At 43.3% G+C, this 68,306-nt stretch overlaps 1 protein-coding gene and 1 long non-coding RNA gene across 2 annotated transcripts; both read right to left on the bottom strand.

The window, feature by feature from the left end:
- Window positions 1-2,194: 2,194 nt before the first annotated feature.
- Window positions 2,195-30,053, bottom strand: LOC309382265 (uncharacterized protein). The gene is made up of 5 exons (XM_081933857.1): window positions 29,970-30,053; window positions 26,837-27,115; window positions 24,737-24,832; window positions 12,467-12,562; window positions 2,195-2,322 (listed from the first exon to the last, which is right to left on the bottom strand). Exons 1-5 carry the CDS (start codon window positions 30,043-30,045, stop codon window positions 2,234-2,236), a joined length of 636 nt encoding a protein of 211 aa, XP_081789983.1. The 5' UTR covers window positions 30,046-30,053; the 3' UTR covers window positions 2,195-2,233.
- Window positions 30,054-30,150: 97 nt separating this feature from the next.
- LOC309381221 lies at window positions 30,151-41,397 on the bottom strand. The gene is made up of 3 exons (XR_014173524.1): window positions 41,302-41,397; window positions 41,143-41,178; window positions 30,151-30,266 (listed from the first exon to the last, which is right to left on the bottom strand). It is a non-coding gene; the product is annotated as an uncharacterized lncRNA (long non-coding RNA).
- Window positions 41,398-68,306: the final 26,909 nt, after the last annotated feature.

Here is a 68,306-nt window from a genome sequence, read left to right on the forward strand (position 1 = left end):
TTGAAAAAGCTCCATTCTGTTTAGGTTCTCCCCACGTCTATCTTATGTTTCATCTATGTTTAGTCAATCTTCCTTTTGTCCACTGTTTAGAGTTCATTAATTCAAAAAGCCAATCTTCCAAGTTACAATTTTAAATGTCTCATCAACAGTCAATCCAAACAATTTAAATTTACCAGGAGGTTATCTCTTCAAATTAATTTATATGTTCAATAATATTCAATGATGTTCAGGGCTCTTAACTGAACTCTTAATTAATTATTAATTTGATTTGATTATTAACTTAATTAATAATCAAATCTCTAGTGGTCTTAGAGTAGATATTTCCAATCTTTTGGAATAATTATTTCCAAGTTTGCATATTTCTGTTTTTGTCAACAGATGGCGGTCTCGCTTCTGTCTGCTTCAACCTCTCTACAATATTGTTACTGTGTTTCCCCGAAAATAAGGCAGGGTCTTATTTTCTTTTGATACCCCCCACAAAAAAATATGCCTTAGCCTTATTATTGGGAGAGGGGGCTTATTATTTTGGAAGCAGACTCTTTGGGAGCCTGCTTGCAAGACAGCAGCCACCCGGCAACCCCCCTCTCCAGCTGGGCAGAGCATCACTCACCAACCCAGTGGTATCCTGAAGGCGCCAAGCTGCATGAGTGGGGGGGGGCAGCCCTCGTGCGGGGCTTGACACCTTCGGGATACTGCTGGGTTAGTGAGTGACGCTCTGCCCAGCTGGAGGGGGGTGTTGCATGAGCACTTGTTTCCACCCACTCACGCACCTCCCAGTCCTCAACATGACCTGGGCCAGCTCTCCCTGCAGGGCCAGGACCAGGGCTGCTGCCTCCACCATTGTCACTGCCATCCCATCACTGAGGATGGCTTCTTCTGAAAGTGCAGACGGGCCAGCTGCCTGCTGCCGAACCTTCTGGGAGCCAAGACAGAAATTTTTTTTGGCAGCCAGGCCACACCATAGAATGGGAAGCGCACTCCCAGAGCGGCCACTGCTGGAAGACTTATGCGGCTTGGCGCCTTTGAAATGCCGCTGGGCTAGTGATTAGTGCTCTGCCTGACTGGAGGGGGCAGGTTGTCCACTGGGCTTATTTTTGGGGGAGGGTGTATATTTTTGCCCCCCCCCCCCAAAAAAAATCTGGCATGGCCTTATTTTCAGGACATGTCATATTTTTGGGTAAACACGGTAACAGTTCCGATTTCAAGTTATCAATTATTCAAATAATTTTTAAATTATAAATCTGATAATTGAGCAATCTTTGTAAGGAGCAATTTGAGACTTTAATTCCAGCATTTTAAAATGCTCTCAGTATCAACGTCTTTTAGCTTTGAGGAACCAGGTTTCTGTTTATTATTTAAAAAGTATTTTTTTTCCTTTTTCAATTCCCCAGTATTTTTCTTTTGTGCCGATTCACAGCTTCAACAAATAGCTTTAAATATGCTTCCCTCTTGGATTTCTGGCGTCAACTTCCAATAAAAAGTATTTTCTCACTCTGATCACACTCCATTCACTTTTTCTACTCCACCACAGTCTTGGGTATTCAGGCTGTCCACGGCTTCATGGAAGCCATTTTGACTGCTGCTGCTCCTCGTCTTTCCCAGTCAGGGAGGAGAGGTGCGGCTCTCCTTGACCTGCCAGGCGGTCCTGCCTTAGTTCACTATCCCTTCAGGGTGGCTATGGTCCAAAATTGGACCCTCCAACAGGGAGAGGTCGGAGCTGACTGCAGAGCTTGCAGATCAGGCTTCCGAGGGCGCCAGAAGTACATCCGGAAGTGGTGGGGAAATATTTGTATTTATTAATTTGTCAAACATATACATGATAGCAGGTATAAATATAAACATGGATAGAAATGATAGAAATGAATACAGATAGAGGGGAAGAGTAGGACAGGGACGTTAGGCAGGCTAGCGCGCTTGTGTACGCCCCCTTTACGGACCTCTTAGGAATGGGGTAAGGTCCACAGTAGGCAGTTTAAGGTTGAAGCTTACTTCACTGTCTGAAGTAACATAGTCAAGAGCATTCTGATGACCTCATTTCTGGAGCCCTCAGTATGAGCCGGTTCTTACATTTGGCATTTATTATTACACATTGATGGGGAAATAAAAGTAAGCCATTCTTGCTTGTATTCATCTCAGGCGTCCCCCACCCCACCCCAAGGTCTTATGACAAATATGACTGAAAACCTGTATTTTTGACCACTGATGCATATATAAGCAAGGTTCAGAGGTTCGCCTAGGATTGGTTGCCTGTTGGGTTTTCCGTTGCTGGTGATTCAAAATAGCATAGGAGACTTAATCCAGTTGTTCCCCAGCATCCAGGGTCTAGAAAGAAAAAGAAAGGCTTAGAAGGCATACTTTCCTTATGTGTTGCAATACAAGCACATGAGGGGATGTAATGGTGGGTGGGAATGAGCTTGCAAGGGGAAGAGATGCTGCCTAGGGAACAAGCAGATAAAAGGAGGGGGAGCCTGCAGATTCATTCATTCATTTATTAGATTTGTTAGCCGCTCCCTCTCCTCGAAGGGACTTGGGGCAGCGTACAATCAAAGATAAATATTATATGTTGCATGGAGGAGGTATAAAAACTCATAACACAATATCACATTTCATAAATTAATACAATAACAATAAGTTTAAAATAACCTTAAAAACTACCCTAAGATTTAAAAAATTGCCAGGAGGATTAGGGAATAGAGTTGTAGTTAAGCCAGGCCAGCTAGTTAGAACAGGTGGGTCTTGAGTTTCTTGCGGAAGGAGCGGAGATCAGTGGTAGTCCTAATGTCGGGGGGGAGGTCATTCCAGAGGGCTGGGCCCATCACAGAGAAGGCCCTACTCCTGGGCGCCGCCCGCTGGCACTGCTTAGTGGACGGCACCCGGAGGAGTCCCTCTCTGTGAGAGCGAATTGGTTGCAGGGATGTATGGGGTAGGATGCGATCCCGCAGGTAACTAGGTCCTGTGCCATGGAGCGCTTTAAAGATGGTAATCAGCACCTTGAAACGCACCCGGTAGACCACAGGAAGCCAGTGCAGCTCGCTCAGGAGAGGTGTTACATGGGAGTATCTAGTACTCCCCATAATTGCCCGCGCGGCTGCATTCTGGACCAGCTGTAGTCCTCGGGTGCATCTCAAGGGGAGCCCCATGTAGAGAGCGTTGCAGTAGTCCAGACGGGACGTCACCAGCGCATGAGTGACTGTGCGAAGGGCATCCCGGTCCAATAGGGGGTGCAATTGGCGCACCAGGCGAACCTGGTGGAACGCCCCCCTCGCCACGGCTGCCACATGGTCATCCGACAGCCGGGCATCTAGGAGGACGCCCAAATTGCGCGCCCGCTCCACGGGGGCCAGTTGCTCGCGCCCAATGGCCAGTGATGGAATCCACTGGTTGAACCGGGGGGCCGGTAGCCACAGCCACTCCGTCTTGGAGGGGTTGAGCTTAAGTCTGTTGCCTCCCATCCAGACCCGTACGGCTTCCAAGCACCGGGACATCATTTTGACGGCCTTGTTGGGGTGGTTCGGGGTGGAGATGTACAGCTGCGTATCGTCAGCGTACAGATGGTATCCCACCCCAAAACCACGAATGATCTCACCCAGCGGCTTCATATATGTGTTGAACAGGAGAGGCGAGAGGACCGACCCCTGCGGCACCCCACAAGTGAGCGGCCTCAGGGTCGACCTCTGCTCCCCTGCCAACACGCATTGCGTCCGGTCGGAGAGGTAGGAGCAGAACCACCGCAAAACTGTGCCCCTTACTCCCAGCCCCTCCAGCTGGTGCAATAGGATACCATGGTCGATGGTATCAAAAGCCGCTGAGAGATCTAATAGGACCAGGATAGAGGAACAACCCCTATCCCTGGCCCTCCAGAGATCATCCACCAACCCAACCAAGGCTGTCTCTGTGCTGTGACCGGGCCGGAAGCCGGACTGGCGCGGGTCTAGATAATCGGTTTCTTCCAGGTGACGTGGGAACTGTTGCGCCACCACACTCTCTACAACCTTCGCTAAAAAGGGAAGGTTGGAGACAGGACGGTAATTAGCTAGCTCAGTTGGGTCCAGAGAAGGCTTCTTGAGTAAGGGCCTCACGACCGCCTCTTTCAAGGCAGCCGGTAAGGACCCCTCACTCAGTGAAGCGTTCACTAGCCCTAGGAGCCAGCCTCATGTGACCTCCCAGGATGCCAGTACAAGCCAGGAGGGACACAGGTCCAATAAACATGTGGTGGCTCGCAGTCGCCCACATAACCTGTCCAAATCCTCGGCAGCAACAGAGTCAAACTCCTCCCAGAATGGTCTCTCAAGACCCGCCTCCGACATCCCCTCTAGACCACTGAGGGGGACCCATTCACTCCGGATTTGAGCGATTTTGTCCTGCAGATATTCCCCAAATTCCTCTGCCCTTCCCTGTAAGGGGGCTTCCCGCGGCCTCTGAGACAAGAGGGAGCGGGTCACCCGAAACAGGGTGGCAGGGCGGTTGTCTGCGGACGCAATAAGAACGGCACAATGTCGATGCTTGGCCACTCTTAATGCCACAAGGTAGGTCCGCAAATAGGCTCTTACCTGTGTTCGGTCAATGAACAATGGGCCGAGAAAGAAGTTTAGAAAGGATCCATCCTAACTTCTCAGGTGGTAAAAAGAGACAGTGGGAATGGGTGCTTTGCACGTTTTTTTTTTTTTTTTTTTATAAATGTTTATTTATTTTTCTTTAAAAAGACAAGACAACACATAAGGTACAAGAGCAGGGAAGTAAAAAAAAACACATTTTCATCAAGCATGTCGTTTGGTTACAAGTTTTTGTGCGATGGTTTTTACAATTAAGGATGCGTTCACTAATTATCCATTAAATATAGTTAAATATTTCATTGAGCATTGCATGTTCAAGTTACCATAGTATTCTTTCTTTTATGACAACCCTTATTTCTTTATCTCTACAATTATGTACTAAGTAGCAATAGGTCTTTATAAAATTGTATCACCATTCTCTCAAAGATAAAAGTGGAGATTAAGTCAAAGAAAAAAAGAAACTCATTACTTCATATAAGACATTTCTATTTTCCATTAATCTTAAAGTTTCCAATCATCCTCAACTCCAAATTTAATTTCCCATTATTATTTGTCAATCCATGTAGTCATTAAATATTTTAATCTATATTCACATCCATTGTTCATTACATCATCATTATTCCATTTTATATTATAAAATAGTCACCAGCCATAATCATACCTAACAATTTAAATCATCTCACTCTTATATATTAAATACATTATTATTCTTATCTCGTATAAGTAAATGGTCTATTTCATAATAAAGGCTTAATATGTATAGAAAGAGAAAAAAAAAAGAGAGAAAAAAGAGAGAGATTTTTTCAGAACATTAAGTATAACTTTCTATTATTATTACATATAAGATAGGGTAAAGAAAAAGAAAAGATTCACTTCCAAGTTTTTTTATCCAACCATTGATAAAACAAGTCCCATACTTTATAAAATTGCTCATCCTCTAATTCTCTAATTTCAAATGTAAGTTTACTCATTTCTGCACAGTTCATTATCTTCCGAACAATTTCCTCCTCTGTTGGTACTTTCTCATTTTTCCAGTATTTAGCAAATACAATTCTAGCAGCTGTTAAGACATTTATGATCAAATATTTCAAGTCTTTATTGTATGTTTCTGGTATTATTCCCAATAAGAAAAGTTCTGGTTTCAAGTCTATATGTTTATGTATCATTTTCTCCAGCCACATGTGTATTTTAGTCCAGTATCTCTTAGCTTCAGGACAAGTCCACCACATGTGGTAATATGTGCCCGGTGTATGTTGACATTTCCAGCATTTTTCAGACTTATTCTTCGACATTCTTGCTATTCTCGATGGGGATAAATGCCACCTATAAAACATCTTATACAAGATGCGCTACCACGGGTTTTCTGGTTACTCCAGATGACCCGTTGAATCCTGATCGTTTGGACGGTCCATTGGACCCAAGCTGTCCCGAAGAGACAGTGGGAGGTAAGGGGAAATTTTCGCAAAGTCTCTGGAAACCCTGGTGAAACCCCTTTTTGCCTGCGGTCAGGAGCCAGCCCCCGGGCTGCCAAAGCGGCTGACGGCTCCGTGAAGCAAGAGCAGGAGAGAGAGAAAGCATGCCGTGGTTTGGTGAGAGTACTTGAAGAAAGCTTTTCTTTTTTGCTTAAATTATACAGAGGACACTCTTAATTTGGAAGATTAAAGGAAATAGAAAATAACCGAAGACTTAGCGGCGGGTTTGAATAGAGCTAATTGAAACCATTTGGGCTTTTTGTTCTTCCCTTTTTATTTACTGGAAACCAGACGGGACTTTCATTACTGTTGTTACAATTGCGGTTGAAGCTCTCTTTATTTTTAACCCCCCCTTCCTTATTTTTTCTTTTTTTTTTAAAGCGACTTTATCAGAGCCTTTTTTCTTATATACCTTTTAATGCCTGAAAGATTTTTTTTTTTTCCTCTTTGTGCTGAGCTTAACTTTCTCTTTTAGGCAGCGCTTCGAGGGGCTAGGGACTGGATACATTTTAACACTGTTACTTTAACACTGCCATCTAGCGGACTTTGAAACATTGTTGCCAATTCCTACAGCTGGGATTATTTTGAGAAAAAGACATTTATTCAAGGTCAGGACCTGATAAGAAGCAAGGAACACAGATGGTTTTTGCAGGCTGTTCCTTGTGGAGCTGTAAGGTCTGGAAACTTATCTTGGAAGACTGATAAGAGAAAACTGGAGTGACTTTGGAAATTACACCAAGTGTTTATACTATTCTCCTGGGGATGTGATGACTTTTTCCCTTTTCTAGTTGGTGCGTGTGTTTTTTGTTTCTTTCTTTCTTTTTTTTTTTTTTGAAGTCCTGGAGCCTGGAAGCGCTGAACAATTTTTTCCTTCTTTTTTTTTCTTCCTTGGTCTGCAATTTTTTCTTTTTCCATTTTTCTTATTTCCCCTTTTTTTTTTCTTCTTGAAATAACAGAGATACATTTTTTTTTCTCTCCTCCCGCTCCATTTACCCACCCTTATTTTTCTTATACAGATTGTCTTTTTCTTTCCCTTTCCACTCACTTTCTCTTTGTGCCCCTCTCCCTCTTCTGCCTCTCTCTTATATCCTATATCAAACCTTGCTTTCTCCCCCTATTACTTTTATCTAACTACCATACACTCTCTTCCCCTATTTCCCCCCCTCTTCCTCTTTTCCCCTCTTTTCCCCTTTCTACCTTCTTTTTTTTTTTCTAGTGTTAACTGCAATTGGACTGAACCACAAAACGAAGAAGAAGAGAGAGTAAAATAGCAAGATGAGTAGAAAGCCAACACCAGTGGGTTCTACAACAACAACCCCTGCCTCCTCACCGGCAGGAGGACAAAGATCAATACAATCTATGATCCAACAGGAAAAAGAGAAGACCATATCATTAGATTCAATTATGCAAGCAATACAGAAACTTCAAACAAGCTCTGATGAAAAATTTGATACACTTGTAAAGAAGTTGGACAATGTGGAAACGAAGATGGAGAACATAGAAAAAAAAACAGACGAAGCAGAGAGAAATATAAAAGATATACAACAGTGGGTCAAAAAACAAGAAGATGTTATGCAAAAAATTGCTGAAAGAGAGAAGCAGAGAGAGAAGAGGGACGAAGAGTTTGATTCCAGATTGAATGAAGTGGAAACAGAAAGCAGTGTAATAATTGGACTGGAGATGGAGCGCTCTGAATATTTTTTGAGGTTTCAAAATATAGTAGAAGAAAAGGGTGAAAATCTGCCACAAATAATATCCGAAATTCTCATAGAAATATTAGGGATACCTGAGGAGAAGATAATGGACGGGATAGATGAGACATTTCGAGTTAACACAAGATATGCAACGAGGAACTCCCTCCCAAGGGAGGTCCATGTAAGATTTACGAAAAAAGCACTAAAACTACAAATCCTGCAAAACACAAGAGATAAAAAACTGCAATACAAAGGCAAGGAGATTGCAATTCTTAAGCAAATACCAAGACGGGTGAGAGAGAAAAGAAGAAAATATCAATTCTTGACTACAGCCTTACTTAAAATAGGAGTTAACTATAGATGGTTGATTCCGGAAGGCCTCATGTTTGTATGGAAAGGACAGAGATATAGAATTGATACAATTGAGAAGGCAGAAGCTTTCTACACAGAACATTTGAGAGGAAAGCCAGAGAAGCCTGGAAATGAAGAGCCACCGGTGCAACTGCTGGATCTACCCATAACCGAAATTGAGAGGACAGAGGGTGCTGTAGGTGGAATTGACATTGAAGAAGGTGCTGTTGGGGGTGTAGAGAGTAGAGCACAACGGGAACCAAGATCAACTAGAGCTATAAATCCTATATATAAAACATAAGGATGGAAGGAATAAAATTACTCTCAATTAATATAAATGGACTTAATTCGCCATGTAAACGAACGAAAATATTCCATAAATTAGGAAAATTAAAATTAGATATAATTTGCTTACAAGAAGTACATATTCAACAAAGTAATAGTCATTTATTAGTACAACCAAAACTGGGAAAAAACTTTACTTCGTTAGCGGACTGTAAACAAAGAGGTGTGACCTTCTACATTAAAGATAAAATCCCTGCGAAACAAATCTACACAGACGAAGATGGAAGAATTTTAATGGTGGAAATAATGGACAATGCTAGGAAAATACTGCTAATTGGAATCTATGCCCCTAATGAAAAACAAGATGACTTTTATAAAAAAATCCACAAGAAAATTTCTGATCTAGACTATGCTGACATTTGCATGATGGGAGACTTCAATGGTATTGTAGACCAGAAACTGGACTATAAGACCCACAAAACAACAAAACAAAATAGAAAAACACTCCCAAAGTCCTTCTTCAGGATGATGGATGAAATAAATCTAAAAGATGTGTGGAGAGAAAGGAACCCCATTAAAAAACAATATACCTTTTATTCAAATAGACACTCATCGTTCTCTAGAATTGATATGATTTGGGCTTCAACGGGCATATCCAGCAGCGCACTAGATGTGGAGATTGAACCAAACATCTGGGCAGACCACAATCCAATGGCAATAGGTTGGAGACAACAAAGAAGAAGATCGAGATGGACACTAGATAACAGGATATTGAAAGAGAAAGAATTTGTAAAGAAAATGGAAAAAGAATTGACTTTCTTCTTTAAAGAAAACAAAAAAGAAGATACGTCTTTACAGAATCTTTGGGATACAATGAAGGCCTTTTCTAGAGGTTTGATAATAGACTATATAAGAAAGAGAAACTTAAAGAAAAGACAAGTGTCTAAGGATCTAGAAAAAGATTACAGCACATTGGAAAAAGAATTACAGAAATTTCCACAAAAGAAAGAGATTAAAATAAAGATGGACACAATAAAACACAAACTTGACCTATTGGAAAAGGAGGACCTGGCCCAAAAAATCAGAGGCGCCAAACAGAACTATTTTGAAAATGCAAATAAACCAGGCAGATGGCTGGCTTATAAACTGAGAAAAGAAAGAGAGACCAAGAAAATACTACAACTAAGAGATGAACAAGGACAATTGCATCATGGAAATATGGAAAAAAGGAAAATTATTCAAGATTACTATGCCAAGTTGTATGAACAAGAGAACATAGAAGAGAAAGAAGTGAAACAATATTTACAAAACGCCAAACTCCCCCAAATACCAAATGATACTAGAACTATATTTGAAGATAAAATAACAATGATGGAATTAACTGAGGCCCTTAAAAGACAAAATAATGGGAAGGCCCCGGGACCGGATGGCCTTCCTGTGGAATTCTATAGAACATTAGAAAAATCCTTGGCCGTTCCATTACTAGAAGTCATGAATGAAGTAATGATTGAAAGTAAAATACCTAATTCATGGTTGGAGGCATATATTACATTAATACCCAAAGAGGAGGCAGACCATACGCAAATTAAGAACTATAGACCTATCTCCTTGTTGAACTCAGACTATAAACTATTTGCCTCAATACTGGCAGAGAGACTGAAAAAATACCTAAATGGGTTTATCCACTCGGACCAAAATGGTTTTTTACCAAAGAGGCAAATTAGAGATAACATAAGGACAATTCTAAATACCTTAGAATATTATCAGGCCCACTCTGAGAAGCAAATGGCTTTGATTTTCTTGGATGCGCAGAAAGCCTTTGATAACGTGAATTGGACATTTATGACTCAACAAATGGAACAAATGAATTTTGGTAAGAATTTTATTCAAGCCATACAAACGATATATCACAAGCAAACAGCCAAGATAATGATAAATGGAGAGCTGACGGATCCAATTGAAATTAAAAGAGGTACGAGACAAGGCTGTCCACTGTCACCACTGCTTTTTGTTTTAACATTAGAAGTACTAAATAGAAAGATTAGAGAAGAGGAAGAAATAAAGGGAATGACCATTAAAAAGGAAGAATACAAGTTGCAAGCATTTGCTGATGACTTAGTCTTCATTCTTGAGGAGCCATTTCAATCTGCACCTAAACTGATAGGAGAAATCGAGGCGTATGGAAAAGTTGCAGGTTTAAAAATAAACAAAGACAAAACAAAGATTTTAACAAAAAATATATCCCGAAAACAAAAAGAAGAATTGGCGGAAAATTTGGAAATGCAAATCACAAATAAAGTTAAATATTTGGGGATTCACCTAACAGCCAAGTGCAGCACTCTCAAAGAAGATAATTATATTAAATTGAAGCAACAAATTGTAACAGACTTGGCGAAATGGAAGAATCTTCAATTATCAATGATTGGTAGAATCGCAACAATGAAAATGAATATCTTACCTAGACTGTTATATCTGTTTCAGACTATTCCAATTAAGTTGGGGAAAGGATATTTTGAAGAATTAAATAAAATAGTGTTGAAATTTATATGGCAAGGGAAAAAAGCAAGAATAAAATGTAAATTGTTACAAGATTCCAAATCAAGGGGAGGGTGGGGTTTACCTGATTGGGAGTTATACTATCAGGCAGCTAGTCTGATGTGGATCAAGGAATGGATAATGCTAAGAAATGATAGGCTTTTGAATCTAGAAGGTCATGACTTGCTGTTGGGATGGCATGCATACTTATGGTATAAAGGAACTAAAAAACATGGTTACTTTAGAGACCATTCTATAAGAGAGGCTCTGTTATTAAACTGGCAGAAGGTTAAGAGGTCGCACTACTTGAAAATTCCAGTCTGGATATCAACTATTGAAGCCTTTTCATATCCAATAATATTTAAAAGGGAAGAAGCAGTTAGATATGCTGAATTATTGAATGCAGAGGGTGAACTTAAATCTATACAAGAATTGAAACAAGAAGGTATTGAACTCAATTGGTACTCATATGTGCAAATACATTCTAGATACAATGAAGATCGAAAAAATGAGGGTTTTTATGATAAACTGACTGAATTAGATAAAATTTTAACAGGTAACGATGAAAAATTAATTAAAAAATTTTATGATTATTTATTAGAGGTGAAATTATATGAAGAACAAGTGAAAGGAACTATGTTAGCCTGGGGAAAAAACTTTGGACATGGGATTGATTTAGAAAAATGGCAAAAATTGTGGACTCAAAATTATAAAATGACAATGTCAACTACATATAAAGAAAATTTGTATAAGGGTGCTTTGCACGTTGAGATTTGCAAGGTTGATGTTAGCCTCTCAAGTACTAAGCTCCTTCTGAAAGCACAAATCTCTGGGGCAGATCCTTTCTATGATTCAGTGGTGGTATTCAAACATTTTTACTACCGGATCTGTGGTCGTGGCCTGGTGGCCTGGTGGGCATGGCCTGGTGGCCTGGTGGGCGTGGCAGGGGAAGGATACTGCAAAATCCCCATTCCCTTCCAATCAGCTGGGACTCGGGAGGCAGAGAATAGATGGGGGCGGGCCAGTCAGAGAGGGTATTTACCAGTACTCCGAAATACTCAAAATTTCTGCTACTGGTTCTCCAAAACTGGTCAGAACCTGCTGAATACCACCTCTGCTATGATTCTTTCACAAATTCATAGATTTCATAGCTTCTTTCTGTGGGGAAAAAATCTTTAACTTCTTTAAGCCAGCCTATGTTCATATCCTATTTTGTTTTTTCTTAATTATCTTTCACTCTGCAATTAGGGAAAGTAAAGAGATATACAAGTCTTTTCTCTTGGATTATAAAAAACCTTCCTGGACCAATATTAAAAGTTTTCTAATTTTGTCACCTATTCCTAGCAAACTTCAAGTTTCTCTTTAAACCACAGGGTCTAAAAATGTGCTTTGCTTATCTCTCTGATACTATTGTCCATTATCTTTTATTGAGAAGTTTTTTATGCTGCTCTCTGAAAATGAAGGCAATGCAGTCATAACATGAGGCTTACAGACCATACTTAGTATACTAAGTATTTAGAACACTATTTATCCACTTTTCTCTAACCATGTTTATTACAATATTATCTCCACTTACTTTTTCTTCTTTTGTACCATACCGCGAGCAGCAGTGACAAGACAAGCAGGAAAAGGCCCACAGCCATACGTACCCATATGTATGAGTTAATAATATCTGTAAAGCCAAAACATTTGTGTTTTATTCTTCATTTTTCATTTCAAACAGCCCTACTTTCTCTGAGTTTCTGTATCAAATCCAAAAAACAATGGCTACTATAGATTAACATGACTTTTCTCACGGTTTTTATAAGATACAGTAAATGATTTTTTTTGTAAAATTAAATCATTCTTCTCATTAACTGTTCTAATTCAATTCAATTCAATTTATTAGCGCTTATAGACCGCCCCCTCTCCTGAAAGGGACTCGGGGCGGTGTACAGTCCATGTCAAAGAACAAAATTAAAACAATTAAAATTACTAAATGGACAATATATATATACAAATATAAAATAGATGGATAAGAGGAGGATAAAAGATGTGCAGGACTGTATTGCTAATAAATAATTAAAATAAACAGACATTAAAATCCCAATACCCAATAAAATTAAGTCTACAGAATAATCCCCTTAAAAACCAGTAAAAATATAAATGCTAGGAGATAGGCGTTGAAATTATGCCAGGCCAGCCAGTAGGAACAGGTGAGTCTTTAGTTTCTGCCGGAAGGAGCGGAAGTCGGTGGTGGTTCTAATGTCGGGGGGGAGGTCATTCCAGAGGGTTGGGCCCATCACAGAGAAGGCCCTACTCCTTGGCGTCGCCCGCTGGCATTGCCTAGCGGACGGCACCAGGAGAAGCCCTTCCCTGTGAGAGCGAATTGGCCGCTGGGATGTATGTGGGAGGACGCGATCCCGCAGGTAACTGGGCCCTATGCCATGGAGCGCTTTAAAGATGGTGGTCAAAACCTTGAAACGCACCCGAAAGACCACAGGCAGCCAGTGCAGCTCGCGCAGGAGCGGTGTTACATGGGAGTACCTGGTACTCCCCATGACTGCCCGCGCGGCTGCGTTCTGGACTAGCTGCAGTCTTCGGGCGGGTCCCAAGGGAAGCCCCATGTAGAGAGCATTACAGTAGTCCAGGCGAGACGTCACCAGTGCATGAGTGACCGTGCGTAGGGCCTCTCGGTCCAGGAGGGGGCGCAATTGGCGCACCAGGCGAACCTGGTGGAACGCCCCCCCCTTGCCACGGCTGCCACATGGTCATCCATTGACAGCCGGGCATCTAGGAGGACGCCCAAATTGCGCGCCCGTTCCACAGGGGGCAGCTGTTCGCCCCCTATGGCCAGCGCTGGAATCAGCTGGCTGAACCGAGGTGCCGGTAGCCACAGCCACTCAGTCTTGGAGGGGTTGAGTTTGAGTCTGTTGTCCCCCATCCAGACCCCGACGGCTTCCAAACACCGGGACATCACTTCGACAGCCTCACTGGGGTGGTTTGGGGTTGAAACGTACAGCTGAGTATCATCAGCGTACAGATGGTACTCAACCCCAAAACCACGGATGATCTCCCCCAGCGGGGGAGTTCTGTATATTATAGCTCTGCCAACTAAGTCATTATGTCCTGGTTTGATTTTATAGGAGTATATAAATATGTGCTCATTGATAAATTATGGTGAGAAACATATCTACTATTTAGATAAACTTTTGAGCATCCTTTCTCACTGACAAACCAGTTGTTGATTCTGCATGGTGATTCAACAACATCTGCCCCTTACAGAGATTATTTTGATAGATAAACCCTCTTGGGCAATTAAGTAGGAGTTAAGTAGAAAATCCTTTATTATAAGCATTTTAAAATAAAGTAACTGGGACAGGGTAAGTTAATGGAGGACAAAAAGGACTTAGACACAATTGATTAAGGTAGATTAATCAAGCAATGGCGGTCTGCCCTTGAGCTCCGTATGTTTGCGGGGCTCGTTTGAGAGAGCAGGGATGCTACCGGTCCTCTGTGCCATCTTCGAGGACCGGGTCCAGTAAGCGACCACCTTGGCTTTTCATCGCGACCCAAATGGGTCTCCAGGGTGGTCTGGCGACCAAGAAGAATGGAGAAACGCGAGAGTGAGAGAGTGAGAGAGCGGGAGAACGGGAGAGTGAGTCAGCGCCGGCCAGCTGCTGTCAGCTGCTGTGGGAGACGCTGTAGGAGACGCTGGACGTGAGACGGCTGGGTGAAGTCGGCTGGTGCGTTTGGTGGCGTTCGGGGGCATGCGGGCTGATGTCGGCGCTGGCGGTGTCTCGGGGGGCCGGGAGCCTGGAGCTAGGAGCCCTGGAGGCAGTCCGAAGCGCCGGAGGCCGGCGGGAAGATTGGAGGCCAGCCGGGGCGCTGGAGGCCGGCGGAAATGGCGCCTGGAGCTTGGAGCGGCGGCTTGAGACACCGAGCACGCAGGGAATGGTGAATGGCAGATGCTGGCCTGTGGTGAGAACGGAGGAGAGCGGAGGAGCGACGGAAGAGGCTCTCAGCACTGGAGGCCGGACAGGAATCAGGGGGCTCGCTGGTGGCTAGCAGGAGGCTTTCAGTGCCAGAGGTCTGGCAGGAGAACCATCTGCCTCCTGCTGGCCGCCTACCTTGTTTTGACCATCTGCCCCCTGCTGACCACCTACTAACCATCTGCCCCCTGCTTACCACCTATTTACCACCTGCCCCCTGCTTACTATCTACTGACCATCTGCCCCCTGTTTACCACCTATTGACCATCTGCCCCCTGCTGACCACCTACTGGCCACCTATCATTTACCATCAGCAGACTATCTGACTATCTGACAAGCTCACCATCCCCACCTAGGACTTTGGCCTTTCGGCACCTGACTGGTCCAGTTTACCACCTGTACCCAAGCTCTGGTTTTCTGCATCTTACTGGATTCAGTGCATTATGTACTATATATTTTAACATCTGTAGCACCCTTAATCGATCTGAGGCCCTGCTGAATTATGGCCTATCATATACTCGAGGGCAGACCTGATCTTTCTGCGGGAGTCCCCCCTCTCGCAAGTATGGCCCTCTGCCCTTTCGAGGGCCCACCTTGATGAGGGATTTATCAATCCAGAGAGGTGGAGGAAGCGAAAACTTAGGGGTTTTTTAATGAAATGTTATATACATGTCCTAGATGGTTCCGCCCCAGGCGCCTGATGGAACCTGATAGGTTCCAGATGGAGCTTGGGCCACTTCTTGTAGTCCTGACCCGCTCCCGGATGGACGACCTGTTGGCCGCATGGAACAGTGCGGCTGCCGGGGCCTTGGACCGGGTTGCGCCTTTGCGGCCTCTCCTGCGGCAGCGATCCACCCAGGCCCCTTGGTTTACCGAGGAGCTGAGGGTAATGAAGCGCCACAAGAGACGCCTAGAGAGCAGATGGAGATCTTCACGCTCTGAATCTGACCGAACACAGGTGAGAGCCTATTTACGGACCTACCTTGTGGCATTAAGAGTGGCCAAGCGTCAATATTGTGCCGCTCTTATTGCATCCGCAGACAACCGCCCTGCCGCCCTGTTTCGGGTGACTCCCTCCTTTTACAGAGGCCGCGGGAAGCCCCGTTGCAGGGTAGAGCAGAGGAATTTGGGGAATATCTGCAGGACAAAATCGCTCAGATCCGTAGCGAGTGGGTCCCCTTCAGTGGTCTAGGAGGGACGTCGGAGGCGAGTCTTGAGGGACCACTCTGGGAGGAGTTTGACTCTGTTACTGCCGATGATATGGACAGGCTGCGTGGACGACTGCGAGCCACTACATGTTTATTGGACCTGTGTCCCTCCTGGCTTATACTGGCATCCTGGGAGGTCACATGAGGCTGGCTCCAGGAGTTGGTCAACGCCTCCTTGAGAGAGGGGTTCTTGACAGCCATCTTAAAAGAGGCGGTGGTGAGGCCCCTACTCAAGAAGCCTTCCCTGGACCCAGCTATATTAGCTAACTATCGTCCTGTCTCCAACCTTTGCTTTTTGGCGAAGGTTGTAGAGAGTGTGGTGGCACAACAGTTTCCATGCCACTTGGAGGAAATTGATTATCTAGACCCGCGCCAGCCCGGTTTCCGGCCCGGCCACAGCACGGAGATGGCTTTGGTCGCATTGGTGGATGATCTCTGGAGGGCCAGAGATGGGGGTTGATCCTCCATCCTGGTCCTATTAGACCTCTCGGCTGCCTTTGATACCGTCGACCATGGTATCCTATTGCATCGCCTAGAGGGGTTGGGGGTGAGGGGCACCGTTTTGTGGTGGTTCTCCTCCTACCTCTCTGGCCGAGCACAATGTGTGCTGACAGGGGGGCAGAGGTCGACCCTGAGGCCGCTCACTTGTGGGGTGCCGCAGGGGTCGGTCCTCTCGCCTCTCCTGTTCAACACATATATGAAGCCGCTGGGTGAGATCATTCATGGTTTTGGGGTCGAGTACCATCTGTACGCTGACGACACTCAGCTGTACATCTCTACCCCGAACCACCCCAACGAGGCCGTCGAAATGATGCCCCGGTGCCTGGAGGCCGTACGGGTCTGGATGGGCAGTAACAGACTCAAGCTCAACCCCTCCAAGACGGAGTGGCTGTGGTTACCGGTGCCCCGGTTCAACCAGTGGATTCCATCACTGGCCATCGGGGGCAAACAGCTGGCCCCCGTGGAGCGGGCACGCAATTTGGGCGTCCTCCTGGATGCCCGGCTGTCATGTGGCAGCCCTGGCAAGGGGGGCATTCCACCAGGTTTGCCTGGTGCGCCAATTGCGCCCCCTATTGGACCGGAGTGCCCTGCACACAGTCACCCATGCGCTAGTGACGTCCTGACTGGACTATTGCAATGCCCTCTACATGGGGCTTCCCTTGAGATGCACCCGAAGGCTGCAGTTGGTCCAGAATGCGGCCGCGCTGGCAATTATGGGAGGTACTAGGTACTCTCATGTAACACCTCTCCTGCGCGGGCTGCACTGGCTACCTGTGGCTTTTCGGGTGCGTTTCAAGGTGTTGACTATCATCTTTAAAGTGCTCCATGGCACAGAACCTAGGTATTTGCGGGATCGCATCCTGCCCCATACATCCCTGCGGCCGATTCGCTCTCACAGGGAGGGACTCCTCCGGGTGCCATCCACTAGGCAGTGCCAGCGGGCGACGCCCAGGAGTAGGGCCTTCTCTGTGATGGGCCCGACCCTCTGGAATGACCTCCCCCCCGATATTAGAATAACCACCGATCTCCGCTCCTTCCGTAAGAAGCTTAAGACCCACCTGTTCAGCTTAGCTGGCCTGGCCTAACTGTAGTTTTGTGTCCCTCTAGCCTGTATTTTAAATTGTTAGGGGTAGGTTTTTAGGTTGTTTTAATTTTTAATCATACTGTACAGCCTAGTATTTAACTTGATTTTACGGGTATCTAAGAATATTTAATTTTGTATACTGTTTTTATTGTGTGGTCTGTACACCACCCCGAGTCCCTTCGGGGAGAGGGGGCGGTCTATAAATTTAATAAATATATATAAATATATATATATTTGAAGATGCCTTGAAGGACACATCCTCACGACATAGGTTTGCTCATCCATCCATAGCCAAGGATGCTTTAGATTTACCTCATTCAGTGTTGAAGTAGTATTTTCATCTTGCTACATGCCACTTTTGTAGCAACTGTAGTGATGGTGATGAAGTAAGGACTGAGACCTTCTGAGCTCCTAAGAGGCATTTTTGGCTTCTACGAACACCTCCCTCTTTTCTTCCAATTAGTTCTGATTTCTCTCTTATGTCCATTTTAGCTTTTCGAGAGCAAACATGATCAGGCACTGGGGTTTTGTTGTATAATGCTTGATCTGTACCCTAATTAGGCATTACACAAACTCCTTATGTACTGTAGCTCCTTATTTGCACAGTTCTAGCAGTCTCACATATTAGACACAACAACAACAATAAAATAATCCCATGGGTGACAGACAGTTTGTGGGGTGGAGTGTTACTGGTGAAGCAATGAGTCCACCCACCAGTGTTGGTCAGCTGTTTTTAGACACAGCAAGTCAGCAAGAGAGTGTCCTAGAGAGACAGGAGGAAAAGTTGCATTTAAAGCAGCATTGAAAAGATGTCTCAGCCCACAGAAATAATGAGGGGGTAAGACACCCCTAACGCCCCTCAGGGTATGTGTTCTGTTAAGATGCAGTCTGCTGTGCCTTTAAATGGCTTTACTATACTTCCGTAAAATGGCTTCTACTGTAGAGTAGTGGAATTGCCATGGTAACTGTTTCACAGTACTCCACAAGGGGTAAGGGGGGAAATCTAACATTAGAAATTACATTTGGTCCGGACATTTACCCCTATAAATAAATACCCGGGCAACGCCGAATTATCGGCTAGTAAATGATAAAGTACAGGTAATCTTTAACTAGAGATCATTTCTTTAGAGATCTATTTGGAGTTATGATGGGGCTGAAAAAATCCAATCCTTGCACTTACAATCATTTCTTGCACTTATACAATACAATACAATAGTAGAGTTGGAAGGGACCTTGGAGGTCTTCTAGTCCAACCCCCTGCCTAGGCAGGAAACCCTATACCGTTTCAGACAAATAGCTATCCAACATCTTCTTAAAGACTTCCAGTGTTGGGGCATTCACAACTTCTGGAGGCAAGCTGTTCCACTGATTAATTGTTCTCACTGTCAGGAAATTTCTCCTCAGTTCTAAGTTGCTTCTCTCCTTGATTAGTTTCCACCCATTGCTTCTTGTTCTACCCTCAGGTGCTTTGGAGAATAGTTTGACTCCCTCTTCTTTGTGGCAACCTCTGAGATATTGGAATAATGCTATCATGTCTCCCCTAGTCCTTCTTTCTCTTAAGCTAAACATACCCAGTTCCTGCAACCGTTCTTCATATGTTTTAGTCTCCAGTCCCCTAATCATCTTTGTTGCTCTTCTCTGCACTCTTTCTAGAGTCTCCACATCTTTTTTACATCGTGGCGACCAGAACTGAATGCAGTATTCCAAGTGTGGCCTTACCAAGGCATTATAAAGTGGTATTAACACTTCACGTGATCTTGATTCTATCCCTCTGTTGATGCAGCCTAGAACTGTGTTGGCTTTTTTGGCAGCTGCTGCACACTGCTGGCTCATATTTAAATGGTTGTCCACTAGGACTCCAAGATCCCTTTCACAGTTACTACTACTGAGTAAGGTATCACCTATACTGTACCTGTGCATTCCGTTTTTGTTGCCTAAATGTAGAACCTTACTCTTTTCACCATTGAATTTCATTTTATTAGATAGTGCCCAATGTTCAAGTTTGTCAAGATCCTTCTGTATCTTAAGCCTATCTTCTGGAGTGTTGGCTATTCCTGCCAGCTTGGTATCATCTGCAAATTTGATGAGTTCCCCATTTATTCCCTCATCCAAATCATTGATGAAGATGTTGAAGAGTACTGGGCCTAAAACAGAGCCTTGGGGTACTCCACTGCATACTTCCCTCCATGTAGATGCAGTTCCATTGAGAACTACACGTTGAGTGTGGTTGGTCAGCCAGTTACCAATCCATCTGGTGGTGATGCTGTCTAACCCACATTCTTCTACTTTATCTAGTAGTAGGTTATGGTCTACCTTATCAAAAGCCTTACTGAAGTCCAAGTAAACTATATCAACGGCATTCCTCTGGTCCACTAATTTTGTCACATTATCAAAGAATGCAATAAGATTAGTCTGGCATGATCTGTTTTTGACAAATCCATGTTGGCTTTTGGCTATTACTTTGTTTGCTTCTAGGTGTTCGCAAATTCGTTGCTTGATTATTTTTTCCAGAATCTTTCCTGGTATTGAGGTTAGGCTGATAGGTCTGTAGTTTCCTGGATCTAATTTTTTTCCCTTTTTTGAAGATGGGAACCACATCAGCTCTTTTCCAGTCCTCTGGTAGTTCCCTGGTGTTCCAGGATCTCTGAAAGATATAATTCAGTGGTTCTGAGATCTCGTCTGCTAGTTCCTTCAGAACTCTGGGGTGTAATCCATCCGGTCCTGGTGATTTGAACTCATCTAGGGTAGACAGGTGCTCACTTACCATTTTCTTCCCTATTTCAATTTGTGTTCCTAATTTTGTGGTGCTGCTTTTGATAGGTTGGACTGTTTTATCCCTTTGTGTAAAGACAGATGCAAAACATGAGTTAAACAGTTCTGCTTTCTCCCTGTTGCTTGTCACCTTCTTGCCACTTTCTCCTAGCAATGGACCAATTGTTTCCTTAACTTTTTTCTTGTTTTTAACATGTTGGAAGAAGCTTTTTTTGTTAATTTTTACTTTTGTGGCAAGCCTTTCTTCATTGTGAGCCTTAGCTTTCCTCACTTCATCTTTACAGGCTCGGGCTATTTGCTGATATTCTGCCTTAGTTATGTCCCCCTCCTTCCACTTTTTATACTTACTTTTTTTGTCTTTCAGTTTGTCAGATAGTTGTTTATGCAGCCATGCTGGTTTCTTTTGGGAGCTGTTGTTTTTCTTCTTCATTGGTATTGTGTTAGACTGGGCTTTTCTAATCTCATTTTTCAAAATTTCCCAAGCTTCTTGAGTTGTTTTCCCCTCGAGGATTCTCATCCATGGAATTTTTCCCAAGCTCTCTCTAAGTTTATTGAAATTAGCTTTCTTAAAGTCCAAGACTCTAGTTTGACTTTGTTCTACTACTTGTGTTTGGATAATGTTGAATTCCAATATTGCATGGTCACTTGCCCCCAGGGTTCCTATGGCTTCAACACCTTCGTGTTGTTAATAACTTAATAACTTAATTATTGCCGTATCACCGTCATATGGTATGAGATGCTTGGCAATTGGGATGCTTGGCAATCAGCATGGATATATGACAGTTTCCAGTATCCTGTGCTCATGTGATCATGATTTGCAACATGGGGGGGGGGGGTTGTGGCAAAAAAAACCAATTTAGAAGAATGGATTTGCATTTATGACTGTGGCATTAATGGCTGTGGGTTGTCATTAATGGCTGTCATAAAAATGGCCATAAAATCAGGTCTGACATGACTTATGACCACAATGACTTCACAAAAGAAATTCCAGTCCCAATTGTGGTTGTAAGTTGAGGACTACCTATAAATCCAGGAAATGGAAAATCAGAGAGCACGAAGAAGTGCAGTAGGTGTAGGCATGAAGGGGAAAAAAAGACTGTCAGGTTGTTCAGCCATGAAAAGAGAAGTACGAAGGAGAACTTCTCAAATCCCATGAAGGGACATCCCACAGAAGGAAGTCAAAACTTGTTCATTTCTTTCCAAAGTACAAGACATAGAATAATGGAGGTAAGTTGTAATAAGACAGAGTTTGAGCGAAGGTTAGAAAGAAATTCCTAACAATAAGAGCATTTCAGCAATGAAAACAGTGAGGTACTGGGACCTCCTTCATTGGGTATAAGCTGAGACAGTCATTTCCCTGGGATAATTTAATTTGATTTCCTGCCAGTGGTGTCAAAAAAGGGAAGATGGTGATTGCACCACTACAATTGAAGCCCAGCCCCTTTGTGAGTGTGTATCAGTATTGCAAATATATAGAAAGGAGTAGGGCTTTGACAGCATTGTTACATCACCCTCTTTCCTGTTTTGACCACTCCCTGCAAGTAACCCTGATTTCAGCCCAGAGCAAGTTCTTGGGGTCCAGGCCCCGAGTGGAATTTTTCAACAGTAAAATTCTGTGATTCAAAATTCAGTCATAATAATCCCTTGCAAAGATTAAAAGAAAGCTAATGTGCAGCGGACAATCCAAATTGGTAGGAGATGGATATGAAAAGTCATCATTATGAATGTTGAAAATCCGTGTAATACATTTAAGGAATAAAAACCAGGGTCAAATATACAGTAGAGTAGAGTAAGCAGAAACAGAATTCCATCCACCATTAAATCTGCAAAAAGATCCATAACCTCGGGTGTCTTTATCAGTTTTCCATTTCCATCCTATTTTCTGTAAGATCTCAACACACTGGCAAGTAACCACACATAATTGCCTTGGGGCCAGCCAGGTTCTGTGTCCTACAATTTTAGCAATGCAGCTAAACAAAGCAATATTCCTTAAAAACATGCTGGATTTCAAGAACATATTTGATCTTGGTCCTCCACGTAGGCCCAAGAAACAAAATTAGAAAAATTGAGTGACTGAAAATCAATGTTTTGTTTGAAGGTATGACCAGAGGAACAAAGGTAAACTAAATGGGCCAAGTGGGTATTGAGGAGACATTGTCCCAGAGTGAAATTCAGCAGGTTCTGACAGGTTCTGGAGAATCAGTAGCGGAAATTTTGAGTAGTTCAGAGAACCGGCAAATACAACCGTTGGCTGGCCCCAGATTGGGGAGGGAATGGGGATTTTGTAGTATCCTTCCCCTGCCATGCCCATCAAGCCACGCCCAAAGACCCGGTAGTAAAAAAAAAAGAATTTCACCACTGCATTGTCCCCATGTGCTATTTGGGAAGTGAGCATCTTTTGATTAGAGGAACCATAATGGTGGCTATTTTGAGAAGAAGAAAGCTCTCAAGGCAGTCATCATGGTCCTTGCGCAAAGCATACTTCTGCTTTTCCAGACATGCTCACTTGTGGCTGAACATCCAGTCTCTACCTCTGGAAAGTCCTCCACCAGGGATTTCTGAGTGGAGGGATTATACAATCATTAAAAAAAAAACATATGTCTCATTGATTGGAGGGAAGAAATTGGAAACCATGTTAGTTTTGGTCTATATCCTCAAAATCCAACTCAGACCAGGTCTGAGCAATTTTATCTCTCTTTATCCCAATCCTCAGAGCATCCTTGAAGATGTTCATCAGGCCCCTGCCTACAAAATACAAAAAAGAAACCCAGTACTTAATATTGCATATAATAACGGCGGCAAGGATTGCCTATGCCCAGAAATGGAAAAACAAGCTAACTCCAAGTGAAGATGAAATAATAAGAAAGGTGATGGACTGTGCTGAAATGGACAAGCTAACTAAAGAAATCCAGTGAAAAGAAGAATCAGAATTCTATCAGATATGGGATAAATGGTATAGGTCCGTGATGGCGAACCTATGGCACGCGTGCCACAAGTGGCACGCTGAGCCATTTATCAGGGCACGCGAGGCGCTGCCCTGTCAGCTGGCCAGCGCGCATGCACGCGCTGGCCAGCTGGATTTACCTTTTTAAAAGCTATTTTTCACCTTCCCCAGCCTCCAGAGGCTTTATAGGAGCCTGGGGAGGGTGAAAAGAGCCTCCCCCGCCCCTCCGGAGGCTTCAGGGACCGTCCCTGAAGCCTTCGGAACACTTAAAACCACCCTCCGAGCAAACCGGAAGTGACTTCCGGGTTGCTCGGAGGGTCGTTATAAGCATTCCGAAGGCTTCAGGGACCGTCCGAGGCTTCCCTGATGCCTTTGGAGCACTTAAAACTACCCTCCGAGCAACCCAGACGTCACTTCCAGTTTGCTCGGAGGGTGGTTTTAAGCGCTCCGAAGGCTTCAGGGAAGCCTCCGGATAGTCCCTGAAGCCTTCAGAGGGCCTCCAGGGGGTCGGGGGAGGCTCTTTTCGCCCTCCCCAGGCTCCTATAAAGCCTCTGGAGCCTGGGGAGGGCAAAAAAACATGTAAAAATGGGGGGGGGTCGCGCGTTGTGCGCGCATGCGCACTGGGGGGATCGCACATTGCATTATGGGTGTGGCACGCCCACACTCGACCCCCCTGCGCTCCCCCCACTTGTGGCACGCAAGCCAAAAAAGGTTCGCCATCACTGGTATAGGTGGATGGAGGAAAGAAATAAAAATCCTAGGCGATAAATAAGCAGAATGTGGTAGCTCTTACAGATTGTTGTCGGTGTTAAAATGTTTATTCATTGGATAATATAAATACGAATGATTCTGGATAAAAGTACTTTCAAGCAAATGCAGTTAAAGGAGAATGTTGGTATATTGACGGTATAAAGATCTTTGATTTAAAATGCACAATTCAATTTGAATGAAATATAAAGAATGATTGTAGTAATGCACGGAATTTAATTGTAACCAATCGACATGCTAGTTGGAAGAAGTATTGAAGAGTGTTTTGTGTGTGTGTTATCTGTCTAATTAAAACAATAAAATTAAAAAAAAACAAAAAAACAAAAACAAAATCCAACTCAGACCAGGTCTGAGCAATTTTATCTCTCTTTATCACAATCCTCAGAGCATCTTTGAAGATGTTCATCAGGCCCCTCCCTTCCACAAAGGAGTGGTTCAAGATCTGTGTTCTTAGTCCCAAGGATAATTAACCAAAGTTAAACCTAACTATGCTTAGTAGGTTGCAGCTGCTAAGTTTCTCATTGGTTCAACAGCTTATATCAATGGAGTCCGGAGAAAGACAGTCCCCTTTCTTATTTATGAAGGGCAAAAATCAGACCTTTTCTTAGCTCCTGGGACTCTATGGGGGGATTCCCATCTGAACCACTGGACCCTCTGGGTATCATCTTCATGATGGGATTTTTCATCACAGGATCTAAAAAGAATCAAGATTCAAGAAAGAAATTCATTTATTCCTCTGGATTTTAACAATATTTCTTGTGAAATCTCTTAGCAAATACACATTCGCTACACTTCTTCATTTATTGGCAAAGAAAAGAGAATCCCCCCCAAAAAAACAATGGGGATGGAACCCCAGCACCACTCTACACAAAACATATTAAAGGGGGCATGCATAAGCGCACCAGCGTGCCTACCGTCCCTGCCCTACTGTCCCCATTTATTTGTATTCATTTCCTTCGTTCATGTCCATGTTCATATTTATACATGCTATGTTGTTAAGGTGACCAACCGTCCTCCTTTAGGGAGGACAGTCCTTCTTTTGTAAGTTCTGTCCTCCCTTGAAAAGTGTCCTCCTATATATCCTCCTTTTCGATATTTGAAGGCTAATCTGTTGCACCTTATGTGACGTATTTTATTAAACAGTTTTTAATGGTGTTTTTTTACTTCATCGCAAGTATATTGAACAGATATTGAATCTTGTGTTGAATTTTTATCTAAAGAAATGCTAGATATTAAAATAGACAACAATTATCTCTTTGAAGAAATTAGAAGACTGAATGTATATTTAAATTCTGAAAAATTAATACAATGGGGAAATCAACATGTTGAAATTGATAAAAGATGGGTGGATATTTTCAGCCATTTCAAAAATGAACATATTCCATGTGAACATTTATTTATACTTGTTCAATTTAGTTGTGCTGCCCTGGAACTAATGCAGCAGTTGAAAGAGTTTTTTTCAATTGCCAATGATTTTTCGACAAGTGAGAAATCGAGATTGAATGTTGATACTCTAGCTGTAGCACTTGCCGTAAAATTCAATATGAAGGATATTTCTTGTTCAGATATTTCCAATATATTGTTAGAAGATGATACATTGACAAAAAATATTAATTCAATGGAAAAGTACTCATTTAAATAATAATTAACAGGCATGTAAGCATAATTACAATATAAAATGTTGCAAATGTTTTTATTATGCATATATCATATTTTAGTGTATTATTGTTGCAATGAATAAAATATTTCTTTTATTTACGATATATTTTTTCCAATTTATTTGTCCTCCTTTTCATTGTAGAAAAGTTGGTCACCTTAGCATTTTGGACAATAGAACGTGTTTTGTCCTCCTTTTCATTGTAAAAAGTTGGTCACCTTAATGTTGTACATGTTTGACAAACCAATAAATAAATAAATAAAATATGATCCCCCCTCCAATGGACAATAACAGCAAGAACCTAAACTGCCACCAGCTGTTTTCCAACAAGAGAGGCTCGTTCTGCTTTGGGCACACTGCCACACCATGGGAATCGACCTCAAGTTGGTCACATGATCAACTTCAGAGGACAAGCAGAGCCCACCAGTAAAGGTCCTTGCAGGTCCTCTCTTGACCAAGTCCCTTCTCCTCTCCTCTCTCTGCATAAGCAATACTCACATTGCTTATACTGCCCCCGCCCCCTTCCGTGTTTCCAATTTCAGCAGTTGCTGTCAAGGGATAACTTTAAAATATCATCCAAATCTTATGCTTAACCCCGACGATCACTGCAAGTACTCACCATTGGAGCAATATTCTTCAGCATTTACAATTGTTATAATCTGGTGATGGGGTAACTCAAAAGTGCAAATAAGCCTCTGGTCAATATTGCAACATGTGTCTATTCACACTTCTGTCTCTCTATCTCTCCTCATTCTTCTGAACATTAATTTTATTGCTATAACCTATTAAAACAAGAATGATCTGTCTCCTCTTGACTCTCCATCAGCCTTCATGTCAACCTTTCTCTTTCCTTGTCTCTCCTGAAACATTCAATCGTCCCAAGACAGATACTTGCCTATCAAGGGTCTCCGACTGGCCTACTATTTACCAATCTGTACGATTGGTACTAAAAGTTCTGCCCCAGTCCGAGATCTTCCAGAGATTCAATCCATCTCAGATGGGCAAATAGAGAAAAGGAAACATGCTGTTTTGGTGACTTACCTCTGAAAGGCAACTCCAATGATTTACTTGGCATTGACCAGACAAAGGAGCTGCTTGTAAGGTGGTACTGGCAGGTATAACGTTCTGCCACTTTCAACCCTGGTTCATAGAGAGAAAATTTCGTTCCCTTTTCCCCTGGCTCTGCAGCCTGGTAACGAAACGGCTGTCCTGAGTTCATAAGAGCAAAGGTCAGACTAAATTCTGGCCCCTTGCACCTTATGGAGAAGAATGGAAGATTTGTATCTAAAACCTCGATGAAAGGCCTGGTCAGGCTGGGATCTAGAAGGAAGAAAGATTCAGTGAAACCTCAGAGATCCTTGTAGGCAAATATCTCCTGCTTCATTCCGCCACATATAACATCCCTCCCTTTTCAATCTTTTGGCAGTAAAAGGATCATCTTTTCCATTCTCAGTACTTTTTTCTTTCAAATATTTATAAGAAAACTTATTTATTTCTTCCCTATTCTATTATTCTATCCAAGGCCCAAGCACACACATTTCCCTTATCTCACATTCTGTCTCTTCAAAGTGATATACTAAACAATGTTCGCTTACAGAGAATGGCATCTATAAAAGCAAAATGGTATCAAAATGAAGCTATAGGTGCCAGGATGTAAGTGTGCAAATGGCTGCATTGTCTCATGAGGTGAACAACATCTGATGCAAAGATGTAAGTGACCACATTTCTATTTTGCCATCCTCATGCACATGTGGACACGTTTTGTCAGGGGTGAAATTCAGCAGGTACTGGAGAACCGGTAGGGGAAATTTTGGGTAGTTCGGAGAACCGGCAAACACCACCTCTGGCTGGCCCCAGAGTGGGCTGGGAATGGAGATTTTGCAATATCCTTCCCCTGCCACTCCTACCAAGTAACGGCCACAGAACCAGTAGTAAATAAAATTTGAACTTCACCACTGCCCTTTGTCCAACCCAGTGGGTGCTCAAGCATAGATATGGATTTGGCATTTCAAGGACTGTGAAAGAACCTAAGTCACATCAGGGCAAGAAAATGAACCAATTTTAATCTGGATCACATTACACAGAAGGGAAATCTCTTGCAAAAATGCATGGGCATTTTAATTTAAGCAATTTGGCTTTCCATTCAGTCATTACAAACGCTAATTTCCCATCTCCTGGCAAGTGAAAATTTGACTGGGATTTACTGATTAGATTGGTTTGTTGTTATAGAAATGACTTGTTTATACTATTATGCAAAAGTAAAAAAGTTGAGGTTTGATGTTACTGTATTTTTTAAAAATAAATTTTATTTTGTTTGTACAAACTTCACATCTTTGCAACACATTACATTTTTTTTACCTATCTGTTGTGTCTGTTTTATCTCTACCAATAAATCTTTTATAACTATGACTTCATATATTTGTGCATTTACACTATTTCATACATTTTCATTCTATATGTATAATATTATATATGTTCTATGTATAGCAGTTTTTACTACATTTATGTCATTTTGTATAATATATAAAATCTTTTATAACTATGATTTCATATATTTGTGCATTTACATTATTTCATACATTTTTGTCATTCTATATGTAATATTCTATATATTCTATGTGTAACAGTTTTTACTATATTTACATCATTTTGTGTAATATTTATTTGCTATAGTCTATCTTATATTTCAATCTTTTAATCCTTTTCCGGTTTTATAGTTGTCTATTGTTTTGTTGATCTTTCTTCCTTTCTTTTTGCTTTCCTGCTTTTCCCCTTCTTTCCTCTAGCCAATTGTACAATAAATCCCATACAGAGTAGTATTCAGATTCGTCTTTCTCTTTTAGTTCTTTCATGACCCTATCCATCTCTGCACATTCCAATATTTTTTAATTACATTTTCTTCTGTTGGTATATAATTATGTTTCCAGTTTTGTGCAAATATAATTCTCGCTGCCTTAACAATGTGTAAAATTAAGTATCTAGTATTTTTTTCATAATTTCCTTTTATAATCCCTAACAATAATAATTCAGGTTTTAGTGCAATTTGATGTGAAGTAATATCCTCTAGCCCCGTGATGGCGAACCTATGGCACGCGTGCCACAAGTGGCACGCGGAGCCATTTGTCAGGGCACGCGAGGCGCTGCCCTGTCAGCTGGCCAGCGCGCATGCACGCGCTGGCCAGCTGGGTTCACCTTTTTAAAAGCTATTTTTCACCCTCCCCAGGCTCCAGAGCCTTTATAGGAGCCTGGGGAGGGCGAAAAGAGCCTCCCCCACCCCCCGGAGGCTTCAGGGACCATCCCTGAAGCCTTCGGAACGCTTAAAACCACCCTCCGAGCAAACCGGAAGTGACTTCCGGGTTGCTCGGAGGGTCGTTTTAAGGGCTCCGAAGGCTTCAGGGACCGTCCGAGGCTTCCCTGATGCCTTCAGAGCGCTTAAAACGACCCTCTGAGCAACCCGGAAGTCACTTCTGGTTTGCTCGGAGGGTGGTTTTAAGCGTTCCTGGAGCCTGGGGAGGGCAAAAAAATGTAAAAATGGGGGTGGTCGCATGTTTTGCGCGCATGCGCACTGGGGTGGTCGCGCGTTGCATTATGGGTGCGGCACGCCCGCACTCGACCCCCCTGTGCTCCCCCCACTTGTGGCACGCGAGCCAAAAAAGGTTCGCCATCACTGCTCTAGCCAATCTTTTATTTTTTTTCCAATATTTTTCACAGCTGTACACATCCACCACATATGGTAGTATGTTCCATATTGTTTGTTGCATTTCCAGCAGATAGGTGAACACTCCAGGAACATTTTTTCAATTCTCCCTGGTGGAGGGTGCCATCTGTAGAACATCTTGCACATGTTCTCTAAGCCATCGTTACTGTCTTATTCTACTGCACCAAAAGGAGTCAGAAGTCAATGCCTTTTCTTTCTTTCCCCTTCTTTTCTAAACTTTTCCCTTTTCCCTCCCCCATTTTTCCTATTATTTGCTTTTTGTATTTTTGTATTTTATATCATAAATGAATAAAAAGGGCAAAATACAAACAAACAAAAAAGGCAGAGAGCAATTTGCCCAAAATTATCCTATGAGCTTCTCTGGCAGGGAAAGGAAATATTTGGCTGATACAAAATTGTGAAACTCTTTGTAGTGCCAGTTGTGTGAAAATCAAACAATTACTAAGCAGGCATTACCTGTTAGGTTGAGATAGATTTTACCACTTAAATCTGAGCATGACTGTCCATCCAGGCAAGATCTGCAGCAGTACATGCCGCCCTGTGATTTGCTAAGATGGGACAAGGAAAATGCAGCCTGATTGGATGCTGCCTCCTTAGTTGCTACAGTTTTCCCATGAAGTACGCCTGTATATCTGAAGAGATAGAATTTTCCATGAAAATCATCCTGGCTCTTGCAGAAGATGGTGACATCTTTTCCCAAAGTAACCATCCCACTGAAGTTGGTAGATATCAAAGGTGTGGGAAGAGTTTGACCTGGACAAGAGAAAAAATAATAATAAATATGGATCAAATATGGAAGGTGGAGCATCTGTTTATCCTCAGAAATGGAACAACTAAAGGCAAAATCAGGACTCTTTCTGTGTTTGGAAGCAGTATTTTTCTTAACAAAGAGTGGCCCATACTTTTTGGAAGAAATGATTTCCAACAGGAGCACTTAACCAGAAAATACATCTGCAATAATATCTATTTTGTGGCCATATATTTCCATTTTTATGCATTCAGATTTTTGATACCATTGATGATACACTGCAATAGTGTTCAGCAAATAGGTGGATGGTGTGTTTGAGCCTAAAAAGTAAAAACAGGGAAGATCTTACTCCATATAGTTTATTCAATGTTTTATATTTCACATATAAAAAGGAATGTGCCTCGAGCAGCTGCTTTATCTTGTCTCTGGAGAAGCAGCATTGCCTTGATGACTGGCATTTATCACTTTTTTCGGCCTGAGTTTCCCATAACATCTTCACACCCCGGGATTGGCTCAGTCATGTATTGGACTTTGAGAGGGGCTCTATCTGCGAAGGTTTAATCTAACGTTTCAAGAGGGAAAAGTTACTTCCTGCCTACATCTCTTGCTGTCACAATCTTCCAATAAAAGTTTCCCTTTGGAATGGCTTTCTTTTCAAGAGTTCTGCTTTCTGGAAAGGCAGGACCTTACATTAGTCCAAAAGGGTCAACCCAGAGAGGCAACAGCCCTACCATGGGGACCCATGCACACAAAATTGTGTCTTTTGCACACAAAAGACTCTAGAAAGAGTGCAGAGAAGAGCAACAAAGATGATTAGGGGGCTGGAGAGTAAAACATATGAAGAACGGTTGCAGGAACTGGGTATGTTTAGCTTAAGAGAAAGAAGGACTAGGGGAGACATGTTAGCATTGTTCCAATATCTCAGGGGTTGCCACAAAGAAGAGGGAGTCAAACTGTTCTCCAAGGCACCTGAGGGTAGAACAAGAAGCAATGGGTGGAAACTAATCAAGGAGAGAAGCAACTTAGAACTGAGGAGAAATTTCCTGACAGTTAGAACAATTAATCATTGGAACAACTTGCCTCCAGAAGTTGTGAATGCCCCAACACTGGAAGTCTTTAAGAAGATGTTGGATATCCATCTGTCTGAAATGGTATAGGGTTTCCTGCCTAGGCAGGGGGTTGGACTAGAAGACCTCCAAGGTCCCTTCCAACTCTACTATTGTATTGTATTAAAATCCAGGGCGGCAATCAAGAAGATGCTGAATGCTGGGGAGAAACCTCCACCAAAACCCAGCAGGAGGAGGTCTTCAGTGCCTGGGCTGAGGAGGACATCACCTCAAGCAGCTCTACAAAACCAAGGTGGTCCGTTAGTGTCAGGAAGAAGGGAGGGTGGGATGGCAGAATCAAGAAAGTCAGTGGTGGGATTCAAATATTTCAGTACTGCTTCTGTGGGCGTGGTTTGCTGGGTGTAGCTATGTGGTCATGTCACTGGGTGATCATGGCCATGTTGTCATGTGACTGGATGGCCCTGGCTAATTTAACAGTTGATTTTGCCAATTTAGCAGTCCATTAAACAAAACGCTACAGCCCCCTTTTCTATTCTTCTTTTTAATACTGCATGAAGTTTTTGCTCTAGGGTTTTGTTTTTTTTACTAGGGGGGGAGAGGTTGGCAATTCCTAGGGATTTCTGGGAATTTCTCCTCTGTGATAGAGGCACCAAAATAAACAAGATGATATAAGGACTCCTGTTGAAGCAGGGCATTGGACTAGATGATCTCTGATGTTCCTTCCAGCTCTGGATTGCTGTGCTGTTTCAAAGCATCCTCTAAAGCTGCATATAGTGCCAGAGTTTGTACTCCTTCCTTTATCTCCTTGTTTTCTCCCTCCCTCCCTCCATATCACATTTATTTTCCCCTTCCTCTGTCCTTCCCTTTCTTTCTTTCTTTCTTTCTTTCTTTCTTTCTTTCTTTCTTTCTCTCTTTTTCTTTTCTCTTTCTTTCTCTTTCTTTCTCCATATCCTCCTTCCCTCCTTCTTTCCTTCCTTCCTTCTTTTCTCCATTCCCTTTCTTTCTCCCTTTTTTTTCCTTTTTCTTTCTTTCTCCCCTCTATTAGATGTCAGCAAGTGTATGGCTTTGATAGATACGGATTGTATGCAGTGCCTCATGAGTGCTGCAGTTGCTGAGAGTTTAGGAGTGCTCCTTCATGCATTAGTCCTTTCCATAAGGTTTGAACAAATGGATGGTTCATTGTTGGAGGCACAGCTGGATACCCAAGTTACTGAACAAGTAATCCTTGAGATAGGGGACCATTGCGAAAAAATATGATTTGTAGTGGTTCCAAATATAACAGAGGAGTTAGTGCTTGTTTTGGCTTGGTTGAAACAGGCCTGGGGGGAGAGGTAACTATGGCAACACTGGGAGCTAGGAAAGACCTTGGCTATCTCACAGAATATCTGGATTTAAAAGATGTCTTCAGTCCCCATCGTCCCACTGATTATGGGATAGAAATTTGTCCTGAAGCGGTTCTACCAAAACCTAGAATGTATTCCATGGTGCAAAAGCTCAAGGAGATGAGGCCTTACATTGACAAAAATTTTAAACGGCGGTTTATTCAACCTGCTAGATCAAGAATAGTGGCCCCAGTCCTGTTTCAGGAGAAGGATGCAAGCCTTTGTCTATGTGTAGACTTTAGGGGTCTTAACGCACTGTGCGTGGAGCATCTCTATCCACGTCCTTTGAGGACGGATATGATGGCCCGATTGGCCGAAGGGTGAGTTTTACCAAGTTGGATTTGAGGGAAGTGTATTACAGGGTAAGAGTGAAAGCTGGGAATGCATGGAGGCCGTGTTCAATTGTCCCCTAGATAACAGGTTACCAATTTCAGGTAATTTCCTTCGACTTACAAAGTGCTGTTGAGGTGTTCATGCTGCTGCTTAACCAGGTATTGCCTGGACACCTCTACAATGGAGATTTGGCTGTTTGGATAAATGTTCTAAAACAATATCATAATATCCGGTCCTCTGGTCATTTTGGGTTTGTAAAAACCCTTCATCCTGTTAATCATTAGTTTTGGTAGCCACAGGTAGAAAAAGACGTAAAGGATTATGTACAAAGTTGTACGATGTGTGCAACTATGAAGATTCATCCTGAGAAACCAGTTGGTCTGTTACAAGCAGTGACCGATCCGGTAAGATTATGGGACCAGATTGCAATGGACCTTATCGTACGTTTACCAGAAAGTAAGGGTCATAATGTGATTTGGACCATTATAGATCAATTTTCGAAACAGGCGCAGGTCTCCCTTCTGTTAAAAAGTTAGCTACACTCTTTATAAAACATATATATTGCCTGCATAGCAGCCCACAGAGAGTTATATCGGATCATGGAGTCCAATTTACCACCCGATTTTGGAAATAATTTCTGACCAGAGTAGGATCAAGCCAAGGTTTAAATTCCATATTTCACCTGGCAACCAATGGGAATGCAGAAAGAGCAAATGCTATGGTTGAGTGATACTTATTTTGCTACATACAATATCAGCAAGATGAGTGTGCAGATCTCTTTCCCTATGCTGAAGTAGCTTATAATAATGCTGTCCATGGCAGCATGGGGCTCACCCCAGTTCAGGTAGTTACAGGTAAAGAATTCATTCCAATACCTGAGTGTCCTAGAATGCCACCAGAGGATATAGGAGACCAAAAGTGAGCTGAGCAAACACAGCAAATGTGGATGAAAATGCAAAATGCCTTACAGCAATCAGTTGCAAAAAACAAGCAAACAAAAAACATAGAATGCAAGATCCCTTCCATGTAGGACAACTGGTATATCTATCAACAAAATATATAAAGCTCGATTTGCCTTGCAAAAAGTTAGGCCCTAAATATATTGGCCAATTCCCCATAAAGCAGATTATTAATCCCATAACAGTATGATTAAAGTTGCCAAAATTGTTAGGTAAGACCCATCAGGTCTTTCATTGTAGCCTTCTACAAACCATCTAAAACAAGCACCAGTTGTACAGCCCAGTCCTATTGTCGATGGGGTGGTGGTGACCATTATGAAGTAGAATAAATCTTGAATGTCCGGGTGTGTGGGGGACACCTGCAATATCTGATACTGTGGAAAGGCTACCCTCTCTCTGAGGCAACATGGGTGCCTAGTTATGATGTTAATGCCCCACGATTGGTTACAAGATTCCAACACAGGTATCCACAGAAGCCATCTACCCCTACTCACTGTTGTCTTTCGCGACATCTGAGGCTGCCACATGGGTACTCTGGGATCTACCATCATCCGGCTAAACTTTGTTGTCCCTGCTGGAGCCCCTGGACTGCTGGAGCCTCACTGGAGCCTCACCTGTCTCTGTTCGGCTTGGCGTTAGAACTCAGCCAAACAGCTGAGGCAATGGCTGCTATTATCAGCAAGCCAGGAAGCATGACTCAATGTAATCAAGGCTTACAGAGGTAGCAATTATCGATGGGGGCATGTTAAACTGCCGAAATGAAACTTATCTTTAATAGATGGAGGAACAAACCAGCAGAGAGGGGGTTGTTTGGGAAGACTTTGACTATATGCATTCCAGTAGGACACTGGTGATGGGCTCAGGGGGAGGGAAAGTGGAAATGTGGGATTGGCCACTGGATGCTAGGTGGGGCTCTAGAGGTTGGCTTATAAGGTGGAGGAGAGCACAGAACAGCAGCTCCAACAATTATTCCTTTTTTAAAAGAATTTGGTGATCAGTTAGTACCGGTGTGATAAAGAAGTATTTAAACCAGGATTGGTGTTTTGTTTTTTTATTGTTTCATCAGAACCTTGACATTAGAGGGGAAAGATCGGGCTTTGCTTTTCAGCCAGGAGATTGTTTGGCAAAGAAGAAGGGGATAAAATGAGATGCTGTCACTTTAAATTGAAAAGCCAAGAAGCAACTGCTCAGAAGAAGATTTTAAATCGCAGAAGTGAAGTGACTGCCTGTCCTGGCCAGCAGCTCTGCTCCCCTTCCTCTTCCAGGTTCTGGTGCACCCCTCACCCCCAGTGGTGGTGGTTCTCTTGCTGCCACTTCCCTGGTGGTGGCAGGAGCAGCCAGCAAATGCTACCCTGTGTACCAGAGCCAGCTGGTCACTCCTGCCCTTCCCCCTTTAGTTGCTGCCGCCACCACTGCTGCTCTTTTGGGGTGGCGGGGCTGCCACTAGGCCTCACAGAAGAGCCGGCCAGGTGCTTTGGACTGCTGATGTGCCCACAGATTGGAGGGCTGAGGCTGTGCAAGAAGCCCACTTGGGCGGGGAGGGAGGGAGGCCCTGCCATGCCCGTCCCCGCTGCCACCACCCACTCACCCCCTGTGTTTCTCACATTGCTGCTTCCCTGGCGACTGCAAGAGCAGCAGGCTGGGCAGCTTGCCATCCAACCAGCAAATGCTGTTCTGCTGCCCTGTGCAGCTCAGCTGGCCAGTCACTCCTGCCCTTCCCCTTGTAGCTGCGGCTGCTGCTGCCTCTGCTACTGCTCTTCTGGGGTGGCGGGACTACGCAGGAGGAATTCCAGAGATAGCGTGCTGCCTGGGAATCAGTAAGAGGCGTATGACCAGGAAGTGGTTATGCTTCCTTGGCAGAAGTGGCAGGAGCGGGGCTATGCAAGGTCCAGCTTGCTCCCCTGGGGCACCTGAACCAGTCAGGTACTCTGCAATGTCGATGTGCTGCAGGCTGGAGAGCTGGGGCTGCACAAGAAGCCCTCTCAGGGGAGGGAGGAAAGCCCCATCCTGCCTGACAGTTCTGATCCCCTAGGAAGCAACCACTGGGATCCTCTCTCTTTTGGTCTTTGCATGCGCATACATGCCATAAACCAGAAAACCAAGTGGCCAACGATTACCAGGACAGTCCGGACAACAGGAAGCGAGCATTATTCCTGACCTACTGTGGCACCAAGATCTACAAAATGGCACAGATGCTGATTGCCCCAGCAGATGTGGAGACCGTTGCCTGGGCCACCCTGCAATGCACCCTGGAACACCACTATGCACCAGCCACCACCCCCATCATCAGCCGGAATGAGTTTTACCACTGGCTCCAATGAGAGGCAGAAACCGTCAATGGTTTTGTGGCCAACCTCCAAGAGATCGCTACCAGGTACTAATTCATAAATCCCTAAGAGATGATGAAGGTCCAGATCATCCTGGAGATGAGAGACCTCTCTTTACAAAAGAAACTGTTGATATGGAGAGGAGTCTCATTCAAGGATGTTATCAAGGAGGCCAGGGCTGTGGAATCATTAAACAACTTCGTGACAAACATGTGGAAGACCAGCTGGGTGCACCACACATACCGGGAGCCCAACTGGTCAATTGAGTACGATGATGACTGGGACGATGCAGACGACTCCATCCACTGTGTGTACCCAGAAAGGCAGCAGAACCCCAGGAACACAGAGAGCAGGCAACCACGTTGCCCGAGCTGCATGGGTTTCCACACAAGGGCAGCTTGCCATTCTGGGACACGACATGCCATCAATGCCAGAAAAAGGGCCACATTGCCGAAGCCTGCAAAGTGCCCCAACCCATTCCCTTTCAGCCAAAGCCTATAGCCCCCTCAGGAAGACCAGGGAACCCAAGAGCTGGCCAACAACGGAGCAGATGAAGAGAGGACCAATACCAAGCTCCCAGAGAAATCCATCACACAACCGTGGGACACACAGATGCATATGAGCAGGAGAAATACCACACAGTCGTGACCATTGAAGAAGAACCATGCAAAATGGAGCTGGACACAGGCTCGTATTTCACAATAGTATCCTGGCAAACAATCAAGAAGTTGAACCCAGCCACAAGCAGGAAGTTCCTAAAGCCGCCAAATGTCCGCCTGAATGACTATCAAGGGAACCGGATAGAGGTACTAGGCAGAATGGAGGTCAAAGTAATGTTCCATGAGTTCCAGGGCCGGATGCCACTCACGGTCATTGGGAGCCATCGGCCATCACTGCTGGGAGTAGAATGGTTTAAACCCCTGGGCCTAGACATCACCAGACTGTACCGCATAACGACCCATGAACTGGACCAGCTGTTGGTGGAGTTCGCAGATGTCTTCGGCATGGGCCTAGGTAAATATATGGGGAAACCCATTTCATTTAACCTAGACCCCCATGTAACTCCCATCAGGCTCAAACCCCAAAGGGTACCATTTGCTTTTGCAGCCCAAGATCGAGGAACAATTAGACAAGCTCATTGCCTAGGGAATCCTTGTGCCAACCAACCACATGATGTGGGAGACCCCCATAGTAACCCCCGTGAAGCCAGATGGGTCCGATTACAAGTGTACACTGAACAAGGCCCTCCAGCAGAATGCGTACCCAGTGCCAGTGGTGCAACATCTGTTGCATTTCCTAGGAAGCAGAAAGGTATTTGCCAAGCTGGACCTTGCCCAGGCGTATCAGCAGCTGCTGGTAGATGAAGCCACCGCTGAAGCACAAACCCTAGTGACTCACAGGGGGGCATTTAAATGGACTAGGTTGTAGTTTGGGGTCAGCGTAGCCCCAGGACTTTTCCAGTGCCTAATGAAGTGGCTACGGCATTGGATCCCAGGGGTGGTGCCATACTTCGATGATGTTTTTATATCAGGAGAGTCAATAGGCCAGTTGATGGAATGCATGCACGAGATCTTGGGGAGATTCCAGGAAAAAGGACTCAAAGTAAACCCTAATAAATGCAAAATCAAAATAAGGCAGGTAGGTACCTAATAGATGAGTCCAGCATCCACCCGACTGACAGCAAGGTGAAAGCCATTAAGAACACCCCCACCCCGAAGAATAAGGCAGAACTGCAAGCCTTCTTGGGACTGTTAAATTTCTACAGCATTTTTTACACCCGAAGGCCACCGTTGCTGAGCCACTCCACAACCTCCTGGGGAAGACAATGCCGTGGACCTGGGGACGGAGGGAAGACCAAGTGTTCGCAGCAGTTAAAGACTTCCTCTGATTCTTCAGCGTCCTGATTCAATACAACCACACATTGCCGGTCCAGATCACCTGTGATGCTTCCCCTTTCGGAGTTGAGGCATTCCTCAACCACCACCTACCAGACAGAACGGAAGCACCAATAGCATATTATTCAAAGACCTTGTCACTGGCTGAGCGCAACTACAGCCAAATTGATAAAGAGGTCTTGGCCGTGGTGGCAGGAATCAAGCGGTTCCAAAAGTACATAAGGCATTTTGATCTGGTCATCGACCATAAGCTCCTATTAGGACTCCTCGCCGGCAACCAACAGATCCCTCCATACATGCCCCCGAGAATGACCAGATGGGCCATTTTCCTCACTGTGTACAACTACGAGCTGATCCACCAACCCGGCAAAAACATCAGCCACGCCGATGCTCTCAGCTGCTGCCTGCTGCCAGAACTAGCGGAAGACCCCACACCCACCGCCCAAGTACTGCTGATTAACATCGACCCAGCCAGCCCAGTAACTGCCAGAGACATTGCCGAATACACCCCAAAGGACAAAATATTACGGAAAGTTCTGAACTGGGTGTTGAGGGGGTGGCCACAGGAGAGACTGGGGGAGGAGTTCCAGAGTTACCACAGCAAGCAAACTGAACTGACAACCATAAAAGGCTGTGTGCTGTGGGGAGAAAGGGTTATCGTTCCCCAAAAGCTTCGGAGGCAAGCCATGGAAGCGTTACACGTGGGGCACCCCGGGATTGTGAGAATGAAGGCAATAGCCCAGAGCTACATCTGGTGGCCCCAGATGGACAAGGACATTACCAAGTGGGTAGCCACATGCAAAGCCTGTCAGGAAACGCGACCAGCTCCACCAAGGGCACCCACTCATGAATGGGAAGCGGTCAAGGGACCATGGTCCCACATACACATTGACTTTGCAGGGACTACCTTCCTGAGATCCCTCTGGATTCCTCATGGCCCAAGCGGGCATTCAACATACAGGACCGGGTATTCTCACACAACTATGTGGGGTACCCAACCTGGCTGGCAGGCCGAGTCATGGCTGTCACCGGTCCCAAGTCATACCGCATTGAGTTGGAGCACGGGTGAATCTGGAGGAGGCATATTGACCAACTCAGACACCACCTGGGGGACACTGAGCTGAGGAACCAGGGCGACTGAACTGCGACCAGAGGGCCAGAGCAACCCTCGCAGAACCTGAGGTCTCCACCCCAAGGAGCACGCTCAACCGCTGGCCGGGAAGCAGACAAGCGGGAACCAGGCCTACCCAGTGGCCCAACAGGAGAACTACATGCTAACCCGTGCCGCGACTTCTTATCTGGGATCAAGGAGGTCCGGCAGGAAGCAACGGTCTCGGAAGCCGAAGGAACCAGGCAGGAACTCGACGCGCGGGCCGAGGAGCTCCAGAAGGTTCCTTCCCTGGCAGCTGGAGGAACAGCAGATTCGACCACTGCAGCCGAGATCCCAGGGACAAGTGAACTGTGCAGGTCCAGTCGGAAGCTGGCATGCCCCGCCTACCTGGAGGATTACGTCACATACGTAGGCAGAGGATTGAACACTGTTCATTCTAGGAGGGGAGGGATGTTACGTATGGACGGATATCAGAAATCTACATCAGTTTTCATGCTTGCCGCAGATTGGCTAGAATCTACAGATTGGCTAGAATTCCCCAACCGCAGGGAATTTAAACTGATGTTTAAATGCACAGGTATGCACAGGTACAGTATAGATGATACCTTGCTCAGTAGTAGTAACTGTGAAAGGGATCTTGGAGTCCTAGTGGACAACCATTTAAATATGGGCCAGCAATGTGCAGCAACTTCCAAAAAAGCCAACACAGTTCTAGGCTACATAAACAGAGGGATAGAATCAAAATCACGTGAAGGCATTTTGATAAAGTATCACCACCTTATAATGCCTTGGTAAGGCCACACTTGGAATACTGCATTCAGTTCTGGTCGCCACGATGTAAAAAAGATGTGGAGACTCTAGAAAAAGTGCAGAGAAGAGCAACAAAAATGATTGGGGGACTGGAGACTAAACCATATGAAGAACGGTTGCAGGAACTGGGTATGTCTAGCTTAAGAGAAAGAAGGACTAGGGGAGACATGATAGCAGTGTTCCAATATCTCAGGGGTTGCCACAAAGAAGAGGGAGTCAAACTATTCTCCAAGGCACCTGAGGGTAGAACAAGAAGCAATGGGTGGAAACTAATCAAGGAGAGAAGCAGCTTAGAGCTGAGGAGAAACTTCCTGACAGTTAGAACAATTAATCAGTGGAACAGCTTGCCTCCAGAAGTTGTGAATGCCCCAACATTGGAAGTCTTTAAGAAGATGTTGGATAGCCATTTGTCTGGAACGGTATAGGGTTTCCTGCCTAGGCAGGGGGTTGGACTAGAAGACCTCCAAGGTCCCTTCCAACTCTACTATTGTATTGTATTGTATTGATGTCATTGGCTGGCTGGTCTGCCTGGAGCTCCTTAAAGGGCGAGCTCTGGCAGCCCAGCCGGCAGAACGCAGTCACATTTTGCTGGAAATAAAAAGTGCTAAAATCACTAGCGACTCTCGCCTGCTGCATTCACGCCGATCTAACAGTCAGCGTATAAATTAAATGAATAAATTTCCAAGAAAAAAGGTGTTCTCAGATTCTGAAAAGCAAGGGATTCCTCCCAAATTTCACTGTAGAAGAGACTTTTGAAATAAATACTACACCTTGAGTGACTCTTGTAGTCAATGTCTGGGATAAAAAATATTCATCAGTGGAAATGATTGCTTATTGGAATGCTTACATTGTGCTTCTGTCTACGCTCAAATTCTCCAGGTGCAAATAATTATTTCAGATGGTCCATAAGCATCCAGAAAGTCACCCCCAGAACCTCCCAGCTTTTTTGGGAAAGGAGGGCAAGACATAAACACACACACCCAATTTATTGACTCACCTCTAGAAATCCAACACTGCCTGGCCAACCACCACCCTGGAAAAAAGATCAGGCCATGAGAGGCACAGCAACCAAGAAATTGGAAGCAATGTAGAGTCCCCCCTCCCCTCTATCAAATAGCATATATGATTCTCTTTCCCTTCCATGACAGATACCAACCAAAGAAGAAGACATTGAGGGATAGCTTCATCTTCAAAGTTGCCTCAGCCCTACAGGCAGGATAGTCTTCTCAGCTCTTCTCATGTGCAGAAAAAGGTCCCCACTGAGGATTTGTACCTCCTAACACATAACACGGACTATGTAGATAATAGCGTCCAATCATGACCTCTGTGCAATCTCACTTTGGTGTTGTCAACAGTCAACAGGCCATGTCATCTGCAAAACCACATCCCATTTTTCTATTGCAAAAGAAGCATGAAATATACCAAGGGGAAGGAATGGGCATACATACACTCATAGTTGTGAGATTCTCCAAGATGAGCCTGGATATATTAATGATTTTTAGGGGCATCAAGAGCTTTAGTTTTTCACGAAAAGGATTGCAGCTTCTGGGATGCAGAGCATCTGGCTTTGTCTCCTCCTTCTTGAAACCTCCTCGGGACTGATTCCAAGGTGGGTGGGATGCTGGTAAGTTTTTTTTATTTATTTATTTATTTATTTATTTATTATTCATGCTTCTAGACCGCCCCCTCTCCCAAAAAGGGACTCGGGGCGGTGTACAGTCCATGCCAAATATATCAAAATACAATAAAAATTGAATATGTACAGTTGGAATGGAGGAGGTTAAAAATGGAATTAAAAGAACTGTACAAAGCAATATATATAAATATAGGATTTTGAACCCCTAAAACACACACAATAAGTTAAAAACAATACCCCTAAAATAACCAGTTAATACATTTGCCAGGAGGGACAGTTGTAATTATGCCAGGCCTGCTAATCGGAACAGGTGAGTCTTCAATTTTTGCCGGAAGGAGCGGAGGTCAGTAGTGGTTCTAATGTCGGGGGGGAGGTCATTCCAGAGGGTTGGGCCCATCACAGAGAAGGCCCTACTCCTTGGTGTCGCCCGTTGGCATTGCCTAGTGGACGGCACCAGGAGAAGTCCCTCTCTGTGTGAGCGAATTGGCCGCAGTTAAACACCCACCTTGGGGGACGATGGCTTATTCTGTAAAAAGAATCATGAAAGATTGTGCAAAGCATGTAGAAGCTTCCAAACTTGCTTTATAAAAAGAAAACCAATCATTATTATAGCCCTAAGTGACATACACAGGCATGAAGAACAGATGGCATGGCATATCTGAAGAATACAACTGCCAACAGCTGTAGAATGAAGAATCAAGTATAATACATCCCGGGAGCTGTACTTCAGCAACATCCAAAAGGCCACCTCTTGTGAATCAAGAAAGCCAGGATTTGTTTTTTTTTGGGGGGGGGGGATAAAAGTAGTTGTGAAGCCCACTCACTCTTTGAATACAGATTTTGTAGCTTCTGTCCTTCTAGCTAATCCTGGTAGCCTAGCTGAGAAGGACCTGAGAAAGTGTGGATGAATAACAGAATAACAGAGTTGGAAGGGACTGTGGAGGTCATCTAGTCCAGCCCCCGGCTCATAATTTCAAATAAATGGCTGCCCAACCTCTTCTTTAAAACCTCCTCAACTCCTCAAAACCTCCTCAAAAGGGATCAACTAGGATGGTGTGTGTGTGTGTGTGAGTGAGACAGAGAGAAGGGTGAGAGAGAGAGCAAGAGAGAGAGAGAGAGAGAGAAAGGAATAGATATATTGCAGCCAATAAAGTTTTGCTGTTCTTTTAAATTCATTGGGTCTCCGCGTATTCCAAAGAACCTGCTGTGCCTGAATGTTTGGGTGAAAGTGATTTGAGTGTTACTATTTTCCAGGACAGGAAGTGTGCAAGTGAATGACGATAAGCCGAATCTGGAAGTACATCATTTTTAATGGCGTCAGAAGTAGGATCCATGGATTAGACCCTTTGAATTTATTATCTGAATAATAAATAATAACATAATAACAGTTATGCTTTATTGAAATATGGGGACGCCCAGCAAAAGAGAGTGATAGTTTCGCTGGAAGATCCTGAGGAAAGTGAAATGGATTTTACTGTATATATTGTGAAGGGATGGAGAAACTTGTTGAGGAGCTGGGATTCCTCTTTGTGCATGAATTGTGCATCACCTGTTCAAATAAAGTGAGAGACACTGATACAAATTTGTAGTTTTATGGACCACATTTTCCTCAAAATAAGACAGGGTCTTATTTTCTTTTGACCCCTGAAATAAGCGCTTGACCTTATTTTTGGGGAGGTCTTATTATTTTTGAGGTGCAGAAAGCGGCGAGCGTGGTCACCTCATGGCTGCTGCTGTGCTGCAATATTTTCGGGGAGGGCTTTTTTTAGCGTATGTGCTCAAAAGCCCAATTGGGGTTATTATCCGGGGAGGTCTTATTTTTAGGAAAACAGGGTAAATAAATATATTTAACATTCATATTTATAGTAGACAGGAAAATCAGGAACATCATGAGGTAAATCTAAACAGCATATAGCGCGTGCAGAACAAAAAGGCGGGAAAAAAGGAAACTCCCACTTTACACCCACAACAACCAATCACAGCACAGATTTGAAGATGAATGGCAACAAAAGCATGCTGTGCAAGAATTAAAAATTGAAACCTTAAAGGACCTTGTGCACACCTCTGCTAGGAATAAGCATCCAGCTTGTGGAAAATGTAGCAAAGTAGGGGAAGCTGTGCAGACAAATAAGGCAACAATCTTAACAAAATGCCTGTTAATAAGCTCAGATTTGGATGAAACCCCAGACTTTCTTTTTGATGGGAAGGATCCTTTTGAGGAATTAAGCAACAAGATTCTGTGAGATTCAATAACAGTAGTGGAAACCTGAGCACAAACTAAGTGCAGAAATGCCCCAAACCAACAATGGGAAGAATGGGAATAAGAAGAGAAGAGAAGAGTTGGAAGGGACTTTGGAGGTCTTCTAATCAACCCCCTATTCAGGCAGGAAATCCTGTACCATTTCAGACAAATTGTTGTTCAATCTCTTAAAAAAAAACTTCTGGTGTTGGAGCATTCACAACTTCTGGAGGCAAGCTGTTCCACTGGTTAATTGTTCTAACTGTAAACAGAAAATAAGTACTACTTTATTAGGAGGAGAGCTGAAACATGGACCTTGAGCCCTGATCTCCTGAAATGGACCTGGAGGCTACATCAACTCAGCCTCCAGTACAATTTGTCTGACCAAGAGATTGAGCTGGCTATATTAACCTACCTGGAACCCTGCACCAAATGGCACACCTACCAGAGTAATCATAATTTCCCCTATCCTGATGACTCCCTCAGTGTCTTACAGGGACCCCAAAATGTTTCAGAATTTAATCACTTGGAACCCAGTTATGGCTTAAAGCCACTGAGGATTGGCAGGAGAAGGAGGACTTTTTAGAATTCTGCCATCACTCTTTATGGTACCAGCTCATAGCTCCCTAATCACACAGATGAGAAGCAAAGGATGGATGACATTATGCAGCACCCTTGGAGCCATCAGTCTTTGAAAGGCGTGCTGGGTGGGCTGCAGCATCCTGAGCGATCTTGGATTGGGCAAATAGATCCACTAGCTTATCCTTTAGATTTAGCCACTTTGTAAACCAGTCAGTGAGAAGCAAGGAAGACTGTTGTTAATGCTGGAGAGAAAACTAAAGGATGTGGGGGAGATGCAAGTAATAAAAAAATAGGTGGGAAAGAAGAGGATAAGACAATAGGAATAGGAAATTGTAGAGGAATCAAGGACAGAGAATTGAGAATGGAAAGGAAAGTTTGCAAATGTGGCAAAAGATGAGAGATTTGGGAGAAAATATGGAGAGATGGGATGGGCTTCTACTAGCAGCTTGAAGGATCCGGTGGAGCAGTTAGAAAGGAATCAGCAAGGAAGGTGTGGATCGGAAGAGGAAAATGGAGGGAAGATTCAGGCAGGAACTGAAACAATTAACTAAGCTATAAAATATGTTTCAGTCCTAGAGGAGGAGCAATGTCACGACGAGATGCCATGCGATCTCAATGCTCTGACATCGCCGTCAATACTTTTGCGCTGGGTGGTCCAAACGGACCTAAACCATCCCGCAGAGTTGGTGAACAGGAAGAATACGTCTTGCTGATCTCAGGGACATCGCAAACTCCCTGATCGATCCAAGAGAAGTTCTTTAAGCCGGCGACAAAAAATCCAGCCATTAGGCTGATGAAATTGGGGTGGCTCCACAATGGAAGGATATGGAAAGAGAAAGTGTTTCCAGCTGGTGAGGAATTTTTACCGTTTTAAAAGAGATTGCCTATAAAAAACTTAAAATTAATTTAAATTGGAGAACAGAAGAAATAAGCGGCGGAATTAAATTTGAAATGGTTTTGGACAGTGGGTTATCTTACTTTTTAAATGCTATCTTCATGGATGGAATTTATGCAAGCCTTTTAAAATGAATGGATTAAGTTTTCTTTTCTATTTTTTTTCTTCTATTATTCTTTGTAACCTATGGACTAAAATTTTCCCCCTTCATTACATTACTGTCTTCTAACTCATTCAAGAATTGGACTTTCTTTTTAACTTGAAATACAAAAAGATACAAAAGAAACAAAGAAAATTGCAACAATAACACTGCTACTCAGAGGCTGGAGGTTTGTTTATTGGAAACGAAACACTCTTACTTTTCTCACTGATTATCCTGCCTTGGCATTCCAAGGTCTCACCACTTGTTTATAGAGAGTGATAAGAAGAAAAGCATACAGATATCCCTTTGAAGTATATCTTTAACCAGAGAACGGTGAAAATAAAATGTTATTGTGAATCTATGCTTAATTTTGTTAAACCTTCCAAGCTAGAGCAGCAGTGTTTGTTAGCGGGAGATAATGGCACAATTTCAACAGCAGAAAGATATTTTAAGTCTGCAAAAGATATTCTCAGAAATACAGAAATTATCAAACACATATGAGAGGATAGAGAAGAAGTTGGAAGACTTAGAGCATCTAACAGCAAAATATGATGAAGAAGTTGGAGATGTTTATCGTGAAAAAAGTGGTGGTTAAAATCCTAAAAATCAAAGAGGAAAATGAATATAAAGAAATTAAAATTGCTGATATTTATGGTGATTGGTTTGTCTCTGAAAATGGAAAGACTGGAATACTGAAAGAGGAATTAAATGGAGGGGAAATCTACCCCAGATGGCAAGATAAAGAAGAAGAAAAAACAAAAGAATTTATGGATTTAAAGAGAGAGATTTTATTAGCAATATCATTGATAACACTACCGACAATCAAAGATAAGCTGATTAAGGAAACAGAAGAAGGGCATCGAAATTACATGAGAGATTTTATAGCAAGAAGTTGCTAAGAGGAGTCCATACAAAGTTGATTAAGGAGATGATTAAAGGACTGATACCACAAATGGCAGAAGATATGAGAATGTTTTGCTACTGGAAAGATACAGGTTGATAGATGGAAGAGTATAATTTAAAACTAGTTAAACTTAATGAAATTTAGTGACAATAGATATAGTTAAAAAATAATTGATAATGATAATAATGTATACAATGTGTAGTGTTATGATAAGTAATAATTGGATATGAATATTGAATGGTACCCATGAAAGGAAAATTAGAAATGCTTTTGGATTATATATAAAGGTTAATAAAAAAGAACTAAGTTAGACACAGTTAAGTCTTGATTATTAGGGGGAAATGTTATGATGCAGGATATAGTTAAATAAAGAGAGATAATGATAACAACATATATACAGGTATGGGTACAACATAAGGAAACTGGATGTAAATTGTAAACAGTGATTTGGAAAGGAGGATTAGAAAACTTTGTTATTAAATATTAGGGATGTTTAGCTAGAATAGGACATAAGGATTCAGTGTTATTGGAGGATTTTAGAAATAGTAAATGAAATGCCAGTATGTGGTTATGTATTAAATCTTGGTGTATTTTATGATGAAGGACGTTTAAACAATTATAGTCAAATGAAAATGGAGGTATGATGATGGTAACATGTATAAATATCTGAGTTAAAATACTTGAGTTAATATGAATTATGTTTGTTGACTATGGAAGAGATGCACGAAAGCCTTTTTGTAACCAACTGATACACTTTCTACAGTATGTAAAGAAGGATGTGTTGTGTTTGTTTTGAAAATTAAAAAAAATATTTTAAAAAAATGTTTCCGTCATGACTATAAAAGGGGAAGAAGAAACTCAGATCTCAATTTGTGAGAAAACTGCAATCTCAGACCCCTTAGTGAGTAATTGACTAATTATTACTCAATTTCTAGACTGTCTGGCTGCTGAGGTAAATAAACACATGGGTCTTAACAGCCAGTACTTGACTTATGACCACAATTGAGCCCAAAATTTCTGTTGCTAAGTGAGAAAGTTGTTAAGTTTTTTCCCCTCATTTTCCCTCATTTTATGATCTTTCTGGCCACAGTTGTTAAGTGAACCAGTAGAGTTGTTAAGTTAGTAACAGGGTTGTTAAATGAATCTGGCTTCTCCATTGTCTTTGCTTGTCAGAAGGGCAAAAAACGTGACCACGTGACCCAGTATTTGCAACTGTCATAAATATGAACCAGTTGCCAAGCATCTGAATTTTGATCACATGACCATGGAGATGGTGCAATGGTCATAAGTGTGAAAACCAGTCATAAGTCACTTTTTTCAGTTCTGTTGTGATCTTCAAATGGTCACTAAAAGAACTGTTGCATATCGAGGACTACCTGTGCTAGTAGTAATCATGTCTGAGTCAGCAAGAATGAAAATTTGCCTTCATTTGTGACGCTCAACTCTGGATACCTACAGAAAAAGATGCACTTTGAAGTGAATTGGAATAGGCAAAAGATACAGGTTAAATGTACTGATCTAGGCTTGAATATAAGGTGCCAAGACCAGAGGGGAAGAAATCTGTCAAGAAAAATCTCTGCAAGTCAGGGAAACTAACACATTCACAAATGACCAAACAATATGGAGACCGTACTGAGTTCCTTTCATCCTAGATGAAGTTGGGGACAATAGCACTACAGAAGAAATATTTTTTGTGTAGTCAGAGCTAAGTGACCCAGTTGTTGTGATTGGGAGAGGTGAATTGATTTCCTTTGTCAAAATCTTTCTCCTACTGCTCAAACATTGTTTCATGTGAATGAGACTACAGCTGGAGGCACTGTGTTTGCTCAGCTGCCTTGCAGGGATAAATTTCTTAAAGACATTAAGAAATTGGCTGATACATACAACAGGGCAACTCTGGAATTCTTCACAGGTTGTGTTGGTAGAGGGTGGGTATTTTGTTAATTGTAGTCCAACATAATCTGTGGGTAACAGATTGTAGGAAGATTATCTCTAAATAGCCTAACAGTCTCTGGCACCCCTGGGTAACTTTCTGTATTAGGTAGTATGGATTTATACTTCAGAGTGAAGTGAATAATAAGGTTCTGGCAAGCTTATTCCAAAAAACATTTTCCTTTCATTAAAGTTTTTATAAACCATTTAAGAAATGATTAAGAAGCTCATTTTACAATGTTTTAAATAGTGAAGCGGAATAGAAAATGTACAAAGTAATTTTAAAAAGAGAAAAGGGAAGGAAATGCCACCAGATGAATTTGATCTAAACTGCTATAAAGGAAGCTGTTAAATGGAAATAACACTTTGACTGAGGACAATCAAATGCCAAAATAGATTGTGCAAGTTTTGAATTTAAGCCTAACCAGCATTTAACAATACATTCACTTTCAATCCAGCAATACTTCATTCTTTCTTTCATCTTGGGTTCCATAAATTCTTATTTTAGTTCTGTTCTGTCTAAAATGTTCTCCAGCGGAGCAGTTGGGCAAGGGTAGAGCTCCCCATAGACCCCAGGAGCAATTCTGGGGCTTGAAGGGTGAGAGCCCCCCAGCAGTCCGACAAGGCTCTGCATCTCGGGACGCTTCTGCTGCAGCAGAAACAAAATGCCACGACCACCCCTGCAATCAATGTTTTAATCTACAATTGAATAAGAAGCAGGCAGAGCAAAGGCAGGAGCAATTATAATTGCAAGTATAAACTTTAATTCCGACGCAGTATCACTTCCTTCTGTGAAGATATATGTGTGTGTGTGTGTGTGTGTGTGTGTGTGTTGTATTTGTACTGATAAATAAATAAAGGGAGACTAGTATAGATCTATTTCGAGCTAATTAGCTCTCATCAGCTAGGTTTTTCCATCTTTCTAGATCCTTCTTAGTTTTATTAATCAGATTAGTATAATTATCTTCTTTGATGGTCACACACCTCGCAGATAAAGATATTTAACTTTTTTGACAATTTGGATACCCAATTTCTTCGTTAATCCCTCTTTTGCTTTTGATGTCATATTTTTAGTCAGCATTTTGGTCTTTGTCATATTTATCTTTAGACCCGCTATTTTCTGTCACTTCCTCAATGAGTTTCATACCAGACTTCATAGGATCTTCTAGCACAAACACTAGATCATCCACAAAGGCCTGTAACTTAAATTGTTCCTTTTTTATTTCTAGTCCCTTTATCTGTACCTCTTTACGTATATTCCTGGCTAGTACTTCTGGGGTTAGTATAAACAACAGGGGGGATAAGGGGCAACCTTGTCTTGTACCTTTCTGGATTACAATACTTTGTGTTAATTCACCATTGATTATTACTTTGGCTTTTGGTTTGTATAAATTGCTCTGATCGTGTTTATAAATTTATCCCCACAGTCCATATATTCTAATTGTTGGTGCAAAAATTCCCAGTTGACATTATCAAATGCCTTTTGGGCATCGAGAAAGATTAGTGCAACCTGTTTTTCATTGTGCACTTCATAATATTCAAGAATGTCCAACATAATTCTCATGTTGTTTTTAATTTGTCTTCTGGGGAGGAATCCGTTTTGATCTGTATGGATGAATGATGTAAGAAATTTTTTCAACCTTTCTGCTATTATTGAGGCAAAGATTTTGTAATCTGCATTTAGCAGTGAGATTGGTCTGTAGTTTTGTATAAACACCTGGTCTGTGTCCGCCTTAGGTAATAATACGATATTAGCCTCCGTCCATGATAACGGTGTCTTCATCTCTTTCAACACAGCGTTATAGACTTCCAACAACGTTGGGACAAGTATATCCTGGAATTCTTTATATATTTCCTCTGGCAACCCATCCGGCCCTGCAGCTTTATTATTCTTTTGTCTTTGTATGGCCTCGGTTATCTCTGAAGTTTTAGTGTCTTCATTGAGCATGTCCTTAATCTCCTCTGGTACCTTTGGCAGATCTGACTTTTCCAAATACTGTAATATTCCTTCCTTTGTATGATCTCGGTTTTCTCTATATAATTGTTCATAAAACTCTTGGGTAATCCTTTTCTTTTCCTCTAGTTGGTAGCAGATCTCGCCTTTTTCATCTTGTAGTTTATTGATCCAATTCTCTTGCTTTTGCTTCCTCAACCTATAGGATAGCCACCACCCCGGTTTATTTGCATTCTCAAAGAAATTTTGTTTTGCTTTTTTTATAGATTGTGCCAATTTTGCTTTTTTAAATATAGCCAATTCGTGTTTAATCAGTTCCATATTTCCTTTTATACTTCTGTTCTGCGGTTTCTTTTGCAGTTCACTCTCTAAATTTCTATACCTTTCTTTCAGCTCTCTTATTTTTGGATTCTCAGTTTTTTTCTTCCTGGCTGTGGCTGATATTGTGACCCCTCTTATAAATGCCTTAGTTGTATCCCATAAGTTTTGTATGGATGTATCTCCTGGTCCGTTTTCTTTGAAGAAGAATCTTAATTCTTGGTTGACTCTTTTAATATATTCCTGGTCTTTTAGAATTGATCTATTGAGTAACCAACGATAACTGCCCTTTTGGGTTTTTTCCAAATAATCTTCATGGGATTGTGATCAGCCCATAGATTGGGTTCTATATCTATCTCCTTCACTTCTGAAATTAACTCCATCAGCAGCCAGACCATATCTATCCTTGACCAGGGGGCTTGAAGGGTGAGAGCCCCCCAGCAGTCCGACAAGGCTCCGCATCTCGGGACGCTTCTGCTGCAGCAGAAACAAAATGCCACAACCACCCCTGCAATCAATGTTTTAATCTACAATTGAATAAGAAGCAGGCAGAGCAAAGGCAGGAGCGATTATAATTGCAAGTATAAACTTTAACTCCGACGCAGTATCACTTCCTTCTGTGAAGATTGAGAAGAACAAAGGGTAATAAAGATGGCATCTGCAAGTCAAAGGGTGTGATCAAAGCAAAACTTAAAAGGAAAGTATTTGTTAAGTGTTTGTTAACGTCATTAAAAGATTCAAGAGCTCAAGATTAAAGAAAACAGTTTTGGTTTACTAATGAGCTATAAGATTTAACAAGTTTGGGGACTAAGTGGACTTTTTGGACTCAATAATTTGGTTGTTGGAAAGTGTGATTTGAATATTCGGAAATGCCTTCAAAACAAACAAAATAAGTGCCTCTAAGAGTGCTGGAAGTCACTCAGCCCAGCCACCTAAATTGCAGTCTTTATTATCTTTAGCGGATACACAAACAGTAACATTTGAAGCTCTCCAAGATGCTTTAAAGGCACAAGCCTCGCTTCTGCAAGAAAAAAATTACATCTGCCCTTAAAGATGTGTCTGATGAAATGTCTGAAATTAAGGACTTAATTCAAACCTGTAATCAACAAATAAGAGAGGATACAGTGGATGCGTTTAAGGGTTTGTTTGTTATTGTAACATCATTGGACGACAGGGTGGAAGAAATTACTCAGTCTAATGTGAATTTGGATAATAAAGTTGATGAGATTCAAATCAAGATTGAAAAATCAGAGGCAGAGGTTACAATGATACAATATAGAGTGATGGAATTTGCTTTGAGAATATGAGGCTTGAAAGAAGATAACCAAGAAAATTTGAAAGAAATCTTTGCAGAAGCTTTCGCTCAGTTAATTGGTGAACCAAAAGTAGAATACGATTGGCAAATTGAAAAAAATTATCGTGTTAATTCATGGATTGCCAGACAGAGACAACTACCAAGAGATATTGTAATCTACTTTGTTACCAGGAAAACAAGGAATGGAATATTACAAGCAACTTACGAAAGCAAACTACAGGTGGCAGGACAGGAGGTGGCAGTACTGAAGGAAATTCCTTTTAAAATATTGAGATCCAGAAAGGATTATGCATTCCTAGTTGGTGAACTTAGAAATCGCCAGATACAGTATAGATGGGGGGGACCCAGGTGGATTGGTGTTGAATTATTTAGAAGAAAGATATCATCTTAATTTAGTTTGAAAGGCAAAATATTTTTACAGTAATGTACTAAAGGCTGGACATTTACTGGTCCAGTATCTGATTATCCCCAGGATAAGTCCAAAAGAAGAATCAGAAAATAGCAAGATGTGAGATAGTAAAAAAGGTTATCCACTTAGGAATCTATATTACAATTTTAAATAGGAGATTACATAAGTATAATTATGACCATTATGGCACAAAATATAGATAGAGATGGATAAATGGGAGAACTTACAATAGTTTTTGCTGAAAAGGATAATAGTAGTAAAATGAAAGTTTTGTTTAAGTTTTTATTGTTTCTTTAAATGATATCAAGATTTTTTTTTAAAAGGGAAAAAAAGATGCAAATATGGAAGAATGGTAGAAAGGTATTGATAACTTTGTCTAATAATGATGGGAATGTGAGAAAAGATTTGGGTAAGAAATGAAAAATTTATGCAAGATTAAAACTTGATAAGAGTTTTTTTTTATAAAAAGTTTTTATTGGTTTTTACAAATATTTTGAGGGAAAGGATACTTAAGTGTGGAGAAAATTTTTGACAGCTACATCATATGGAAGGTGATGCTCCCCTGAGATCTTACATCTCTCTATTTTATATATATCAAAATGTCATTATTACATACATAATAATTTTTATTATTATTAATGTGATGTATTTTTAATTATTACCTCCTCCATGCATGTATGTATATGTATGTATATGTGTGTATTTTTATGTTTATATGTATGTATGTATATTTTATTGTACGCCGCCCCGAGTCCCTTGCGGAGAGGGAGCGGCTAACAAATTAAATTTCTATTCTATTTCTATTCTAGCAGTTTAGGTTTACCTCAAATTCTTTAACATCTTCAATCATACTTTATATCACTTCTAACCATTTCATTATATTAACAATTGCAATGTACTTTTAATTCATTTCTGTGACCTGAGTCTCATTGCTGCCTCCTCTCCCCTGTCTGTTGGCTGAGCCATGGCCCCTCCCCCCTTCATGTCTTGTGCAGTGTCTCTTGTTTCATCTAGGAGGTTCTTGTGTTTTTCCATGAAGGCTTCCGCCTCCACCACTGTATTAATTCTCACTCTACCACCCTCCCAGAAAATCAACAACTCTTCTAGAATTAACCATCTAAACCAGATATTTTGTTCATACAGTTTTTTAGTTAAAAAGTAAAATTTCTTCCTCTTATCTCTTATTCTTTTTGGTATCTGTTTTAAAATGGTTATTTCTTAACCTTATATTTTAAAGGTTCCCCCCTTTGAACCCTTAGAATCTCATCTCTTGTAGTCTTTCTAAAAAATTTAACATGAACTTCCCTTGGAGCATTGTTTATTCTAGCATATGCTGAATTAATTCTATATATCAAGTCAATATCCCACCCTAGCTGTTGTTTATCTCTCTTAATATAGTCTGCTAACATTGTTATCATAGTCTCTCTTAAATCTTCACCCTCCATTTCAGGTATATTTTGAAATCTAAGAAAGACATCCTTTCAAATTCCATTTTTTCCATGTAGTTTTCAATTCCAGCATTATCTTTTTGCAGTGCCTTCACCTCTTCTCTCATCCCCACAGCACCCTCCTCCAGGGCGTCTATTTTCTGTCTATTTTATGAAGTTTGTTGTTGATTCTCTCTGAGTTGTTCCTTTAAGTCCGCCAACGGCTTTTTAATTTCATCCTGTCCCTTTATAAACGTCTGGAACATTTGTTGAAACATTTCTTGAGACAGCTGTTCCCCCTCAGAAGCTTTAGGTTGTAAAAAGGAAGATAATTGTGTTTGTTGGGGAACAGGACTTGAAACAGAAGATGTTGGAGCCGACGCTGGTTTAGGGGGGGGGGGGGCTTTTTCGCAGGCATTGCAAAACTCAGAGAAAGTTATAAGTCTAGACGGAAAAAAGGGTGTCTGCAGAAGTGCACCGTCAGGGGAGATCCACAGGCAGGCAAAGTCCAATGTGGGATATTAGTCTTTCAATACAGCTGCCCGCCAATTAAAATCATTTTTTTCCAGCCCAAGGAAGATTATACGAAGAGATGCCTCTAGGATTCACTGGGGTATAGTAATTCCAACCCAGAACATTTTTCAAAAGCGACAGTTCATTTGTAACGGCAGTAGAAAAGGAGGGACAAACTCCATTTTGGCTCAGCCCTCCAAGGGGATCAGAGAACAACCATTCAAAAAGTTTCCATTCATAGTTTATAAAGTCAGCTCACATTCTTTCTTTTGCAATTGTTCTAGCAAGTCATTGCCCCATTGCTTGAAAGAAGTGAATATCAAAATGGTTTTTTTCCCAATTCTCTCACTCTCCTCCAAGAGTGAGATCGTGTAAAGCCGCTTTTCCGAGGGGGGGGAGAAAACCCCCTCTCCAATCTTAACACTTCTCCAAGATCGAAGAGTCTTAGGAAAGCTGCTAATCCTTATTTACTTATTGCTCCGAGAAGAAAAAGAGGGACCCCGGGGGAATTCCCCTCTCACCGCATTTCAACTGTTGCTTTCACATAGAGCGTTTCTTCCGATCTCCTCAGGACGAAGGCATGCGTGGATTGCACACCCCTTATGCCTCCCGGCACCTAGGGCAAAGCTGGTAGCCCCCCTGCGGCCGCCGCCGCTCCAGGGGGCTCCAGTAAGCAGCCCCTTCAGCAGGGCGCCCCTACAAGGCACCCTGTGCCCCCCCTGAATCAGGGGGAGCCCACCAAGATGGCAACTAGCAGACAACATGTCCGTCATCCTCAGAGACCGGAAGCAGAATGAATGATAGAGTTTTTATAAGATGTTTTATACACGGTCTTTAGATCTTAAAAGGTTAGCTTGTGTGTATCCCAACTTATAATTTAAATGTTGGAAATGTGATTGTGTTGATGCTATGTATTATTATGTATGGAGGATTTGTAAAGAAGCTAAAGCATTTTGGATAAAAATATGGTGAATTATTTAAAATATTCTCAAAAAGAGGATAAAGTTCACTCTTCAGTTGTTTGTACTAGGTATAATTACAGACTGTACAATTATAGAGACTAATTTGATTCTGAATTTGATAATGGCAACAAGATTGCTGGAAGAAGGAAGAATTGCTTACTATTCAAGATTGGACGTTAAAAGTAGTTAATTTAGCAGAGACAGCTAAAATTTCAGCATATTGGAAAGACTATTCAGAGGAGAAACACAAGTTGGAATGGAGAAGATGGATTGACTATATTCAAATAAACATTGGACTAAGGAACTTCAATTAGTTTATGAATGAGTAAGGAATGTTAAAGCTTATCCAAATTTAGCTTAATAAAAGGGGAGTTAAAGTACAAGAGGAAGGTAAGATGTTTTAGTTAGTTATCTTATGTTAGTGTATGATTGTTAAATGTTTATACCCTGCATTTTGCTCTGGGAAGTTGTGGGGAGGGAGGGTTGGAGGGGTGGCAGGGTTGGGGTGGAGGGAGGGAAGGGGAAGGAAAAATATCTTTAAATTCTACTAAAACTTTTCAATAAAAAATGAAATGTTCTCCAGCTGTGGTCCTCCTATCACAGATATCTGTAGAGATTTTCTCCCACGTACTTTCCTGGCAGTCAAAAGAGTCACTATAGTGACCACAGCATGCAATCAAAGCCCTGCTTGTTTTTACACTTGTTGTGAAGAAATTAAACATGTTGCATTTAGTATAGGTTCTACAGGGATCTTTCACTGAATCTTTCTTAATCCTAGATCCCAGCCTGATCAACACCTCCTTCCAATCAAGATTAAAAAGGAGGGGGGTCTGGTTTAAGTGGCTGTTACCAGGGGGGATGATGGTCTTCTGGGAGGGAAATAGGATCAGAATTAATACAATTCAAGAGGCGGAAGCCTTTATTAAAAAGAATCTTTCCCCCCCAGAGGAGGAATTTAGTGGGAGTAGAGAAAAGGACAGCAAGACGCAAGATAAAGAGGGGGGGCGTTGAGGCCCCTCCGGGGGGGCAGGGAAGAAGAAGCAATATCGAAAAGGCTTAGATCACAAAAATGAATGTATTTGGAATAATTGTAATTGTTGATACTACAAAAAGTAACAAAGAAAAAATAGTAGAGCACATGTTTGATAATATTGGTTAAATTTGTTCTGATGCTTTCTTTTATATTTTATTTTTAAGATTGTTAAATCTGTGAGTTTCTTGGGGGGATTTTCGCCACCAGTGTGGAAGCTGCAAAAAAAATTTATACACCCTTTTACCCTTCCCTATATATTTTAAAATCAATAAAAATTTTGCAACAAAAAAAAGATTAAAAAGGCAAGCATAGGATTCACAGGAAAGGGGATAAAATGTGGTCCAATTTTTTGCTCCTTCTCCACCCAATGAGTTGGAAAAGGCACACACCCATCAGTACCACCACAAAACTTTAACTTTAACTTTTAACTTTTATTTGATTTCTAGACCGCCCCTCTCCCAGAAGGGACTCGGGGCGGTGTACAGTCACATTAAAAACAGTAAATATACATAATATAAATATAAAATAAATATAGATGTGGCTGGAGGAGGTAGCAATAGTTTACTGTACAATAGTTAAAGTTAGATTTAAAATTTTAAAAATACATTAAAAAACACCCCTAAAAACTATCCCAGGGTAAAATATTTGCCAGGAGGTATAAATGGGACTATAAATGGGCCAGGCCAGCTAATTGGAACAGGTGAGTCTTAAGTTTTTGTCGGAAGGAGCGGAGGTTGGTAGTAGTTCTGATATCGGGGGGGAGGTCATTCCAGAGGGTTGGGCCCATCACAGAGAAGGCTCTACTCCTAGGCGCCGCCCGTTGGCATTGCTTGGTGGACGGCACCTGGAGGAGTCCCTCCCTGTGAGAGCGAATTGGTCACAGGGATGTATGCGGTAGGATGCGATCCCGCAGGTAACTAGGTCCTGTGCCATGGAGCGCTTTGAAGATGGTAATCAACACCTTGAAATGCACCTGAAAAACCACAGGCAGCCAGTGCAGCTCGCGCAGGAGAGGTGTTATGTGGGAGTACCTAGTACTCCCCATGATAGCCTGCGCGGCCGCATTCTGAACTAGCTGTAGTTTTCGGGTGCATCTCAAGGGGAGCCCCATGTAGAGAGCATTGCAGTAGTCCAGACGAGACGTCACCAGCGCATGAGTGACTGTGCGTAAGGCGTCCCGGTCCAATAGGGGGCGCAATTGGCGCACCAGGCGAACCTGGTGGAACACCCCCCTTGCCACGGCTGCCACATGGTCATCCATCGACAGCCGGGCATCTAGGAGGATGCCCAAATTGCACGCCCGTTCCACAGGGAGCAGTTGCTCGCCCCCTATGGCCAGCGATGGAGTCCACTGGTTGAATCGAGGCGCCGGTAACCACAGCCACTCTGTCTTGGAGGGGTTGAGCCTGAGTCTGTTGTCCCCCATCCAGACCCGGACGGCTTCCAAACACCGGGACATCATTTCGACAGCCTCGTTGGGGTGGTCTGGGGTGGAAATGTACAGCTGAGTGTCATCAGCGTACAGATGTGTTGAACAGAAGGGGCGAGAGGACCGACCCCTGCGGTACCCCACAAGTGAGCGACCTCAGGGTCGACCTCTGCTCCCCTGCCAACACACATTGCATCTGGTCGGAGAGGTAGGAGCCGAACCACCGTAAAACGGTGCCCCTTACTCCCATCCCCTCCAGCCGGCGCAATAGGATACCATGGTCGATGGTATCAAAAGCCGCTGATAGATCTAATAGGACCAGGATAGAGGAACAACCCCTATCTCTGGCCCTCCAGAGATCATCAACCAACGCGACCAAGGTAGTCTCCGTGCTGTGACCGGGTCGGAAACCGGACTGGCGTGGGTCTAGATAATCGGTTTCCTCCAGGTGCCGTGGGAATTGCTGTGCCACCACATTCTCTACAACCTTCGCTAAAAAGGGAAGGTTGGAGTCAGGACGATAATTAGCTAGTTCCGTCGGGTCCAGGGAAGGCTTCTTGAGTAAGGGCCTCACCACCGCCTCTTTCAAGGTGGCCGGTAAGGACCCCTCACCCAATGAAGCATTCACTAGACCCAGGAGCCAGCCTCGTGTCACCTCCCAGGATGCCAGTACCAGCCAGGAGGGGCACGGGTCCAATAAACATGTAGTGGCTCGCAGCCGCCCACATAACCTGTCCAAATCCTCGGGGGCAACAGAGTCAAACTCCTCCCAGTATGGTCCCTCAAGACTCGCTGCTGACGACTCCTCCGGTCCACTGAAGGGGGCCCATCCACTCCGGATCTGAGCGATTTTGTCCTGCAGATATTCCCCAAACTCCTCTGCTCTGCCCTGTAAAGGGGCTTCCCACGGCCTCTGTGATAAGAGGGAGCGGGTCACCCGAAACAGGGCAGCAGGGCGGTTATTGGCGGACGCAATAAGAGCGGCACAATGTCTACGTTTGGCCACTCTTAATGCCACAAGGTAGGTCCGTGAATAGGCTCTTACCTGTGTTCGATCAGATTCGGAACGCGAGGACCTCCACCTGTTCTCTAGGCACCTCCTGTGGCGTTTCATCACCCTTAGGTCCTCGGTAAACCAAGGAGCCAGGGTGGTTCGTTGCCGCAGGAGAGGCCGCAAAGGCGCAACCTGGTCCAAGGCTCCAGCAGCCGCCCTATTCCAGGCAGCCATTAGGTCCTCCATCCGAGAGCGGGTCAGGGCTACAGGAAGTGGGCCAAGCTCCGTCTGAACCTATCCGGTTCCATCAGGCGCCTGGGGTGGAACCATCTTGGACAGTCTGGTTCCGCCACCCCGCGGTGGGGGGTAGCGCCAGGGAAGTCGAGCCGAAGAGATGAGTGATCTGACCATGACAGGGGGGTAACAACCAAATCCCCTATTCCCAGATCACTCGTCCACTGCCCAGATACAAAAACAAGGTCCAGCGTGTGACCGCCCTCGTGTGTGGGGCCCTGAATTAATTAGGTCAGGTCCATGGCTGTCATGGAAGCCATTGTCAGGGGAAAAAAAACACCCTGTTGGAGATCGATGGACCGTGGCTGATTCCCTTCCGCATATCTTTTGAGATATTTAGAAAAGAAATAGTCTTTAAGAAAATATTCTAATTAATAAACAAACTTTAATAATAAAATAATAAAAGTAAATGAAACAGAAGTAACTAATTGGTTACATTTTGATAATGAAAAGCTTCGTCAGCCAAAAGTTGGCTGCCGAACAAAGAAGAGAGGAATTTTTGGAATGTGTAACGCGTGCGCAATAAATCACTTTCAGATAAGAACCCTTTTTTGTTTTATGACCTGCGCAATAAAGCTTTCTTAGTTTAACTCTTGAGTGTCAGTTTAGGCAGTTCAGGCCTAGCAAACCTTTTAACATCGTGACACCCCTTCTTTTGCTAGTCTGGGCTGACGTCATCAAATCATCAATTAAGGCACATCTTCTTTCGCAGATACTCGTGTTGATTTGCGGCGAGTGGTTTGTTAAGCATGTCTGCGATCTGATCATGTGTAGAAACATATTGCAATTTAACAAAACCTTGCTTAACTAATTGCTTTGTGTTTTGATAACGAATGTCAATGTGTCTGGACCTAGAACCTGTAAAATGTGACTCAGAAATAAAGACAACAGATACATTATCTTCCATCACGGTGATTGGTCGAATCGGACGTGTCCAGATATCTGTGATCAAAGCATCAAACCACGTTAGAGAATTACAAGCATCTGAAACACAAGCATATTCAGCTTCAGTAGATGAACATGAAACAAAACTCTGTTTTCTCACTTGCCAGTAAACAGGACAACCATTTAGGAACATCATGTAACCAGAAGTGCTTTTGCGTGACTTCTTGTCGCTCGCCCAGTCGGAATCGGCAAAACAAATCAGCTTTGGTTGATCAGTGTGTGTTGGTTCTAGCAATAACTTCATGTGTTTAGTGTGTTTTAGGTATTTCAACAACTTCTTAATGCATGACCAATGAAATTGTGTTGCCTTACCTACGTGTCGTGATAAAAGATTAACACTAAGTGCGATGTCAGGTCTGGTCCAACTACTAATGTATAATAGTGAACCAATGACTGAACGATAAAGTGTTTGATCCTCGAACTCAGGACTTGGTTCATGTGTTAAGTTGTGAAAATCTGTTTGCATGGGTGTCTTTGTTGTGCTAGCATCTTTCATGTTGCAATGATGTAGAATGTGGTCAATTTTCTCTTCTTGTGAAAGACTAAACCCCTTCTGTGTCTTTTCAATTTGAACACCTAAATAAGTGCTAATGTGTCCTAAAGATTTTAGTGTGAAGTATCTCTGCAAACTTTTAGCAAAAATCTCACTCATTTTCTTATTTGGACCAATATAAACAATATCATCAACATAAACAAGAATTATCTCATATGCATTGTTAGATCTTTTTGTGAACACGCATTCATCAGTTTCAGACTTAATAAAGCCCATTGAATTTAGTTTGTCAGTAAGACATAAATACCACATTAAACCTGACTGTTTCAGACCATAAAGACTTTTGTTCAGGAACCAGGTATCCCCTTCTTGCTTTCGGAATCCTGGAGGGCTTTTCACGTAGATCTCTTCATCTAGGTCTGCATGTAGATAAGCTGTGTCCACATCAAATTGAAAAACTTCTAAACCAAGAATAGTTGCAGTGGTTAAGGCAATTTTTACACTTTCAGTTCTGACTGTTGGTGAGTAAGTGTTTGTGTAGTCCTCAGGATAACGTTGAGCGAAACCCTGAGCTACCAGTCTGGCTTTGTATAAAGACTCACCATTTGGTTTCTTCTTGATTCTGTAGACCCATCGGGTGCCAATGACCTTCTTGTTTGCTGGAGGTTTTGCAGGTGTGAATACATTAAGTTTCTTTAAACTGTCCATTTCATCCTGCATTGCATCATACCACTTGTCTTGTTCTGAATCAGGAAGCTGTTTGATTTGTGTGAATGTCTCTGGAGGAAGAGTAACGTTGCAAATCAAAGGTAATGGTGATTTTGTCAGTTGCCATGAATAACGTTGTGGAGGGATTCCTTTTGTGGCCCTCTTGGAGCGTCTAGGAACAACAGACCAGTCTTCTTCTTCTTCATCATCATCATCCTCGTCCTCACGTTCGTCGCTAGCATCAGCATCCGCGGCTTGAGAAGACGGAACATCAGGTTGTGAAGAACTGGTAGAAGGAATATCTGCCTGCGAATTGTCATCAGGCTGCGTGGCATCTGGAACACCATCTCTAGGAAAATAAACTTCAGGATCATTGGAATGAATCCTGGACCAGTCAATATCTTCCTCAAAATTAGCAGATTGTGAAATGACAATCACATGTTTAGTATCAATGAATTTGTACCATTTTGAATTATCATCAATACCCATAAATCTCAGTCTCTTTGCTACTGTACCTCCCTTTCTTCTTTGACTTAAGGGAGTGTTCACCATAGCATATGAACCAAAAATGTGGAGGTTCTTGAGATCAGGCTTGTAGCCATACAGCATGTAGAAAGGAGTTTGATTGATTACACTGCTCCAAGTACGGTTGACAATGTAATTTGCATATTTGATTGCTTCACCCCAGTATGCGTTACTGAGATTGGCATCTTCTAGAAGACAACGCATCATGGTTTGTAGAACCCCTTGTCTTCTTTCTACGACTCCGTTATGAGCCGGTGTATATGGAGCAGATGTCTGATGAAGAATTCCATTCTTACGCATCCAGTCCTGGAAACGCTGAGACATGAATTCTGCACCACGGTCACTCTGGATTCTGGCGATGCGAACTTGGTATTGTGTAGAAACAAACGCTGCAAAGTCTTTAAAGATCTGAAAGGTCTCAGATTTCTCTCTCATAGGATATACAAATCCATATCTAGAATGATTATCTACAATTGTTAAAAAATACTTTCTGCCACCAAGTGTTGGTGGGAAAGGACCCACTATGTCAGTGTGTACCAAATCAAAAATGCGTGTTGACCGGCGTGTAGCGTGTTTGGGAATTGCAGCCGCCTTGGATTTAGCCTTTTTGCAAACCGCACAATCCAAAAACACCTTACACCCCTTTAGATCCAAACCTTTTGCGAACTCCGGCATCTTTCTAAGAACACGGAAACTGGCATGTCCCAATCTTCTGTGCCACTTGTGAATACACCTGGAATGCAAAGGTTTACCAGTTAGTGAATTCTCAACATTAACAGTTTCATGAGGACCCTCAGGCTTGCTTTGAGCAATCTGTTTCTGTTTTCTTTGTTTGTTGGCTTTAGGAGCCTTTGGCACAGTAACGCTTTCTCTCTCTGGGAGAACTCTCTCTGGGTCTGCGTTGTGCCTTTTTGGAGTTTGCATACTTGCCTGTGCTTGCCCTTTAGGCTCTGGCTTTAAGTAATAAACACCACCAATCAGCATGGTTTCAGCAACAATATCACCATCTTTAACTAAGTAACTTGCTTTTTCGAGGTGGTGAACCTGGAACTTTAACTCTCTAGACAAGTGACTTTGACTAAGCAAATTACTGGTTGCTGAAGGTATGTAATAAACATCAGGGATGTGTGTATCGAGCTCTTCAATGTAAACAGTTCCTTTTCCCATAACCTTGCAAGTGTGGTTGGTGAAGGAATACAGTTCTCGATACTCGGGCTCTGGTTCGCCCATCTCTGTGAAAAGTTCCCTTCTGTGGGTAACGTGCACAGCTGCTCCACTATCTAAAGTCCACAAAAGACGTCTGTCAAACTTTGGATCAGGTTGTGGAACGTTGGTTATGGCCAGTGTTGCAAGCGGAGCTTGTGGATCACGCCTTGGACCACGACGACCTTGTCTTCCGCCTCTACCTCTGCCTCTGGAATCTGTTCCTCTGGGCTGGTATGTGGCGGGAGCTGGAACTCGTTGGGGACAATCCCGGGTGTCATGTCCCATACGGTTGCAGGTGTAGCACTTTGGCATCCTTGGAGCGTAGCCTCTTCCTCGGAAGGGACGTCTGGCTGGAGCCTTTGACGTTGGAGGTCGTTGCAGATGTGGAGTAGCTAACCTGATAGCTTCGTCTTCCACTAAAAGTCTGCAAACGTGGTTAACTGTGCGTTGAGCAATAGGCACGTAGTTAATCTTTGCAACAGCATCTTTCCATTCATAATTCAATGAGTTAATGATGATGCTAATCATTTGGATATCATCGATTACATGGCCATTTTGTCTCAATTCACTTCTCATTCTTTTCAGTTTGGTCAAATGTCCACCAATTCGTTCACCAGGTTTCAACTTCGAACCATGGAACTCAGACATGAGCAAACATGAAGATTCAATTGAAACGGGCCTGTAGCAATCTTCCAAAATAGCCCATATTTCTTGGGCAGTTGCATCAGGTGGAAAGATACCTTGGATCTCAATTTCCATTGACATGAGCAAAGTCGTGATTGCTCTGTTTTCGAGGTCTCTTATTGCAGGCGTCCACGGTGGAGGAGGAGGATTAAAAATCATGGAATGTGTGCCTTCTCTTCGAAGCAAGAGCGCAATTTCACTGACCCAGGCTTTATAATTCTCTCCTGACTCCTTTAATTTGGACTCACCAGTCAAGGGGGTGACTGTGAATACCTGCTGAGGAACAATTTGTTGCGCAGGTTGCAAAGCTGGTTGTTGAACCAGGGGATGCTGGGGTTGCATCATTGGCCTTTGCGTGGCAACATCAAATTGGCTTCCTCGAATTCGCCTTTGGCTTTGCCTTTTTTCATCTAGGGAGAATTCCGCACCGCCAGGGGGTGTTGAAGACTTAACCTTTGATGGCAAAGTTTGGGCTTCTGTAAAACTCATAGCTAATTCTTTAAAACTCATCATCTTTTGCTGTAATGATTTTTCTCCGCCAGCAGATGGCAGTGCAGCTTCACTTCTTGGCTGCAGCCCTCTATACATGGCCTGAAGTTCAATTGACTCAAAGGGACCACGTGACCTCGGTGACGTGTACATGTCTCTTTGTTCTAATTGACCAATGAACTCTGTGGGGTGTGTCTTAGGCTGTTGTTTTGAAGACAAGATGGCGTCCTCAGACATTTTGGGAGTGGGGGAGCTTCTCCTACTTCGCTTTATTTCGTTAAAACACACTCTCGCCTCCCTAACATATTTTTCAAAACGTTCTAATCGATCAAGATAGCTTTGCATTTCTTGCTCACCATCTGGGGGAATTTCATAAACTTTGCTTTCTGCGTGGGAGGATTTTTCCTCTGCCGGCAGTTGCCGTTTAGACTTTTGCCGTTCATTAATTGTATCTTGATAATGAGGGACATTTACTGACCTCAGTCCGTAGATCTTGCTTTCTGTAACTCCTTCCCCCATTTCTGGCTCGGCACCTGAAGAATCTTGCTCCTCTGTGTCCGAGGGAATGGATTCTTTCAAGTGCTTTCCATGTCCGCGTTTTTTTCTTTTCTTTCTCTTCTTCGACATGGCTAATTAGCCTTAGTCGGTTATCTTGAGATAGCGCGAAGAGAAAATACAGCCATAAATTGTAGTCATCTCAGCTTGTATCATCAAAACCAAAACTCTGCTACCAAGTTGTCAGGGGAAAAAAAAAAACCCCTGTTGGAGATCGATGGACCGTGGCTGATTCCCTTCCGCATATCTTTTGAGATATTTAGAAAAGAAATAGTCTTTAAGAAAATATTCTAATTAATAAACAAACTTTAATAATAAAATAATAAAAGTAAATGAAACAGAAGTAACTAATTGGTTACATTTTGATAATGAAAAGCTTCGTCAGCCAAAAGTTGGCTGCCGAACAAAGAAGAGAGGAATTTTTGGAATGTGTAACGCGTGCGCAATAAATCACTTTCAGATAAGAACCCTTTTTTGTTTTATGACCTGCGCAATAAAGCTTTCTTAGTTTAACTCTTGAGTGTCAGTTTAGGCAGTTCAGGCCTAGCAAACCTTTTAACATCGTGACAGCCATGAACTCCCGAGCCACCTCGGATGCTTCCCCCATCGACGGCAGGTTGAAATTCCCCATAACCATGAGTTTGGGGGTCTCAACTGCCGTTTCTGAGATCAGCTCAAGGAGCTCGGGCAGGGCTGCTGATGCATAGCAAGGAGCCAAGTATACAATCAGCAAGCCCCACTGCCTCCCTGGGCCCCATTTCACACCAAGGGACTCACACCAGGATATCTGTGGCACAGTGAACTCCCTCGGTTCCAGACTCTCCCGTATAACCACCGCCACCCCACCACCCTTACCCAGGGCCCGGGGCTGATGGAATGCACGGAAACCCGGTGGGCACATTTGCACGAGGGGTAAACCACCCTCGTGGCCCAACCAGGTCTCCGTTATCCCTGCAAGGTCCAGCTCCCCCTCCGAGATCAACTCATTGATGAGGGGGGCCTTGTTGACAACGGACCTTGCATTGCAAAGCATCAGCCTCAGGCCCTAGCTCTGTAGGTCCTGGCCACCTAGGCTGCGGGGGTTGGTACAAGAGACCGGGCGTGTCCAACAGCCACGGTCTCCCAACCGACTACGAGATCTTCTTCTATCCTCGCAACCACCCCTCCCCACGACCGTTGTAATAAAGCAACTCTCTATTGGAGTGTCATTCTCCCTCCCCCCCCCCTACTCTGCTCACTTCCCTCCTGACCTCACCTGTTCGCCTGGCACTGGTCCCCCTCCTGGCCTGATTAACCCACCCACCCACCCTGGAGCCCCCTAAAAAAGATAAAAAACACTTCGTTAAAAACCCCCTAAGTTTACGCTTCCTCCACCTCTCTGGGTTAACAAACCCGTCATCAAGGTGGGCCCTTGAGAGGGCAAAGGGCCATGCCTGCGAGAGGGGGGACTCCCGCAGTAGGAGCAAGTCTGACCTCGAATACATGGTGATAAAAGCTGTGACAAGGTCAGGGTGCTGTTGATGTTAAAAAGTCAATAAGCCAGGATTCCATGTGGGAGGAAGGCAATGTCCACGGTCGCATCTAGGTGGAGAAATATTATGCTGGTCAGGTGGTCGGTTGGTAGATGGATGATAGATGGAGGCCAGGGTGCGGTCCTTTGTGGGCGGTAAAGGGCAGATAGTCTGTGGTGAATAGTTGATGTAGAGTAAAAATGGCAAGGGAAAGAGGGGGAGAGATAGTAGGGGTAATCTGGCAGGTGCACGCCAAAAGTCATCTGGGAACAGTTATAAGTAGCAGGAAGTCAGCAGGATGTCAGATGTCAGATGGGCAGATGATAGCAGGTGGTCAGCGAGGGGCACCTGGGCACAAGCCATGGCAGGCAGCCGGCAAGAGGCCGATGGATCCTCTGCCTGCCAGGTAAGGGGCCTCCTGTCTATCTCCAGGGCAAGCCCTGCCCTGCCCCTGGTGCCACAGGTCTTCCCCCTTCTGCCAGGCTCCAGCACAGACTTCCAGCAACTAGTCCCGGCCTTGGCCTGCCTCCCTGTGCTTTAGCGAACCTCAGCCACTGCTCCTGGCCCGAGCGCCGTTCCGGCCGACTTACGGCCCTCTCGGAGGCCTTCCATCGGCCTCCGGCGTCTTGGGCCTCCCTCCGCCCCCGCTCTGCCCTCCGACAGCTCTCACCAGTCTGTTCGGCGTCCCGACCCACCTCTGCTGCCGCAGAGGGGCTTTTAGTGACGGTGTCTCGCTTAGTGTCTCGCTTAGTAGCGGCGTCTCGTTCTTCCTCTGCCGCCGCCACCGCCACCGCCGTTACCGCCGCCGCTGCCATTATCGGCTTCCGACTCCAGCCGCGATCCCCATACCAGCCAGTGCCTTCCTTGTTCTTCCTCTGGCTATTCGACCACCCTGACAGACCAATTTAGGTCCTAGAGAAAGCCAGGGTGGTCATTGAGTCTAAATCCCGGCCCACGGGTGGAAAAAGGGCCAGCAGCAACCCCTCCTTCGTCAAAGAGCTCCGTAACATTTTCGGAGCTCAGAAGTCAGCCGCCATTCCCGGAAGCTCCTCCTCCCGGGCGAGTTACACTCAAGCACGAAATTCTAACTCCGCCCACTTCCGTTGCAACGACCATTAAGTTCCTCTCCAAGGAGATTTCCCTTGTTACTTGGCCGTCAATTTCTTTTTCATCACAGCCATGTGATTAAAGGGAAAGAATTGTACTTTCAGACTTGCAAGACTGATGTGGGATAAATCAGATAGGAATCACCACCAGATGAACTAATTCTACTTCATTGTAAATACACATTTAAAGAATGTAGGAAGCCAAAGTCTATAATTCTCCCTCCCCCTTTTCAACCTGAGAAACTAGGGAGGGTCTCTTCTGAGACTCTTACTGTACCCACCATTCAGAGTTGCAGGCTATGCTGTCTCTTCCGAATCTGAAAAGGCAGAACAGAGGGGAATCCAGTAGAAAGGCTATCACATACTGGGGAAAAAACTTTGGGAGATTGGAGGAGGCAAGACAGAGGAGAATCCAGGACAAAGCTATCACACGTTGGGGAAAGAACTTTGGGAGATCTGAAAAGGCAGGACAGAGGGGAATCCAGTAGAAAGCTATCACACGCTGGGGAAAGAACTTTGGGAGATCAGAGGAGACAAGACAGTGGGGAATCCAGGACAAAGCTATCACACGTTGGGGAAAGAACTTTGGGAGATCGAAGGAGGCAAGACAGAGGGGAATCCAGTAGAAAGCTATCACACGCTGGGGAAAGAACTTTGGGAGAGTGAAGGAGGCAGGACAGAGGGCAATCCAGTAGAAAGCTATCACACTCTGTGGAAAGAACTTTGGGAGATCGGAGGAGGCAAGACAGAGGGGAATCCAGGACAAAGCTATCACATGTTGGGAAAAGAACTTTGGGAGATCTGAAAAGGCGGAACAGAGGGGAATCCAGTAGAAAGCTATCACAACTAGGGAAACAACTTGGGGAGATCGGAGGAGGCAGGACAGAGAGGAATCCAGGGGAAAACTCCTGAGCTTGCCGCTGCTATCTGGTGGATGGTGCCACTGGACCTCTCCATGCTT

This window comes from Natrix helvetica, assembly GCF_964273705.1.
Source record: "Natrix helvetica genome assembly, chromosome: Z".
In the NCBI taxonomy this organism is placed as follows: domain Eukaryota; kingdom Metazoa; phylum Chordata; class Lepidosauria; order Squamata; family Natricidae; genus Natrix; species Natrix helvetica.

Bases quoted from the DNA above. Each gene is read 5' to 3' on its own strand.
- LOC309382265 (XM_081933857.1), bottom strand. From the start codon at position 30,045: ATGTACTGCTGCAGATCTTGCCTGGATGGACAGTCATGCTCAGATTTA. The intron at 24,833-26,836 runs GTAAGTCACCAA...GATTCTTTTTAG, and splicing joins ATTGGAGTTGCCTTTCAGAG to ATCCTGTGATGAAAAATCCC. The intron at 12,563-24,736 runs GTCTGATTTTTG...TTGGCTTTACAG, and splicing joins GTCCCAGGAGCTAAGAAAAG to ATATTATTAACTCATACATA.